The sequence below is a fragment of the Lolium rigidum genome, chromosome 3 (genome assembly GCF_022539505.1).
Source record: "Lolium rigidum isolate FL_2022 chromosome 3, APGP_CSIRO_Lrig_0.1, whole genome shotgun sequence".
In the NCBI taxonomy this organism is placed as follows: Eukaryota; Viridiplantae; Streptophyta; class Magnoliopsida; order Poales; family Poaceae; genus Lolium; species Lolium rigidum.
In genome coordinates this window covers 140,985,478-141,057,566 of record NC_061510.1, presented here as the reverse complement: position 1 = coordinate 141,057,566, position 72,089 = coordinate 140,985,478, and the positions used below count along the sequence as shown (strand labels likewise).

Here is a 72,089-nt window from a genome sequence, read left to right as displayed (position 1 = left end):
AGACGGACATGCATAGCAACTCACATGATATTCAACAAAGAATAGTTGATGGCGTCCCAGAAGCATGGTTATCGCACAACAAGCAACTTAATAAGAGATAAAGTGCATAAGTACATATTCAATACCACAATAGTTTTTAAGGCTATTTTGTCCCATGAGCTATATATTGCAAAGGTGAATGATGGAATTTAAAGGTAGCACTCAAGCAATTTACTTTGGAATGGCGGAGAAATACCATGTAGTAGGTAGGTATGGTGGACACAAATGGCATAGTGGTTGGCTCAAGGATTTTGGATGCATGAGAAGTATTCTCTCTCGATACAAGGTTTAGGCTAGCAAGGTTATTTGAAGCAAACTCAAGGATGAACCGGTGCAGCAAAACTCACATAAAAGACATATTGTAAACATTATAAGACTCTACACCGTCTTCCTTGTTGTTCAAAACTCAATACTAGAAATTATCTAGACCTTAGAGAGACCAAATATGCAAACCAAATTTTAGCAAGCTCTATGTATTTCTTCATTAATGGGTGCAAAGTATATGATGCAAGAGCTTAAACATGAGCACAACAATTGCCAAGTATCACATTATCCAAGAAATTTTAGAATTACTACATGTAGCGTTTCCCAATTCCAACCATATAACAATTTAACGAAGAAGTTTCAACCTTCGCCTTGAACATTATGAGTAAAGCCTAAGGACATATTTGTCCATATGCAACAGCGGAGCGTGTCTCTCTCCCATACAGTGAATGCTAGGATCCATTTTATTCAAACAAAAACAAAAAACAAAACAAACTGACGCTCCAAGTAAAGAACACAAGATGTGACTGAATAAAAATATAGTTCCAGGGGAGGAACCTGATGATGTTGTTGATGAAGAAGGGGATGCCTTGGGCATCCCCAAGCTTAGACGCTTGAGTCTTCTTAAAATATGCAGGGATGAACCACGGGGGCATCCCCAAGCTTAGAGCTTTCACTCCTCTTGATCATAGTATATCATACTCCTCTCTTGACCCTTGAAAACTTCCTTCACACCAAACTTCAAGCAAACTCATTAGAGGGTTAGTGCACAATTAAAAATTCACATATTCAGAGGTGACACAATCATTCCTAACACTTCTGGACATTGCACAAAGCTACTGGACATTAATAGATCAAAGGAATTCATCCAACATAGCAAATACGGCAATGCGAAATAAAAGGCAGAATCTGTCAAAAACAGAACAGTCCGTAAAGACGAACCTGAAAGGGGCACTAGACTTGCTCAAATGGAAAAACTCAAAACTAATGAAAGTTGTGTACATATCTGAGGATCACGCTCGTAATTTTGCAGATTTTTTAGAATTTTTTACAGAGACTTATGCCAGAATTCGTGACAGACAACAATGCTGTTTCTGCGCAGTGATCCCAAATATAACATCAACTTTAACATAGAAACTTTACTTGGCACAAAAACATGGTAAGGAGAGGTTGCTACAGTAGTAAACAACTTCCAAGACTCAAATATAAAACAAAGATTGCTGTAGTAAAAACATGGGTTGTCTCCCATAAGCGCTTTTCTTTAACGCCTTCAGCTAGGCGCAGAAAGTGCAAATCAAGTAACATCAAGAGTAGAAGCATCAACATCATAATTTGTTCTAATAATAGAATCAAAAGGCAACTTCATTCTCTTTCTAGGGAAGTGTTCCATACCTTTCTTGAGAGGAAATTGATATTTAATATTACCTTCCCTCATATCAATAACAAGCACCAACGGTTCGAAGAAAAGGTCTTCCCAACACAATAGGACAAGATGCATTGCATTCGATATCCAAGACAACAAAATCAACGGGGACAAGGTTATTGTTAACCGTAATGCGCACATTATCAATCCTCCCCAAAGGTTTCTTTTTAACATTATCGGCAAGATTAACATCCAAATAACAATTCTTCAATGGTGGCAAGTCAAGCATATCATAAATCTTTTTAGGCATAACAGAAATACTTGCACCAAGATCACATAAAGCATTACATTCAAAGTCATTGAATTTCATTTTAATGATGGGCTCCCAACCATCTTCTAACTTTCTAGGAATAGAAGTTTCAAGTTTTAGTTTCTCTTCTCTAGCTTTTATGAGAGCATTTGTAATATGTTTTGTAAAGGCCAAATTTATAGCACTAGCATTAGGACTTTTAGCAAGTTTTTGTAAGAAATTTATAACTTCAGAGATGTGGCAATCATCAAAATCTAAATCATTATGAGTGGGATCATTGTCCCCAAGGTTGGAAAAAATTTCAGCAATTTTATCACAAGCAGTTTCAGCAGTTTTAGCAATTTCAGGCAGTTTTGTACGCTTTGCACTAGGAGTAGAAACATTGCCAACACCAATTATTTTACCATTGATAGTAGGAGGTGCAGCAACATGTGAATCATTATCATTACTAATGGTGGTAATAGTCCAAACTTTAGCTACATTATTCTCTTTAGCTAGTTTTTCATTTTCTTCTCTATCCCACCTAGCACGCAATTCAGCCATTAATCTTATATTCTCATTAATTCTAACTTGGATGGCATTTGCTGTAGTAGTAATCTTATTATCAATATCATTATTAGGCATAACTTTCAATTTTAATAGATCAACATCGGAGGCAAGTCTATCAACTCTAGAGGCAATAATATCAATTTTATCAAGCTTTTCCTCAACAGATTTGTTAAAAGCAGTTTGTGTACTAATAAATTCTTTAAGCATGGCTTCAAGACCAGGGGGTACACTCCTAGTATTATTGTAAGAATTCCCATAAGAATTACCATAACCATTACCATTAGCAGAAGGATATGGCCTATAGTTATTACCAGAGTTGTTCCTATAAGCATTGTTGTTGAAATTATTATTTTTAATGAAATTCACATCAACATTTTCTTCTTGAGCAACCAATGAAGCTAAAGGAACATTATTTGGATCAACATTAGATCTACCATTCACAAGCATAGACATAATCACATCAATCTTATCACTCAAGGAAGAGGTTTCTTCAACGGAATTTACCTTCTTACCTTGTGGAGCTCTTTCCGTGTGCCATTCGGAGTAATTTATCATCATATCATCAAGAAGCTTTGTAGCCGCCCCCAAAGTGATGGACATAAAGGTACCTCCAGCAGCTGAATCCAATAAATTCCGCGAAGAAAAATTTAGTCATGCATAGAAGGTTTGGATGATCATCCAAGTAGTCGATCCATGGGTTGGGCAATTCTTTACCAAAGTTTTCATTCTCTCCCATGCTTGAGCAACATGTTCAGTATCTAATTGTTTAAAATTTATTATGCTACTTCTCAAAGATATAATTTTAGCGGGAGGATAATATCTACCAATAAAAGCATCCTTACATTTAGTCCATGAATCAATACTATTCTTAGGCAAAGATAGCAACCAATCTTTAGCTCTTCCTCTTAATGAGAAAGGAAACAATTTCAATTTAATAATATCACCATCTACATCCTTATATTTTTGCATTTCGCAAAGTTCAACAAAATTATTAAGATGGGCAGCAGCATCATCAGAACTAACACCAGAAAATTGATCTCTCATAACAAGGTTCAGTAAAGCAGGTTTAATTTCAAAGAATTCTGCTGTAGTAGCGAGTGGAGCAATAGGTGTGCATAGGAAATCATTATTATTTGTGTTTGTGAAGTCACACAACTTAGTATTTTCAGGGGTATTCATTTTAGCAACAATAAATAAAGCAAACTAGATAAAGTAAATGCAAGTAACTAATTTTTTTGTGTTTTTGATATAGAGAGCAAGACAGTAAATAAAGTAAAACTAGCAACTAATTTTTTTGTGTTTTGTTTAGGTGCAGCAAACAAAGTAGTAAATAAAATAAAGCAAGACAAAAACAAAGTAAAGAGATTGGGAAGTGGAGACTCCCCTTGCAGCGTGTCTTGATCTCCCCGACAACGGCGCCGTAAAAGAGCTTGATGGCGTGTAACTCACACGATCGTTGGGAACGCCAAGAGGAAGGTATGATGCGCACAGCAGCAAGTTTTCCCTCAGAAAGAAACCAAGGTTTAATCGAACCAGGAGGAGCCAAGAAGCACGTTGATGGTTGATGGTGGCGAAATGTGATGCGGCGCAACACCAGGGATTCCGGCGCCAACGTGTAACCTGCACAACACAACCAAAGTACTTTGCCCCAACGAAACAGTGAGGTTGTCAATCTCACCGGCTTGCTGTAACAAAGGATTAACCGTATTGTGTGGAAGATGATTGTTTGCGAAGAAAACAGTAAAACAAGTATTGCAAGTAGATTGTATGCGATGTAAAGAATAGGACCGGGGTCCACAGCTCACTAGAGGTGTCTCTCCCATAAGATAAAAGCATGTTGGGTGAACAAATTACAGTCGGGCAATTGACAAATAGAAAAGGGCATAACAATGCATATACATGATATGATAAATATAGTGAGATTTAATCGGGGCATTACGACAAAGTACATAGACCGCCATCCAAGCATGCATCTATGCCTAAAAAGTCCACCTTCGAGGTTATCATCCGAACCCCTTCCGATATTAAGTTGCAAGCAACGGACAATTGCATTAAGTATGGTGCGTAATGTAATCAACAACTACATCCTTAGACATAGCATCAATGTTTTATCCCTAGTGGCAACAAGCACATCCACAACCTTAGAACTTTCACGTCACCGTCCCGAGTATCAATGGAGGCATGAACCCACTATCGAGCATAAATACTCCCTCTTGGAGTTAAGAGCAAAAACTTGGCCGAGCCTCTACTAATAACGGAGAGCATGCAAGATCATAAACAACACATAAGTAATAGATTGATAATCACCATAACATAGTATTCTCTATCCATCGGATCCCGACAAACACAACATATAGTATTACGTGATAGATGATCTTGATCATGTTAGGCAGCTCACAAGATCCAACAATGAAGCACATAAGGAGAAGACGACCATCTAGCTACCGCTATGGACCCATAGTCCAGGGGTGAACTACTCACTCATCACTCCGGAGGCGATCATGGCGATGAAGAGTCCTCCGGGAGATGATTCCCCTCTCCGGCAGGGTGCCGGAGGCGATCTCCTGAATCCCCCGAGATGGGATTCGCGGCGGCGGCGTCTCTGAAAGGTTTTCCGTATCGTGGCTCTCGGTACTGGGGGTTTCGCGACGGAGGCTTTAAGTAGGCGGAAGGGCAACGCGGGGGGCCACACGAGGGCCCCACACGCTAGGGCCACGCGGCCAAGGGCTGGGCCGCGCCGCCCTAGTGTGGCGGCGCCTCGTGGCCCCACTTCGTCTCCTCTTCGGTCTTTTGGAAGCTTCGTGCAAAAATAGGACCCTGAGCGTTGATTTCGTCCAATTCCGAGAATATTTCTTTACTAGGATTTCTGAAACCAAAAACAGCAGAAAACAGCAACTGGCTCTTCGGCATCTTGTTAATAGGTTAGTGCCGGAAAATGCGTAAATACGACATATAATGTGTATAAAACATGTAGATATCATCAATAATGTAGCATGGAACATAAGAAATTATCGATACGTCGGAGACGTATCAATGTGTGTTATGTAAACAACAAGAAGTCCCTAGTAAGCCTCTTGTATAACTAGCTTGTTGATTAATAGATGATCATCGTTTCGTGATCATGAACATTGGATGTTATTAATGACAAGGTTATATCATTATGTGAATGATGTAATGGACACACCCAATTAAGCGTAGCATAAGATCACGTCATTAAGTTCATTTGCTATAAGCTTTCGATACATAGTTACCTAGTCCTTTCGACCATGAGATCATATAAATCACTTATACCGGAAGGGAACTTTGACTACATCAAACGCCACTGCGTAAATGGGTGGTTATAAAGGTGGGATTAGGTATCCGGAAAGTATGAGCTTGAGGCATATGGATCAACAGTGGGATTTGTCCATCCCGATGACGGATAGATATACTCTGGGCCCTCTCGGTGGAATGTCGTCTAAATGGCTTGCAAGCATATGAATGGTTCATAAGAGACCACATACCACGGTACGAGTAAAGAGTACTTGTCGGCGAGACGAGGTTGAACAAGGTATCGAGATACCGATGATCAAACCTCGGACAAGTAATATATCGCGAGACAAAGGGAATCGGTATCGTATGTAAATGGTTCAATCGATCACTAAGTCATCGTTGAATATGTGGGAGCCATTATGGATCTCCAGATCCCGCTATTGGTTATTGGTCGGAGAGAAGTCTCAACCATGTCTGCTTAGTTCGCGAACCGTAGGGTGACACACTTAAGGTTTGATGTCGTTTGAGTAGATATGGAATATGGAATGGAGTTCGAAGTTTTGTTCGGAGTCTCGGATGGGATCCAGGACATCACGAGGAGTTCCGGAATGGTCCGGAGAATGAGATTCATATATAGGAAGTCATATTCCGAGTTTGGAAATGATCCGGTGCATTTATGGAAGGTTCTAGAAGGTTCTAGAAAAGTCCGGAAGAAACGCACTATGGAAGGTGGAGTCCCGGAGGGACTCCACAACCCTGGCCGGCCAAACCCTAAGGGAGGAGTCCCAGGTGGGCTCCACCTAGGGTGGCCGGCCACCCTCCCTCAAGGAAAGGTGGGAATCCCACCTAGAGTGGGACTCCCATCTTGAGTAGGTTTCCCACCAAAGGTAGGTTTTCTTTTGGGGTCTTATTCGAAGACTTGGGATACAACTCTTGGGGCTTCCACCTATATAATGAGGGGCAAGGGGAGGGGGCCGGCCACCCCAAGCACCACAAGTTGGCCGCCCCCTCAGCCGGCGCCCAAACCCTAGCCGCCTCCCCAAACCCTAGCCGCCTCCTCCTCCACCGCAACTCCCGCATACTCTTAGGCGAAGCCCTGCGGGAGTTCTCCACCACCACCGCCACCACGCCGTCGTGCTGCCGGGATTCCGAGGAGGATCTACTACTTCCGCTGCCCGCTGGAACGGGGAGAAGGACGTCGTCTTCATCAACACCGAACGTGTGATCGAGTACGGAGGTGCTGCCCGATTGTGGCACCGTCATGATCAAGATCTTCTACGCGCTTTTGCAAGCAGCAAGTGATCGTCTACATCCACCTCGAGATCTAATCTCGTTAAGCTTTGCGAATCTTCGAGGGTTAGTCTCTTCATCTCCTCGTTGCTACCGTCTACTAGATTAGATCTTGGCTTGGTTTTCGTTCTTGCGGTAGGAAAATTTTTGTTTTCTATGCTATGAATCCCATCAATAGCCTCCAATAGAAAAAAAAGTAAGATTTGGGGAAGTTGCTGTCCTGAAAACAGATTCTGTGTTGTTACCATAAAAATTCGTAAAAATAGCCAGAGAGGAATTTTGAGCTGAAATTTTTTATGCATATGCCCCATGTTATTATCTAACTTTAGTTACTTGACCACTTTTCGAGATGAGCAACAGAGGATTTTCGAAACAATAGATATTTACATGTTGTTCTGTTTTGACAGATTTCTGCACTATTTGCATTTGCCTCTTAAATCTCTTTCTTTTTTTGAGTTCTTCTGATCAAAGACCTTTTTGAAGAGTTGATACAGTAGCTAATGCTTTAATAGATGTTTGATATATATTAGTATTGAACCCAAGTGGATTTGTTTATTTTGATTGTACTAATGCTCCTAATAGAGAATTGTGTGAAGTTTTGTATGAAGGAAGTTCTCAAGTGTAGGGAGAGAACAATGATGTGATGAGATGAAGAATGGACAAAAGCTAAAGCTTGAGGATGCCACTGCACCCCAAGAAATATTCAACAGGTACAAGCGTCAAAGCTTGGGGATGCCCAAGGCATCCCCTCTTCATCAACAAAGCAACATGTCATCCCGACATGCTGGGTGAACAAATTACAGCTTGCCAATTGACAGAATACCGACCATACATGACAAGATGATTACTATGATATTCGTTTGAGCATTACAACATAATACATAGACCGTAATCCAAGTGCGTCTATGACTAATAATCCACCTTCCGGTTATTGTCCGAACTCCTTCCAGTATTAGGTTGGAAGAAAGAGATTATCGCATTAAGCAATGTGTGTAAAGTAAAAAAAAATAGAATTACCCTTGGATAAAACATTGTTGTTATCTCCCTAGTAGCAACAACACATCTACAATCTTAGAAGTTATTGTCACTCTTCCAGAAAACTAGATGCATGAACCTACTATTGAGCATAAATACTCTCTCTTGGAGTCACAAGCATCTACTTGGCCAGAGTATCTACTAGCAACGGAGAGCATGCAAGATCACAAATAATATATGACAAGTATATAATCGATCTCAACATAGTATTCAATATTCATCGGATCCCAGCAAACTCAATATGTAGCATTACATAAGGATGATCTTGATCATGTAGGGCAGCTCACAAGATGTAAACATGAGGCACAAATTGGAGAAGACAACCATCTAGCTACTGCTATGGATCCATAGTCCTAGGGATAAACTACTCACGCATCACTTCGGAGGTGGGCATGGCGATGTAAATGCCTCCGGCGATGATTTCCCCCTCCGGCAGGGTGCCAGGAAGAGCTTCAGAACCCTCCCGAGTTAGGGTCTGCAATGACGACAGTGACAGAACTTTTCGTGGATGGAGGCTCGGGTGTTTAGCTTTTTCCCGAGATCGTGAATAAATAGGCGGAACAATGAGGTCGGTGGAGGCTAGGGGGCCCACACCACCCCTTGGCGCGGGCCCAGGCCTGGCCGCGCCAAGGCGTGGTCTGGCGGCCCTGCACCTCTTCTTCGTCCCTCCTCTAGACTCTGTCTTCGTTACGGAAAAATATTGACTTCGGCTTTTGTTTCGTTCAATTCCAAGAATATTTCCTGTACCACTTTTCTGAAATACAAAACAACAGAAAACAGGGAACTCACACTGTGGCATCTTGTTAATATGTTAGTGCCGGAAAATATATAAAAGTGCAACGAAGTGCGAGCCAAACATATATGAATTGGTGTAAAACAAGCATGGAGCATCAAAAATTATAGTTACGTTTGCAACGTATCGGGCGTCACCGTCACCGGCCCCGAAAGGCAGGGCTTTCGCCCGGAGTATGGTATCTCACCACCGCAAGCGGTGTTCGCCCTTTGCCTAGAGCTCCCGTGATGACCTTTCCACTCAAAGCACTAGCCTCGCTGGGACAACCCGTCGGCAGAACGTCCAATGTGCTAGATCGGGGGCAGCCATGCCCACAAAGGGTGGGCAAGCCGCCTGAGAGGCACCACCAAGCTGCAAGCGGCATAGGTGCCGCCATGGGAGGGCTCTTCGGCAGGGTTGCGTGCATCCACCTCAGAGGAGCATCGCAAGCCACCCAGCACTGCGCACCTCGCCACCAGCATCGCACGGACGCCCCGAGCCGCCATGCACAAGATTGCGTTGGGCTCAGCTCAAACTGGCCAGAGCATCAACACCCCTACGCTTGGAACCGAGGAGGACGAGCGAGGAGGTGGTGGGTGGCCGCACCCAGGCGCAGGTGGACAAAGCGGTCGGCCCCCGTCCGCCCCAGATCGAGCCCGAAGGGCCCAGATCTGGGCCGGCAGACCCGCGCTACCACGGCGCCAACTCCGGCCGCCCAGCATTGTCGCCGCCATCCTAGTGCCACCGCCGTCTTTCCCAACGCCATCGCCATCTTCCCCAGCGCCGTCGCTATCGCCGGACAGCCAAGGGGCTCCCGCCGTCGCCATCAAGTCCGCCCGCGCTTCCCGATGGACGGCCAGGAGGTGGAGATGCCCGCCGGCGGCGGCACTGCACGGGCTTTGCCCGGCAGCTCCGGCCGGCAGCGGCGGGGGAGGCGGCGGAGGGGTCGGGCTGAAGGGGGAGGGGTTAGGGTTTCGCCCCTGACTCGGCCGCGGGGACGAGCAGGGGACACTCCTGGCATAATTTCACTCAAACTCTTGGCGCCCGCAAGGACCCAAAGCCTCGCCTCCATCTTGCTTTTTGTAAGTAGAACAAAAGGTGACGCCATGCTTGTTTTGAAATACGTGGGGATTTTGGTCATCCCAAACTTCCCAAGAAAGAAGGGTAAGGGAGGCTAAGGGCTAGTTTGGCAATAAAGTTTTTCTAAAACTGAAGTATTACAAAACTAAAGTATTTATGTGCATAGGCAAGAATACTACAGTTTCTCGATACCATAGTATTTCTCAGTTTTGGCAAAAACTACAGACCGTTTGGCAAGTGCTGTTTTATGGTCCCTCTCAGGCTTTGACCAATTGTACCTTGTATGTATGATCTCTTTGATGCGTGCATGTCTATTGCATGCATGGGTGATCATTTTTACCGATAGTGACATAGTGTTATGCCCCTACATGGCTGCTACATGGCGCCAGAATGAACGCAGAACGCCACCACCAAAGTCCCGCAGGGCCACCTTGAGCAGGTCGGGGACATGACCGCCCCTGTTGCGTCGACGAGGTTTCGCTGATTTCAGGAGTCTGCACATGTGGTCATCGCGTTCCTATCCATGGACAGAGCGGAGGCGAGGAGATCAAACACGTCCTCGCCGACTCCCTCGCCGGCCGGCCGGCCACCACCGGATCAAACAAAAGGGTGAAAGATAAAGGTAATTATCCTTTGTGGCTAGCAACGATCCGATCTTCAAGACTATAGGCGGCGCCGATGGCAGCTTAAAGATACGTACGAGAGAGGCTGGAACGTTTTTATGGCTTTCTCCGTTTTAGAAAAAAGAGGTCCAGGCTTGTTTTTTCAATACTTCAAAAATACTGCAGTTTGAGAGATACTAAAGTATTAATACTGAAGTTTATAGTCACAACCAAACACATCAAAGTATTTGATACTGTAGTATTTTAGAAAACTGTAGTATTGATCAAATACTTCAAAAAAACTTTGCTACCAAACGCAGCCTAAAGCTTTTTGGTTGGCGGTTGAGTCTCCCTGACATTCTGAACCACCAATTGTCGATCGATAAGTTCCGCTGACTTTGAGTATCACGAGCATGAAGGCCCATCCAATCCTTGACAAAGCCCCAAAACCTAGTGGTGAAACGACAATGGAAAAATACGTGTGAGATTGACTCCACTCCCTTTTGCAAAGAGAGCACAGAGCCACAATTTGGCAAACCACGTTTTGCTAAATGATCGGATGTCCAAAGACGATTTTTAATTGCAAGCCAAGCAAAGAATTTTATATTTAGCGTTGCCCAAACATTCCAAACCATGCGATTCATGTTGGCAAGCGTCATCGCAAAAAATTGTGCTTCGTAAGCCGATGCATGCATGTACTTCCCATTCGATGTAAGACTTCAGATGTTTTGATCTTCGACGTTATCGAGAAGTTGCAGCTCTCTCATCTTGCTCAAAAGATTGACAAATTGCGTAACATGCTCAAAAGAGAACTCATTTAGCTTTATATTGCCCACCCAAGCACCATTGTCCATGGCCCTCTTGACCCTACATTTTTTCGATCATGATGCCAAAAACATGACAGAGCCGATGTCTTTAGGCTTCTCCCCATCTTTCCAAGGGGCTTTCCAAAAAGAGGTCTTTTGCCGATTCCCCCAGTGTGATGTATGTGGCGGAACTAGTACATTGCGACACTATGGACATGGGTCGAAAACCCCATCGGCTACAGATAAAGGGCTTGTTGCCAGGATCCTGAAGCTGATGTAAAGGCCTCTATGGCAACGGTGATAAAACCACCACGGATGAGGCCTTTTTGTTGCAATGGTTATACATATTCGTCCGTTTTCTCAACGGTCACGGTTTTTCTTGTTTACCTATTTTCATTGTGGTATTCCAGAGTGAACACGGCTGGAATAGATATGCCTCTACACATCAAAAACTCACATCACAAAAGAACGAAAACTATAACAAATTCCAGTCATATCATATACCAGGAATTACACTTTGTCATGCCTCACTAAACCTATCATGCTACAAAAATGTCTCATTCTCATTGTTTTTGTCATCTCACTACACTTATAATGCAGCTCTCATTGCCTTGGCGGATGGGTGGAAGAAAGTATTGAATGCTCACACAGAGAGTACACCAATGCGAAGAACATCCAACACCGCAAGGCCGCCCAACTCTGTGCATCAACTAGAAAAGTACAACAAAAGATAATTATGTTTACAACTATGAATAGACATAATTTAGTGCAAACAAGAAGTTAGCTATGCCTTGGGACAATTTTCATTGAGATAGTTAGCCAACCCATGAGACGGTTGAGCACAACAACACTCGTTGTTTGGGCCATCATTCGCTCCATTATTTTTATGATGTCTCACCGAAATCTGATATAATATATATCGTCACCAATCTGACATTTCGGTCACACTACATAAAACACCCTTAATTAAAGAAATTATTTTATGTACTGCATTGTACCCTCACAATAGCGGTGGGTGGATGTTTAGGGAGCTCAATGAAGGAGAATAGCTTTATATTCAATTTTTTACATGCAAATAAAGAATTAAGTTTGTTTGATAGTAATTGTGTTAATAAGATAATAAAATGTAAGAAAGGAAAATCATTACCTTGAGCTTTAGTGGTGCCTAAGTTAGTAGACAACCACAATTTGACTCATCGGTAAAATAACACCATGTATCCAATGGTTGGGTTTGTTGCCTTTGTCTGCACGAAGCATGCAAAAATTGCTCCATTTCCTCTATATATTAATTCTGGAGGAGCAACATTTGTGTCAAGGCTCCTTTTATGCAGTGTGACCGAAATATACTACAGGTTTTGAAACGAGATTCAAGTTAGCCATAAAACCAATTGTGTTAACTCAAAAGTCATAAGAAAATATATCTAGGACTAACAGGTTGTCTAGTTGCTATTACAGTGTTGGTGAACTGGAGTTCAATAATAAAACATAGGAGCTACTTGATTAGATTTATAACTATACCAAAATTTTGTAAACGGAACATTAACAATAGCATGAACAACACCTTAACAATAGCGTTAACAACACATTCACATTCTCAACAGAATAAACAACACCATCACACTAACCTAAAAGATAATAACGTAACATATATGGTGATGGAGAAGATGGACGCGCGATGGCATCGATGGTGGCGGCAGAAGAGCTTTGGTGGAGATGAAGTTCTAACATGTGGAGGCGGAATGGTGTTTCAGCGGTGTTTTCACAATAAATACTTGGTTTAACGAGACAAAGCCACTGACACATGGATTACCATACTAGTGGTCGTTAAACCCCCTTGTCAATTCTCTCTAAGGCATGTTTGACTTGGTGGCTCTGATTTCCCGCTTAAAGTGTTCATTTCTACATAGAAATAAATAGACAAAGAGATTTGCACATCTATGCAATAATTAGTAATTAGTGGTAGGTCTAGAGAGATAATTCCATCATAATGGTGAATAATATATTGTTTAAAATAAGATACATGTGAGTGTTTTTACCACTTATCAGTGCTTTCTGTGTCCACAAGGGAAGTTGCTCTCTTCCCACCAATTAGCTAGTACAGTGAGTATTAATGTATTCTTAGAGCTTTTTCCTCTTGTAGCATAAATATTTGCATGAGCTGCCCATCTTCATTTGGGCTGGTAAAAGGAGTAAGAGCAATATCTTCAGTAGAAACTATGTCATGAAAATCTTCTTCATCACATCATTATCTTTCGTCAGTAACCATTAGATTTAAGGTGTTATATTGCTAACATATGTGCCCAAAGAATCACTTCTGGCAACATTACTTGCATTGTCTTGGTTCATCGTATTGGGAGTAGTTGCTTTCTCTGGTTCTTTCTTGACTAGGGTTGTTTCAGAACTGAATATTGGCTTGTCTTAAGCCATTTATATAGCATGCGTCTTTGGCATCAAGATTTTCCCTCCTGTAGTTGGCCATTTTGTCCTCAAACTTGTCGGTGTACTCAAACACTATTGTGAGTCCTTGCTTGATTGCATTAAATTATTCCGATGCCTCATAAGAACTACTAGAGCTATGTCAATAATATACCTTTGAGCATATTCAAATTTAACATTTTCTGGAAAATATACCATGGGAAAGTACTTGTTAGTTGTTCTAAGTCATTTTAAGGATTTGTACCATCAAACCTTGGAAAGTCCATTTTAGGAGGCTTTGCAATGGATTTGTAAAACCTTGTCTCTCGCCATGCCCTTGTCCTGTTATTGTTGAGATGAGCATCATGTTGGAAGTTCAGTTGTGGGTTTGGGTTGTGGTTCATTTGATGGTTGAGTGGTTGGTTGTAGAAATGGTGCCAATCATGGATGATATGTCGGTAATAGTGAAAATTTGGCTGATAATATGGGTCTGTCTTAATTGGAAGAGTGAAGGAGGGATTTTGGTGGTGTTGTGGATCTTGATTTCACTGCGGATAAGGTTCATGTATGGAATATGTGGTGCTCGTTGTGGATAATGGAAGTGTTGTGGCAGGTGGTCTAGGTATTAGTATTGGTATTGCATTTCCCCTTTGTATTGAACATCATGATGATGTTACACATCAATATAAGCAAGCTGGTAATTTTCTACCTCATGGTGTTCAGCATGGTTATACTTGTACCAGGGTTGGTCTGTTGTCTCGTTGTGCCTGTGCTTGTGTGCTGGCCGAGAGTGACCTCTTGTCTTAGCATGTGCTTCACCTTGGGTGGTGATTTTTCAGCGCGACCTTCTTCACGTGTTGTTTCATGCATGACCACGGTATGCTGTGAGACGGAGTTCCAGCCGAGTCATTTGTTCACTCAAGGCTGAGATTGTTGACATGTTCCATATCGTGGCGATGCAAGTTCTTGAGTGCCGGCACCACCCGTGTTCTTGGACTCCGGCATCGTGCCCAAGTATGTGGATTCTACCGCCGCCTCGCAATCCCACCACCTTGTAGCATACAAACCAAGATCGTCGCTGGAATTTTACCACCAAAGGAGATGTTCATCGGCAGCCGTGATGGTGCTTGATTTGTGCCCAGATGATGCCACCACCACCAAGCCGCCACCGTCAACCACATCTAGAAGGACGCCACCGACGCTAGGGCCACCGTTGAAAACACCACGTTGCCACGAAAGGGAGAGGAGGGTGGGATTTTACGAGAGATCCAAACCACCCTCGTCACTCCGATTCAACACGGATCTTGAGCTCCTCGTGGTCTATATCGTCAAGCTCAGAATTTTTTTGGATGAGAATTCACTCTGTTATATCCCGCTGCTCGTGATCTAACTCTATCTCCCGAAGTGGTGACCGAATCGATAAATATTGGGGATTTCTAGATCATACTAAGAACAACTAAGGGAAACAAATAAACTATGGGTTTGCATTTATCATATTCCTTTCGAGTAAAATACACCACTGGTCCTATAAGTTTGCTAGGGGTGCCAAGTTAGTCCCAAATGTTTAGGAATGCATATCCAGGTCCGAAATGTTTAATACATGTGTCACTGTTGGTCCTAAGCTCACCGGAGCAGCTCTGACCAGCTATTGACCGTCGCCATGTCAGACTAGGGGTATTGGCATACTTGCAAATGAACCCCTGTCTATAATAACCGGAGCACATGGACCTTTCTTCTCTCTCTCTAATCTTAGGTGTCAACTTGTATGCAGCTATGAAGTGAGACAATTCATTGTAGTGTGTAATAAAGTGAGACAACTTGTAATCAGGAACATGCCTATCGAATGCATTTTCTTCAGTTGAATAACCATCAGAATTGACACAAACATAGTGTGCATAATAGACTGTGATAATCATGAAAAGTGTATGATTTACAACTTGAAGATGCACATCAGGAGGTGCACATTAACCTACAGCAAAAGGTTCCATGCATGAGGTTTAGTTCAGAACACCTAGCAGACATCAGGCCAAAATAAAACCAACTGTCCAAAATGCTATCCAGAACGAAATTGTCCAAAAAGTTACTCTCCAAGCTGGCTATGCACGCTACTTCTTTGGCTTTGGACCTCTCTTCTTTGTCTGCTTAGTTGATAGGAGATTGCTCGACGGCAACAGCAAAGCTGACTTGTTGCGTGCGAGGAAGCTTGACTCAGGAATGGGCATGAACACTCGGGACTGTTGTCAAGCTTGTGATTACAAGACAGCGAAAACACATGCAAATTACTGGATAATACAAATTAAGACAACACATATAAGCATGCATTTGCACGAAGTAATTACTTGTCATATGAGTGCTTGTTGCACAGTTGTCTGGCTACTGTTTTCTATGCCTTTATCAGTGTTTGCAGCATATTCCTACAAAACATATAATCAGCTTATTGCCACAACATTGTGATATGTGGTTGAGAACTTGAGATTGTACCTGTGTAGCAACCATTTCCATTTTTCTTCTAACATGTAGCTTTCTTTTAGTTGGAGCATGAGCTGGTGCATGTGCCTCATCAACTAGTGCTTGTCCTTGCATTCCTCTGTTCGGGCATTTTCTTTTGTTGTGCTGAGTTGAGTTGCATAGACTGCAGTGTGATATTGATCCATGCTTGCTCATCCTAGCCCCATCTTGTAGTTCAAGTTCACTTTTTCTCCTCTTCTTAGATGGCCTTCCAACAATATTTTCATACAAATGTGGTTTGACGGGAATTGTATCCATTTTCTGCCATGCTCTTTTATCTCTACATGGCAATCCAGGGAGGTTCGTGCAAAATTACATGTCTACCGGTATGCTAGCATGGGCCCTACTGCATACTTGGCAATGGTCAAAGTGCCACGCGTGCTGGTCAGAGCTGCTCCGGTCAGCTTAGGACTACCGGTGACACACGTATGAAACGTTTAGGACCCGCATATGCATTCCTAAACAGTTGGGACTAACTTGACACCCCTAGCAAACTTATAGGACTAGTGGTGTATTTTACTCATTCCTTTCAGTAGCTCTATCGTCCCAGCACGGTAGGCTATAAGCCTATAAGTAGGAAGTTCAATACTTGCTTATTACAGATAATGACGGTAATTAGGAGGGAGCTAACTTGTCGCAAAGTAAACAATAATTAAACAAGGACTTTTCTTGTCACTGCATCAACACCATATGCTTCTCCGGGTCATTGTGGACCGTTAACTGATTCTTCATAATCGGCTGAAGAGGTGCGTGGACAGACTTAGAGCAGATGGCGAGAAACAGTCTGGCAACGCCTTCGTTTTCTCCTGCACACCTCTCTTGTTTCCAATTGCTTCTTCGACTCCTGACGCATCCGATCAGATTCTTACAGAACAACCCCTTGATAAGTGAATCTGTGCGGACAATTGCCAACCACAATGCTGAAGTTTTTTTCGTCCTCTAGATCAATAATCCACAACCTTCGAACCTCGCTCTGATACCACTTGCTATCATCATAGGCACACCACAGATCTACCGGTGATAGAGCAATCACAACACAATGACAATACTTGTTAACGAGGTTCGACAAGCTCGCCTACTCCCCGTGGTATGATTACAGGCGACCCTCCCCTCTGATACCGCAACACCAGCTGTCTTGGGTATTGGCACGCCGTCGGCTCCCTTTGTGCGCATTATGCTACCAAGTCGCCATATGTTACAACACATCACGTGTGGTACCCACACATTATATAGGAGGCACATACCATTAAAGTCCGAACGTAACTTAATCCGTACATAATATTTGACACAAATGCATCATATATAATAAGCCGTTGACTTTACTATTATTCTTACTTTAAAAACAGTATGCTTTCTTGGTTCATAATTACCCAGTGTTTGAGGTTTACTCAAAGTCAAATTTACCAAAGTTTGTACAAGTATACAAATAGAAGTATTTACATTTATAATACCAAATGCGTATAATATATACTAACTAAAACTTATGTCGATACACTACTACCCGGGGTGCATAGGATATGTCGCCCTAAAACTTTATGAAGATTCTAGTAATGTTGGTTTTATATTATAGATCTTAATTTTTTTGTACATATATACTAACTAGAACTTTTCAAAGTTTGACTAAAGTTTAACTTTGCGGAACGCAAGGAGTGGGAGTATGAGATCCACTCGTCACATTGTCTATTTCTCGGGCTGCGTGCCAATCCTTTTAAAATGTTAAACACTGATTAAAATAGAAGATGTTGATTTTTGATTAAATTTATAGTCAATATTCATTGGAAGTGAGGAGTACATAGTAACGTGGATTGCAGTTGTTGCCTACTCCACCTGCCGACTGCTGCTGCCCCGCGGTGAGTTGCAACGGTCATTTCCCGATCCCGACCTGCTCTATTTTGTTCCGTTGTTCGGGGTCACAGAGCACTCACCGCCCCCACCCCACTACCTCGACCGTTGAATGAAGCCTTCCCAAAGCAAAATTTGTGCGACCAGCGGCGGCCGCTAGTATAGCAACGTGGAAACCCGTTGCACAGCCCAGCCGGGCTTTTGGCTCGTTGTGGATCGATGATGCACACCGCAGCGCAGAGCCTGTGCATACACGGCGTATCCAATCCTTCGTACGGTAGATAGCGTATGGTATCTACCGTCATCTTGTCTCAAGAAAACACAAACATTTACCGTGAAGCCAGTGCATTTTGGACGGAACAGTCGAGGGATTCGTAGGTTTTCATCTACTCCTTATGTCCACAGATAGGTGGACATTTAGCCTTAATTTCGTTCTATTAAAGAGTGTACTTTTATTTTTTCAATGCATCTTAAAGTGCCAAAAATTAGTTCTCTCTCATCGCACCGAAATGAAACTCAATAATATTCAGCACATATTATCTTTATTTTTACATGCCTTTGGCTTATTGGAGGTGAAAGAATTAAATAGGAGAGAGATGTTGATTTGTATCTATCCAATGCAATTATCTCTCCACTTGATAATCTCTCTTTAAAAACTCGCACATTCACTTATTTGTGGACGGAGGGAGTAAAAATTTCTATTGGAAAAAATGTCCGCTCCTTAGCCCCTCCTATCGACTAGGATGCACACCGGCACCCGATCTGTCCATAGTTAAAATCGGTTAGATCAGTTATATTTTTGTATTAGTTTAGCTTAAATTAGCTCATACTTTCGCGAGTTTATGCGGTATGATTGCAACCTATTATCTAGCGTATTTTTTCTTCACAAATCTCAACTTTTGGCGAAATTAATACTTCATATGATTTCTCGACGAAACTATTTTGAAATCTGACCCCTAAGCTCGCAAAAGAGTGTTTCAAAACTTTAACAAGCAGTACATAGTGCTGGGATGAACGATCATCGATCAGGTGTTAGCCGACTGGGATCAATGAGTCAAAGCGAGACTTGTAGGGAGAGAAGCTTTTGCGAGAGTAGTCCATTAGAGTGTGAGTGAGTGTGTGGGGTGATGTTATGTGACATCGGTTGGTTGATTTTGACAAAATTGATCTGAATCTGGAAAAATCTCACAAACTAACCTAGTTTTGAAAAGATTTCACAAAATAACCTTTTGCTTGACTCTGGACCAGATGGAGCCATGCTTAGTAGCATGGCTCCGTCCTAGGTGAGCCAACCTGAGAAGCACGACGTCGTTCCAGGTGGAACCAAACTCAATAGCACGGCTCTGTTCCGGGTGGAGCCACGCTCAGAAGCACAGTGCCATCTCAGGTGGAGCCAAACTCAGTAGCACGGCTCCATCCTAGATCGCAACACTGGCTCTCCTTTCTTGTAACAAAATCTATTCTTTTATAAAAATATGGTACACAATTGCGTACTCAAAAAAAAAGCGCGGCGACAATGAGAATGGAGCTGAATTGTACAGATAGAAGCTAATAAAATTTGACTCGTTGCCAAATTTTTTGACATGAGATGGTTTCACTAGTTTGGCTGAAAGGGTATGGCACCGACATCCTTTTGGCGCCAAATCCCGTAGCACCAAATGTTTTTGGCGCCGACATGCACTATTTCGACTCTATTCTAGTTTTTTTGAAATCATAATATATTAAGTTAGTAAACCGTCTCATTAAAAATCTTTCAGTCCCTTAGGTATCCTGATAAGAAAATGATTGCGTTCGAAACTTGCTGCTGCACAAATCACACCGTCCTTACATCGTTTAAGAGAGTTAGTGATATTGAAAAGGGGTACATATGAAACTTGCTGCTTCACAAATCACACCATCCTTACTCTATTCTAGTTGGTGTCAAACTAAGGGTCAGATTCCAAAATAGTTTCGTCAAGGGGTTAGATGATATTGCAAAGGGTTAGATTTGCCACACACACAAAAAAGTTCAGCTCAATCCTTTCAGCTTCTGTTCAAAAAAAAAATCCTTTCAGCTTCGAAAGAAAATGAGAGCAAGAGTACACGCGCTGCAGGCAACGTTGGTGTGGGGTCCCCAGGTGGCCAGGTGAAGCGGACGTATCATCAAAACTCAACGGGCAACGGCTCCTTCTGCTCTTCTGCCCCATTAAAACCAGCTTTCCCTCCCTCCCATGTCTTCTTGCAGTTGCAGACATCTCTCCACTCTCCGCCAGTCTCCACGCCACAGCGAAATCTACACATTCAGCAGCCGAATAAGAGAACCATTTCGGGATTTACCCCATGGATGCGGAGGCAGCATGCCCAGCTCCGGCCGTCGCCGTCGCCGCCGCTGGGAGAGCGGAGATCGACACGTCCGCGCCGTTCGAGTCGGTGCGCGAGGCCGTCGACCGCTTCGGCGGCAGCGCCGCCTGGACCTCCCACCTCATCAAGCGCATGTTCGCAGCCCCCAACCCCGAGGTGACATACCTTACACACTACATGCTCCTTTCGTTCCTGTTCTTCCGCTCCTAGCTAAGCTGTTTTGTCCCCGTTCTGCCTCCTTCAGTAAATCACCCGCTTGTGCCAATTGATGCTATTGTCTAGCCATTTAGCAGCCCGCCGGTAGTATACCTGTAAGTGGCCACGCTCGTGGCGGCCCACCAAGTGCCGCTTGCGGCCGCCCAACCTAAACGGAAAGGCCACGCTCGTTCGTTTAGTACCGTCATCGTTAGCGGCCGGCCGCCTGCCCGCTTATCCCGAACGAACTGCTCCATAAAAGACCGTAACTACTCCGAACGCTACGATTGCGCGCGTGAGGCGTGACCGCCAGTTGGACGCTCTTTGCACCCGTACCGTACAGAATCGACCTCTCATCGATCAGCAATCGCTCTTTGCACCCGTACCGTACAGAACAACAAAAATGACAGATTAAAAATGACAGATTGATGCCCTTGTATGGATTTTTTTATGAGAATAAAAAAAGTAGACAAGAGATAATGTAAACTGAGCATAAATTTTTTTAAGAGGTTAACTTTAACACCACAGAATGCACAGTTTAAGTGACAATTGTCATAAGCTAACAAATAAGAAAATATTGCAAAATATGTATAAGTAGTTCAAAACAACACTTCACAAGTCATAACCAATGATACGGAGCTTAGTTAAGCAGCAGTACGTGCATCACTCGAATATCAGTGCATCAGTAAGTACCAAGTTTAGTAAATCCCTGGTCTCCAAGTACACTAGGAAATTCAGAATATTATACTATGAATATTACAGATCCTGATACACTAGGATGATCTTGATTCACTCTCTTTTGCTTGGACCATGAGATCTGCTTGCATTTTCTTCATCTCTGGCAACCTTACCTGCTGAAACATAAGTACAAAAATATGAGAGTCAGGCAGGTATAAAATCTCCTATTCAGGGGATGGTGATGCAATGATTTCTTATAAAGTAACTGAATAAGAATGATGCTATATTACACAGTCATGGAGGAATCTCAAGTGGGCATCAGGTATCTCAAGCAAAACATCAAGAAGGTTAAAAATCACCAAGGTCTGCTACCAGAATTTTCTTCTACAGCGAGACTGGGGTTATTCACACTGGACATAATGAAGAAAACTAATGTCTTTCGTCAGACACGGATTTGCAACGTTTACTGCAGTAGCATATGGTGGATTGAAAATACAGTACTCGCAGTTGCTATTAACAGAGGATCAAGGTCAAGATGAAAATTGGAATCCAGTTCTTACCTTTTTCCGTCTAATCTTCTGCCGAATCTGGCAAACGTCCTTCTCCTTCTTCCGAACTGGAGTGCTTCCCTTCTCCTCCTCACAGACATGGACGGGCTCGAGCGGTTCCGCAAAGATCTTGCCGGACACCGGCTGCTAAACGCAGGGGGTGGAGGCGCCCGGATAAGAGGAGTTGAGGGGAGGAGCGGAGGGATGGAGCGGCGGCGGTAGAGCTGTTCCTTCGGGGAAGAGGAGTTGAGGCGGAGAGCGGTCGGATGGGGCGGCGCCCGCCTCCGAATCCATGGATGGGGACAGGAGCGGCGCGGCGGCGGTAGCGGAGAACCGTGAATAGCCGCCAGGATTTTTCTTTTCTTACCGGGTGTCCATTTACCAGGTTGAGTGGGCTTGGGCTGGCGGCACCGTGGGCCGCCGTTTCCATTTACAGATATAGCCGGTAGTACCTTACCTAGTAACTTAACTAAACCTGGTGAGCTCACCAAGTATGAAAATTCCTCTCCCCTCTGCTTGTAATTTGTACCCTGTAGACACTTTACCCTGTTTTCAGACTGTTTCCTTTTTGAACTAGCTGTTGCCATTATCATCATAACGCACATTGCATAGCAAAATCTTCTGAAGGTTCTCCATTTGTCATGTCACATTCTGTATGCACTGCTAGATCTGATTTTGTTGCATGGCCTTATTTTTCAAGTACTCCTACTTTTTTCTTTATTTTCTTTTGTTGTGCTTTTCGTGTTTCTCATCAATATTTTCTTCATGTTATGTATTTTTCAGCAGGAACAGGAGCTATCTGAAGAAACTGAACAAGTTGTCACTGTAGAGGAGCAGACCGCACAGCTAGAAAATGAGCTGCTCATCAAAGAGAGGGAAACACTGGATGTGCTGAAGGAACTGGAGTCAACCAAGAAAATCATAGCAGACTTGAAACTCAAGATACGGAGCCAAGAAACTGAAACACCTCCCACACCCGAGAAGTCTGACGACGGAACTGAATCTCTTCTGACAGAATCTGTAGAAGAGCAGCCTGAAAACATTATCGTGGAATTTGAGCTGGTCAAAGAAAGCCTAAACCGAACTACAGGTGATCTGGCTGCAATCCGAGCCACAGTTGAGTTGCTGCGTGATAGCATAACGCAGGAGAGAACCCTGCTTGAGAGCGGCCGAGAGAAGCTTTCCTCAGATGCCGCCTTGATTTCTTCGTTGGAGGATGAGCTGGATCAGACATCGCAAATACTGCAGACTCTGAAAGATCTGCAGGCGAGACGTGAACACCCGTCAGACATTTTCACTGAGATCAAGAAGATGGCATCTGAGGTGAGGCTGCTCAGGAGTATGGCAGATGCTTCGAAATCTGAAGCTGTGATGTTGACTGCAGAAATCGAGCATGCGAAGGCTAGCATTGGCACTGCCGAGGCTAGGTGTGTTGCAGCCAAGAAGATGGAGGAAGCAGCGAGAGCGGCAGAGGCTATTGCGCTTGCAGACATCAAAGCTCTGCTGAGCAGTGAAAGTTATTCTGAAGGCAGCAGCAGCAGTGTGTCTGATGGAGTGACTCTTTCAGTGGAAGAGTATTCCATGATTTATTCCAAGGCTCAAGAGGCTGATCACAACTCAAGGAAGAAGGTACAAGAGGCGATGCTGCAGGTAGATGCAGCTAACACTTCAGAGTCTGACTCGGTCAGAAAGCTAGAAGATGCTAAGCAAGATGTTGAAGAATGCAAGAAGGCACTACAAGAGGCCCTTGAGAGGGTAGAAGCTGCTAACCACGGCAAGCTTGCCGTCGAAGACATTGTTCGCAGGTGGAGATCTCAAAGTGGACACAAAAGGCGATCTATCGGTGGCTCTCCCAAGTTCAAAAACGCAGGCCACCGCCGTAAACTTTCACGCAGCATGGATATGGTTTCTGATGTTTCAAGTAGTTCCTCCTTCAAGCCAACGCTGTCAATTGGGCAGATACTGACCATGAAGCTAACGGGGCCTGATGGGTATGACAAAAGCGTCTGGGACGACAAAACGGGGGAGCTGCCAGCCGTCTCACTTGGTCAGATTATCAACAGAAAGAGTGCAGTTATGTGCACCGAGGAAACGACTGCCCCCGAAAGGATTTCTGGAAAGAGGAAGAAATTTGCATTGACAGGACTTTCGGGCCTCCTGGCAAAGCAGTCCAAGAGCAAGAAGAAGAGAGAATCCTTGTGAGAGGAGGTTTATTTGTAATTGTAGTGCTGTACTATGTAGCTGCAGTTTAATCTAGTGAAAGAAGATATGGTCCTCTTGATCATATAGATTACCTATGGAGATGGATTGTAACCATAGTGCTATGGTGCTATGTAGCTGCAGTTCAACCTTAGGTTGTATGGTACCCGCCTATCCGAGTTCTTCCGCTCCTATGTTGGCTTGATGTGTAATCTGCAGCAGTTGAGGCTGCTAGTTAGAGTAAACAAAACTATGCATCGCTAATTATCGGTGACTGAGTTATTTCCATGTGTGTTCAGAAAGTGTTTTGAGTTTGTAACAATTCCGTACCGGGTACATGAAATCCATGTTCTCATAAACTGAAAATCCTATAGAATCATAGCATTGAAGTAGAGGGAATCGCATGGGTGGTCACAGAATTTGCCAGAGATGAGCACTTTAATCACAGAAACTTCAAATGAAGAGTCCGAAAGTCACTTAGTACTGTACTTACTATAGGGATCCTGATATGAAATAAACAACAAAAAGTCGATATGTCCGAGTGGTTAAGGAGACAGACTTGAAATCTGTTGGGCTACGCCCGCGCAGGTTCGAACCCTGCTGTCGACGGAGTTTTTGTTTTTTCTTCCAATGTATGCCGAGCTTTGGGCCTATCGCCTATCGGGCAACCACTGGGCCTACCCGTACCCAACTAGAAAAATGCAGGAACTATTCGATTCTCTACAGTCGTTTGAGTACTCTTTTTTTTTAGTACTAGGAAATATGCCCGCGCATTGCGGCGGATTGATTTTTACTGAATATTACTCCTTTACGGAAAGGTAACTATCATAAATAATATTTGAGAATTTGTTTTTTTAATTTCTAGGTGTCTAACATTGTCCATAAATTTCAGTCGCCTAAATTGCATATTTAAAAATATATTTTCGTTAATTGTCAGCTGTCTAACACTACCCATACAGTCACCTAAATCACCTTTTATTCGGTTTTAATCCAAAATTTCCAGTCCATGGAGTAGAACACTGTATATATTTTCTCAATTACCATAAAATCCCATGTTTCCTTTTTTTTTACTTGATAAACCCCCTGCAACGGCCCTTCATGTTTCCTTTAAAAATATCATTTCAAAATTGCAAGTACCTTATAGCAGTATCTTGCATCACTGTAACAGGTCATGTTTATCTACCAAAGAAAGACTGAAGCCACATAGCAATAACTTGCACATCATTTTTTAAATAGTTTCCAAGAACCTGTCTTCAGTTAGATCAATGTATAAGCTAATGTAAAATTGCAGAAAATCAGTAGACCTACCCTCAGTATCGTAACTCTTGGCATCGATGGATATCCAAGACCAAGTAGTACATCTCAAGCACAGTGTACGCGCTGTTGGAATCGATTAATATCCATCCAGACCAAGTAATACATCATGCCACGGGCAGAACAACACCGTCATGACCAGAAAGATCGCATCCATGTAAAAATCCAACTACTGAGCTGGGCACTCCATGCGACCACGCCCGACTGTTGGAGACCATGCGCCGCCATAATAACCAGATATCTTCCGTTTCTTTTCTCTGTCAAAGTTAGGGGGGGGGGGGGCAGCATGTGAAGCCAGCACAAACCATCTGCATACCCTGCAAAAAACGACGAGCTAGGCGCTATACCGAACAACAACAGAGCAAATTGGGCGTTGGCCTCAACTGATCAACCCGCTCGTCAAGGTCGATTCCTATAGTAGACACCGAGCAAGAAGCAAAATCCGTCAGATCTGTTGCATCCTGTAGCTGTCAGCTACCATACCATATGAGCCTCGTTGGTGCCGGTCAGAAGGGCAACCGTCGCCGCATCATGCCCAAATACGAACCCCTCCATATATCTCTGTAATGTTGTGGACGTCATCCATGATCTGTTCGGCGACGGCCGGTCAACCAGCACGGAGCAATCTAGGAAGGAGAAAAAAAGGGCATACTCATCATCATGGCTGCCACCAAACCGGCATCCCTTGCCACGCCTCCTGGCCTACCGTCGGCGGGGAGATCAATCCTCCATGACGCTGTGATCTCGGCCACTGGCCGCGGGACATCTCGGGTCGTCGGCGGGGAGATCAATCCTCCATGACGCTGTGATCTTGGCCACTGGCCGCTGGACACCTCGGGTCGCCGTCGCACATGCCGTTGCGGGACAGGGTCGCCGTCGCAGATGCCATTGCGGGACAGTACGACGCCCGAGGAGGAGAAGGACGGGCGTGCTAGTCCGGAGGACGACGGGATGGCGTGGCAGTTTCCGTCGCCGGTCGCGTGCCATCGAGCAGCGGGACATGCTAATGATCTGGGATCCTGTCGAGGGCCAAGTCCTATTTATTGCCTTCGGATATCAAAGGAGCAAAGAATTCCATGTCGAATACAATGACGTGCGGTGCTGGGAGTTCTCGAATACGATGATGTGCGGCTCTGGGAGTTCTTGTTTTTTTTTTTTTGAGAATTCTGGGAGTTCTTGTTGGACGCGGTGCCTATCTTGGCGTCGACGGGTGCGGCCCGTAAAAAATTATAGTGCCCACTTCGGTAAGTCCTTTGTTGGGCTGGGCTTCCATATAGGCCAGCGGCGCCAAGGCTTGGTCGGCAGACATATGGACGAAACGTTTCTTACGGAACAGACGGATCCGGTGGCATTTGTGTGTATCATGCGATTTGGTGAGAGGGCAAAACGGTTCAATAAAAAGTTGGACGAAATTTTTGGCAAAAATCTTAGCTCCTTTATTATTAGACTAGGACAATGCCCGCGCGTTGCTGCGGAAGAGAAAATATTTTAATTTTAAAATAAAAAATGAAAAAATTCTCTATCAATATGGAATAAACTAAATTGCAACAGATAAATTGTAACAGCTCTGCGTAAATTAGAGATTTTATAAGATGATGGTAGAAAAAGAAGGAGGTATGCATAGATATAAGACCCATGAGATGGTGGCCCAAATATGCGCTTCGATGCGTCTCGGTGGATGGTACGTGGTCTCGCTTCTCCCAGTGGCCCACCTGGCGGCAACCAATGTGGGTCTCTCAAGCGCGCTAGGCCAACGGAGTATGCTAGGGGCCTAGCCATTTGTATCAGCATATCTTTGTGCACACCTTGCCATATATATGATCCAACCGTTGTGTCATCTTTTTCTCTCAAATTCACGTGGTCTAGCGTTCAAGGCAACATGCAATTCCTCCTTTTTATCCTTACTTCACTTTCTTCTGATTATGCACCACCATCCGCATCAGGCAATGATCGATCCATCCCGTTTATCTTAATTAGCATACACCACGTATGGGCAACGTTTTTTTTTTTCAAACGATGTGGCTGCTCGTGATTCCCTAATCAGCTTGCTGATACTTCACGCAACTTGGCAAGGAATATAAACCGGTAGAGCTAGGTATAAGGGAGCAGTATGGGACTAAACGTGAGTTTTTTTTTTTTTTGAACTGTACACCCGTAGGCATACATCATTTGTATTCATACGTCAAGGAAAACATGATACAGACTCGTACAAATACAAAGACGGAAAAGGATACAAACGGATCTGCTGTTGCAACCAAACTAAGTAGAGGACCCTCATCACTAGCAAAGAAAAATAAATCGAATCCAAGAGTCCTCCGCGTGAACCATGTTCGCCAAGCAATGATGTCCTTCGTCGATGCCAAAGCCGAAGCCGGCACCGGATCAGGAAAGAATCGCCGACGAAGCCTATCCCTGAACCTGAAGAAGCCCCTTGCACATAGGCGTTGATGAGCCGCAGTAGTCACCAGCTCCTGCGAGCTGGATCTAAAGCAGAAGAAAATACCGGACGGATGCGATCTCCCTTCTGAAGATGCACTCCGAGCTGCTCCAAATCCGGATCTGGGTTCAACGCCAAAGCGCTCCACATGAAGCGCCCAGATCCTTCCGCCGCAACCACAAGCCATTGACAGCAGCCACCGTTGTCCATCCCGAGCAACGTCCCACCGCAACTGATTGCTAGCACGCCAAGCACACGCTGCTCCAAAAGAAACGCGCCGCCACATCCCCACAGAGCCGAAACATCGAACAAGTCGATGCCACCTCTCTGTAGGGCTGAGGCAAGTGGACGAGACCCAACTCGCAGGACCCAGATGCCCAGATCCGCGAGACCAAAAGGTCCACAGCTTCTCACCGGTGCCGAAATCGACGCCGGACGGGCGGAGAAGAAGCCAGGACCACCTTATTCCGCACGCCACTGTCAACTCCACCGGAACAACAGCGCCATGGACACTAACACTAGCTACTCTAGGACTATATACAAGGCCAAGCAAAGGATCCGGGGTCCCCCACCCCTCCAGCGGCCATCTAGGTGACTGATGCGCGTAAATGTACACGTCCGTTGGGAACCCCAAGAGGAAGGTATGATGCGCACAGCGGCAAGTTTTCCCTCAGAAAGAAACCAAGGTTGATCGAACCAGGAGGAGCCAAGAAGCACGTTGAAGGTTGATGGTCGCGAAATGTGATGCGGCGCAACAACAGGGATTCCGACGCCAACGTGGAATCTGCACAACAAAACCAAAGTACTTTGCCCCAACGAAACAGTGAGGTTGTCAATCTCACCGGCTTGCTGTAACAAAGGATTAAACGTATCATGTGCGTCAACGCCGACACGTCACGCAAAGGTGAATCTTCTCCTTTATGCGTGCCTACAATTGTCTCTCATGAATGGTATGCTACTTCATCCTCCTTCATATGACCATGATAGGAACACATCGCCAAGTACGGAGGAAGTGGACGACACCATGGAGGCTCGATGACTCAAGGCCGAGGTCGTGGAAGCATGGAAGAGAACGTCGAGGATAAGGAGACGCGCCGGGAAGACCGGCACCGCCGCACCGCCACTATGCTCGAGGATGACGCGCATCGCCGCCCTACTCGCGCCGGCCCTATCGCCCTACCTGTGCTGTCCCTGACGCCCCACTGCAAAGAGCATCAAATCTGAACCCTTTATCCCTTTGTATGCCTAAACTACCCCTCCTTTGGTGGCTCCCTATATATAGGCTCCCACCTTCCCCTTTATTAGGTAGACATAACTTGAGTGAGAACTTGGCTTATGCCTCCACCATCCCTTTGGGATTAGGGAAACCCCCTCCTCTCTTAGACACAAATCTATGAGTTGTATCAAGGCACTCCTTATATGATTTATCTTTCGCACTTGTGATTCTACCGCGGTCTCTCACTCGTGTGACTCCATAGATCGTATATCGGTCTTTCTCTCGGGGATTCTACCTCGTGTCTCTCCTTGAGGGATTCTATCGGGATAGTGGTTCGGGCTATCGGGAGTAAACCGAATTGTATCGGGTTGTGTTGCGTGCGTTCGCGTGTGTTCATCGTGTTCTTCGCCGTGTTCTTCGTGTTCTTCCTCTCCCCCGCCTTTCCCTCGGTCAATTCGTGAGATCGGGCAACACACGTGGCCTTAGGCCTCATCATATGGTATCAGAGCAAAGGTTGCCACGAATTTGATGAGGTCTAAGACCCAGATTGTGGCCCGATCTCGCGAATGACCCAAGGAATCAAGGGGGAAAGAGGGGGAGAGGCGGAAGAACACGAAGAACGCAAAGAACACACGAAGATCCACGCACACCAACCCGATACAATCGATGCTTACCCTCACGGCTCGATGGACCGTGCCAATAGAATCCGCCCGGAAGAGACTCGAGGTAGAATTCCGAGAGGAGAGACCGGTGGGGAGGACGAATCAAGGAGTGGGAGAGAGAGTGGATCCACTAGAATCTCTCACTACCAAATTCATACATCCACAAGGGTTGCCTTGATTACAGAGGGATGATACCCAAGGGAGACTAAGCTCAAAGTTAGGTTTGAGTTCTAAACAAGTCTGAAAAGTAAAGGAGGGGTCCCAGCTACTTAAATAGGCACACACTCACAAGCAGGGCGAACAGTACGCGAATGGATAAGTCAAGGCGGTTTGGTGGGGTATTCCCGTCGGATCCGGTTTGGGGTCCGGCTCGGACCGGGCCTGGGACCGGGCTGTCCGGCCATGGGTCCGGCTCGACGGGCCTGTGACCGGGATGTCCGGCCCTGGGTCCGGCCGACCGGCCGCCAACCGGATTCTCGCGAAGAATCCGGTCCCGGGTCCGGCCGTCGTCCGTACGAGGGAGCCGGCCCGGCTTGCGCCCGGTTGACCGGGCCTGTGGGCCGGGCGTCCGGTCGTGGGTCCGGCCCGACCGGGTCCCGGACCGGCCAGCGTCCTTCTCTTCCTTGGCGCTCTTCGGGCGACGTCGGCTCGGCTTCATGTTCATCTCCAGGTTCCGCTGCTCCTCTCCTTCCCTTGACCATGGCGTCTCATCCTCTCCGGGGTCTTGATGTTCCATGTACCTAATCACACAAAGTGTTTCGGCATGAGGTAGCATTCCATCCAATGGTGTACCGAGGTCGAGGGTAGTGAGGAGCGAGTTCACCTTGTCATGTATCGCTTTAGCTCGAGCCCTTGTCATTGGTCCACTTGGGGGACTTGTTGGTCTTGGTGAGGAGGTGTCCGAAGGCCACCCCGCATCATCTCCCCCCCCCCTTGGGAGAGAGTCGTCCTCGACTCTTGTTCCTCCTCATCTCCATGATAGGGTGATAGATCCGAGATGTTGAAAGTGTTGCTCACCAAGTACTTGGATGTTGGTATGTCGATGACGTAGGCGTTGTTGTTGATGCGCTTGAGGACCTTGAAAGGTCCATCTCCTCTTGGCTTGAGCTTGGAGTTGCGTTCTTGCGGGAACCTTTCTTTCCTTAGGTGGATCCAAACGAGGTCTCCTTCTTCAAACACGCGTTCCTTTTTCTTGGCGTTGAGGCGGTTAGCTTGGCGAAGTACATGCTCTTGTATGGTTGCTCTTGTTTCTTCATGTAGTTTCTTCATGGCGGTGGTGCGCACGTCGAAGTCCATGTTCGTCCTTTCATGAAGAGGTAGTGGGAGGATGTCGAGTGCCGTTGGAGGTTCGAATCCGTAGACGATCATGAAGGGACTCCTTGAGGTTGTGGAGTGCTTGGCTCGATTGTAGGCGAACTCCGCGTGGGGTAGGCAATCTTCCCATGACTTCAAATTTGTCTTCACAAGTGTGCGGAGGAGTGTGGAGAGGCTTCGATTGACCACTTCGGTTTGTCCATCGGTTTGCGGGGGTGCGAGGACGATGAGAACAAGAGCTTCACTCCAAACTTCGCCATGAGCGACTTCCATAGGTAACTCATAAACTTGACGTCTCGATCCGACACAATGCTTGCCGGTATTCCATGTAGACGAACCACTTCCTCGAAAAACAATGAAGCAATGTGTGAAGCATCATCGCTCTTATGACATGGTATGAAATGAGCCATTTTAGAGAACCTATCCACTACCACAAATATTGAGTCATGACCATGTTTTGTGCGTGGTAAGTCAAGTACAAAGTCCATGCTTATGTCCGACCAAGGTGCATATGGAATGGGTAAAGGCATGTAAAGACCATAGGGATTGGAAGTAGACTTAGCTTGTAAGCATGTTGTACACCGGCGGCAAAGGCGTTCCACGTCGCGGTACATTCTTGGCCAATAGTAGTGGGTGGAGAGCATGGCATATGTCTTCTCTCGTCCAAAGTGACCCATTAGACCACCTCCATGTGACTCTTGCAAAAGCAACTTACGAAGAGAAGACTCGGGAATGCAAATCTTGTTGGCTTTAAACAAGTAGCCATCATGCAAATAGAAATCATCAAATCCGCGGTCAACGGAACACTTGGCAAAGATTGGTCCAAAGAAAACGTCGGAAGGGTAAAGTTCTTTGATCTCCTCAAGACCCAAAATGTGAAACTCCAAGCGGGTGAGTAGAAGGGTAATCTTGCGGGAAAGTGCATCCGCAACCACATTTTCCTTTCCCTTTTTGTATTTGATTATATAAGGGAAGGACTCTATGAACTCAACCCACTTAGCATGTCTCTTGTTCAAATTGTGTTGACTTTTCAAATATTTCAAGGACTCATGATCCGAGTGGATAATTAACAAACTCTTTTGGCCAAAGGTAATGTTGCCAAACTTCAAGAACACGAACCAAAGCATAAAGCTCCTTGTCATATATAGGATAGTTGAGGCGTGCGCCATCCAACTTCTCGCTATAGTATGCCACGGGTTTTCCATTTTGCATGAGAACACCACCGATTCCAAGGCCACTCGCGTCGCATTCTATCTCAAATGTTTTTGCAAAATCGGGAAGAGCAAGTAGTGGTGCCTCGGTGAGTCTCTTTTTCAATTCATCAAAAGCTTTTTGTTGTGCTTTGCCCCAAACAAACGGAACATTCTTTTTGTAAGCTCGTTTAAAGGGCAAGCAATGGTGCTGAAATCTTTCACAAAGCGGCGGTAAAATCCGGCAAGTCCATGGAAGCTTCGAACTTGACCAACATTTGTGGGAGTGGGCCAATTGTGGATGGCCTCAACCTTGGAAGAATCAACTTCAATCCCGTTGGCGGAAACCACAAAACCAAGAAAAACCAATTTGTTTTGAGCGAAATGGCATTTTGGTTGGTTGGCAAAGAGCTTCTCGTGGCGCAAGATGCACAAGACTTCTCTCACATGTTGAACATGGTCCTCGAGATTTTTGCTATAGATGAGGATATCATCAAAGTAAACAACCACGCTCTTGCCAATGAGAGGTCGCAAAATGTGATTCATAAGACGCATAAAAGTCGAAGGAGCATTTGAAAGACCAAATGGCATGACGAGCCATTCATATAGACCAAGCTTGGTCTTGAATGCCGTCTTCCATTCATCACCAATTGCCATGCGAATTTTGTGGTAGCCACTACGCAAATCAATCTTAGAGAAAATGGTGGCACCACTCAATTCATCAAGCATGTCATCTAAACGCGGAATGGGATGGCGATAACGGACGGTAATGGCATTGATGGGTCGACAATCCATACACATCCGTTGCGTCTCATCCGGTTTAGGCACAAGAATGACGGGAACGGCACAAGGGCTAAGGCTTTCTCGGACGTACCCTTTAGCGAGGAGGTCTTGTATTTGTCGTTGTATCTCCTTGGTGTCTTCGGGGTTGGTGCGGTAGGCGGCGCGGTTTGGTAGGGGAGCGCCGGGTATGAGGTCGATGCGATGCTCGATTCCCCGAAGCGGTGGTAGTCCATGAGGTAGCTCGTCGGGGAAGACGTCTTGGAACTCCTTCAAAAGAGACAACAAAGACGAAGGAATGTTGGTTAAGTCATTAGTCTCCGACGATAGGCCCTTGCAAATGAGCACGTAGTGTATGGTGGTGGATGGGTTGTCTTTCACTTCTCTCCACTCGCTTTTGTGGCTAGGAGGACACTCTTTCTCTCACTCATATGTGGGTGGTGGCGCTCACTCTCTTTTTGGTGGGTAGCTCCCTCTCCTCTCAACTCACTATGGTGGGTGTGGTGTTGTGCCCTCGCTAAAGCCTTCGCATTGTCGGCGATGATTTGGCTAGGAGTCATTGGGCGAAGCTCGAACTTCTTGTCCTTGACCTTGAAGGTGTATGCATTGGAGTAACCATCATGTATGGCCTTCTTGTCAAATTGCCATGGGCGGCCAAGCAACATGTGGCACACGGTCATAGGCACCACGTCACACTCGACGGTGTCTTCATAGGGTCCTATCTTGAAGTTGACGGTGACGGTGTGTTGAATCTTGACATTGCCTTTGTCGCTCAACCATTGAACATGGTATGGATGAGGATGCTTGCGAAGCGTGAGGTTGAGCTTCTCACATAACTCGGTGCTTGCCAAGTTGTGGCAACTCCCACCATCGATGATGACCTTGATTGACTTGCCACCAATGCCGGCACGCGTTTGGAAGATGTTGCATCTTTGGTCTTCCATAGCTTGGGGTTGAGTGGTGAGCACTCTTGTGACCACAAGAGAAGGGCTTGGATCGTGTGTGCATAAGAGAGGGTCTTCACCACTTTCTTCATCATAGTCTTCCTCATTAGCAACGGCGGCTTGCACTAGGGCTTCATATTCGCCCTCACTTAGCGTTTCTATGTCACCATTCTCCATAGTGATCATAACCTTGGTATTCTTGCACTCAAAGGATTTGTGGCCTTGAGTACCACACTTGAAGCAAGTGACATTGGAGGGTCCCGTAGAGGCCTTGGAGGAGGCGGTGGAGGATACCGTTTGCTTCATGCGACTTTGTATGGAAGGTTGCTTGGAAGGTGTAGAGGATGCGGTTGGCTTGACACTTGTTGTAGGAGTTGATGTAGCAAGCTTGGAGGCGAAGTATTGCTTGGACTTCGAGTACTTGATGTCCTCATTGACTTGACGCTCGGCCTTGGAAGCTTGGTGAACCAACTCAACCATGTTGGAGTATTGTTGGAACTCCACAATCCTCTTGATGGGGTAGTTGAGGCCATTGAAGAACCTAGCAATGGTTTGGTTCTCGGACTCTTGGATGTTTGCTCGCATCATAGTTAGCTCCATCTCCTTGAAGAATTCCTCAACGGTCTTGGTGCCTTGCTTCAACTTTTGTAGTTTGTTGAAGAGATCGGTCTTGTAGTGTGTAGGGACAAAGCGAGCTTGCATTTCCTCCTTCATGTCTTCCCATGTGTCAATTGGAGGTTCACCCTTTTCTTCCCTAAGAGTGACAACTTGTTCCCACCAAGTGTTGGCATAATCTTCAAACTCGAGGGAGGCCATGGCTACTTTCTTGGCACCGGAGTAGTTGTGGATGCGGAAGATCTTGTCAACCTTGAGTGCCCATGAGAGGTAGGCCTCAGGCGTCGTCTTCACCCTTGAACTTGGGCATGTTGAACTTGAGTTTCCCATACATGTTCTCCTTCATCTTCCAAGTTTCGGCGGCGAGGACGGATGCCTTCATCTCTTGCGACTTGAGGTGGTAGAGGAGGTCTTCCACGACCAACCATAGCATTGGGTTGGCGGTTGAGGTGTACACTAGCTTCACTTGGCTCATGTTGAGGATGTTGTTGCGGATCTTGGCGAGGTTGTTGGCGTTGCCCAATGATGGCCCTCTCATCTTGATCATGTTGTGGTTGTCCTCGGCCCCTTTGGTCATGGCGAGGATGATTCGGAGATCACGCCTTGGTGGATCTTGATGACCTTGGTTTTGAGCATCCACATGGGCTTGACGATGAGGTGCCGGGTCCATGTTGTGGAGGACGTTGTCTTGGGGTTGGTCGTCATGCCCATGGTGGGCATGGCGAGCCGCTTGATGACGATCTTGGTGAAGAGCTTGTTGTTGTTGCGGACGTTCATGAGGACGAGCATGGCGATGGAACTCTCCGCGCCTTGAGTTTGAGCGAGAGTCATCTTGACGAGCATGCGGGCGCCGAGGTCGATGATGATCTCCATGCCTTGAGTCGGAGCTTGAGGAGGAATGGCGATCATGGGAGTAGTCATCATGTGAGGAGGTCGATGACGATGAGGAAGTAGAGCGATGACGATGTCGGCGTCCCAAGTTGTTGATGGCGCGCTCGAGGCTATCCATGCGCCGCTCCATGTTTGCATCATTGGCCGTCACTTGGTCATGCAAGTTGTCCGTAGCTTCACGAAGAAGATTCATATCTTGGTTCACTTGGCCGAAGTTGTGAGCCACTTCTTCATATTGTTGGTCGATGCGTGTCTCGAACAAGTTGAGTTGGTCCTTGAACTCTTGGCGTTGCACCCATAGGTTGTGTTGGGTGGCCAACCTCTCGGAGGGGTGTAGGACCTCATCCTCCTTTGCTTGGTCTCCGTGCCTATCCATGATCACAAGACAAGAACTATGTTGTGGATGTTAGAGGAAGGAGACTACCTCTCACTCTTACCGTGGTAAGATAGTATTGAGGCAATCAACCAAGCCGAAAGTAAGACCAATTGTATCGGGACACACACAAAGGCACACGCAAAAGCTAGCAAATATGGTGTTAGGAGTGGGTGGTGGAAAGCCAAAAGACGAAATCCAAAATCGAGTATGTTGTTAAGAGTGGGTAAGGTCCAAAAATCAAGTGTCAAAGTGGAGATCACTATAAACACGGAAAAATGTGGAACTCACACACGAGATGAACGGGGTTAGTGCAACCAAGGAACGAGCGGAAAAATGAAAAATCCCTAAACAAGGGTGCTCAATGTCACACTAACGCAAGAAGAGATCGAAGCTAGGTTGCATAGAGGAGAAACACCAAGATTCGCACGAGGTCTCTCTTCTCTATCTCTCTTGCTTGCTTAAAAGCTTTTCACTCTTTTTGTATCGGTGGCACTTTGCACTTTGCTTTCGCTTTTCTCTTTTTTTCACTAGCACACTATGCTCTTACTCTTTTGCTGGCCACTCACGAGCTCCACTTATGAGCTTTACTCACACAACGCACACCCTCACGGTCGGGACCTCGTGCGATGTTTCGCAACACTCGAAAAGCTTCGCTCGTGGGATAGATCGCAAAAAGAAGAGGGCTACAAGGGTTACTGCAAGTTATACCTGCGATGGTGGAGAGGATGGTGGTGGTGGTGGTCGGCGGTGGTGTTAGTCGATGTCGAAGACGTGTGCCCGGTCGGTGGTCCGGTCGGACCGGTTCTGGCGCCGGCTGCTCCGGTCTGGGGTCCGGTTGACCGGGTTCTGCGCCGGTTGCTCCGGTTTGCGGCCGGTTGACCGGGTTCTGCACCGGACGGTCCGGTCTGGGGGCCGGTTGACCGGGTTCGAAACCGGGTTGCACGATTTGGAGCTTTCTCTCTCCTGTTCTCCCCCAAACCAAAACCAAATCGACCAAAACGAAGGGAAACGGTGGAATTGGAGGCTCAAAGTTGGGGAAATAGTAGATCAAGCACAACAACACCAGATCCACGGAGCAAAACCACTCAAAACTCAACCAAATCACAGATCCGTCCAAAGGCAATTTAGGGCTATTTTTTGGAAAATTTTCTAGAAACGAAATTGGGTGGGTGGAGGGTCAAATCCGCGGAAACCAAAGGCTGCTGATACCATATGATGAGGTCTAAGACCCGGATTGTGGCCCGATCTCGCGAATGACCCAAGGAATCAAGGGGGAAAGAGGGGGAGAGGCGGAAGAACACGAAGAACGCGAAGAACACACGTCTTCGACATCGACTAACACCACCGCCGACCACCACCACCACCATCATCTCCACCATTGCAGGTATAACTTGCAGTAACCCTTGTAGCCCTCTTCTTTTTGCGATCTATCCCACGAACGAAGCTTTTTGAGTGTTGCGAAATATCGCACGAGGTCCCGACCGTGAGGGTGTGCGTTGTGTGAGTAAAGCTCATAAGTGGAGCTCGTGAGTGGCCAGCAAAAGAGTAAGAGCATAGTGTGCTAGTGGAAAAAAAAAAGAGAAAAGCGAAAAGCAAAGTGCAAAGTGCCACCGATACAAAAAGAGTGAAAAGCTTTTAAGCAAGCAAGAGAGATAGAGAAGAGAGACCTCGTGCGAATCTTGGTGTTTCTCCTCTATGCAACCTAGCTTCAATCTCTTCTTGCGTTAGTGTGACATTGAGCACCCTTGTTTAGGGATTTTTCATTTTTCCGCTCGTTCCTTGGTTGCACTAACCCCGTTCATCTCGTGTGTGAGTTCCACATTTTTCCGTGTTTATAGTGATCTCCACTTTGACACTTGATTTTTGGACCTTACCCACTCTTAACAACATACTCGATTTTGGATTTCGTCTTTTGGCTTTCCACCATCCACTCCTAACACCATATTTGCTAGCTTTTGCGTGTGCCGTCGTGTGTGTCCCGATACAATTGGTCTTACTTTCGGCTTGGTTGATTGCCTCAATACTATCTTACCACGGTAAGAGTGAGAGGTAGTCTCCTTCCACTAACATCCACAACATAGTTCTTGTCTTGTGATCATGGATAGGCACGGAGACCAAGCAAATGAGGATGAGGTTCTACACCCCTCCGAGAGGTTGGCCACCCAACACAACCTATGGGTGCAACGCCAAGAGTTCAAGGACCAACTCAACTTGTTCGAGACACGCATCGACCAACAATATGAAGAAGTGGCTCACAACTTAGCTCCTTTATTATTAGGTATAGACTAGGAAAATTGCCCGTGCGTTGCATCGGGAGAAACAAACCTTAAACGCTGCAAATCATTTATGTTTGACACTTCTCCAATATAATCTATCCTAAAAATATTAGATTACGAGTCCTCGCTGCACCCCGCATACTTGTAATGATGGTGGGTGCCACCCTTAAATTTTGTTAAGATATGGATCTAAACACAGAAAAATTATTGTTAAACCATGGATAATTTCATTAAAATCCGTTTTGTTATGCGCATTGATGAGTGGCTAAAAATAAAGGCATACATGCGTGTGTACATGTATCATACTAATCAGATCCTCGTGACGGGTTTCAACGTACGTCGTGGCCATGCCCAGAATTACCTGTAATTGTATATAAAGTAAGCAACTAAATAACATAGGCTGCTGATAATTTACCTGTAATTGTATATATTGGAAATTCCATCCACAAAAAATATATGTAACCAATTTTTATCTTTGCTTCATCCTGGCAGTGCCGTCGATCAGAAATCTCACATGCATGATGTATCGCCTCTTTTGGTAGTATGCATATCTGCCATAGGGCACATACCAACTGCTGCTTGTTTGTTAATTGAACAAAGATTGGAGAAATCCATCCATAAGCTTGACATACGCATACTGTATCAACATCATGTATGACCGGTGAAGAGTGCATGCGGGACGCTGTGTCCACAACACAATGGCAGCGACTCCGGTGAAAACCGACCGAGAGTTGTAGTATGGCCTGATATTTTCTTATGTGATACTCTTTCCATGTCTAAACTTAGTTGTCGCCATCCCTAACCGCTTCTTCCCATCAATGTTTTCTGCTCGGGCATTGTCATTTCTGACACAAATGTAGCATGAGTGGATGAAGTTTCGAGAAAGTTGGCAGAATGGCAATGTGAGAATGTTGAGCACGGGGGGGGGGGGTTGAAACTGAAAGATTAGGTGCTTCATATCAATAAGGGAAACTTAAAATTGAGGTGGGTAATGGATGCGAGCCTTTTTTATATGCGTGTTTGGCTTGTTGAAATTAGAGTTGGTTTTAAACAAATTAATCTCGTTGTCATGTGATGTAAGAGCAATATTCGCCTAACATACATACAAATTGTTAAGACAAAAATAGGGAGTGCAAAGCGGAGTTACACCAGACGTACACACAAAAATTGTATAAAACCAAGTTACATAAAACATGAAAAATGGTTGAAATTGCACTGGTAGAAAAAAGGGCTGCCGTCCAGCCCCATTAGTCCCGGAAATATTCGAACCGCGACTAAAGGGGGTTTTAGTCGCGGTTCGGGAGGCAACCCGCGACTAATGCTCCATCCGCGACGAAAGGGTACCCCTTTAGTCGCGGTTGGTAACACCAACCGGGACTAAAGGGCTATGGAGGGATGCGGCCGGCGGAAAAACCTTTAGTCGCGGTTGGGGACACCAACCGCGACTAAAGGGCCCTTTAGTCGCGGTTGGTGTCCCCAACCGCGACTAAAGGTTTTCCGGATTTTTCACTCCCACGCACCCTGCACCCCCCACCGTGGATCGCCTTTTTTTGCTTTGTAAAATACAAAAGAAAATGATAGAAATTTCAAAAAAAAAAATGTTTTCAGATTCTTGTATGTTATGCAACCTACTATTCGGAGAAATTAAGAAATTCGAATTTTCATTTTTTTGCAAAAAAAGTTTAAAAAATGGTAAAACCGCAATCACCAGGGTTTACCCGGTTAGCCAATTTTTAGATTCTCAAAATTCCAAATGGAAATACAAAAGCAGGAAGATTTTAGTTTTTGCTATAAATTACGGATTTTATATATTTTTTATTTTTTAAAAACCTAAAATTAATAATTGCATCCTGCATAAAGATTACTATCATTTTTACCCAATTTTTAGATTTTCAAATTTTTTAGGTTTTAGGTTTGGCAAAAAAAATTAATTAATTAAATTAAAAATAATGCAAATTAAAAAGTTAATGTTTATTTATTTGTTCAAGATTATTACATCATTACTTTTGTTTATTAAAAGAATTATTTGAAATTCAAACAATAAAGAAATGTGACATCGACCAACATATTAATAGAATTGATATGATACTACTATCACATACATGCGCGCGAAGCACTTGGATGCGGAACGGGATGGAACTCGGAAGTTAAGCGTGCTAGTGCTAGAGTAGTGGGAGGATGAGTGACCGAGCTGGAAGTTTGACCACGAGTATGTAATTTGACTAGAGATAAGTGTAGTTAGAGATAGAGACTAAACTATGCAAATAACAGAAATAGTAGAAATTCTAAAAAAAAGAAAAAAAAAAGAGGGAGTGAAAAATAATTAGAAACCCAAATGAATTAAAAAAATAACTCGAAATAGCCTTTAGTCCCGGTTCGTGTTACAAACCGGGACTAAAGGTCCTTCGCCCCGGCGCATGCCAGCCGCCCACGTGGCGGGGCCTTTAGTCGCGGTTCGTAAGCAACCGCGACTAAAGGGGGAGGGCCTTTAGTCGCGCTTCCTTAGTCGCGGTTGCGCAACCGCGACTAATGGCCGTTGCAAACCGGGACTAAAGCCCTTTTTTCTACCAGTGTTACATAATAACAGATTTAGACTAATAGTACATAAAAATAACAAGCTTAATCATTTATCCTTTTCTGAAATATTAATCCACGTAGGGTGTTTGGTATATTAGCTAGCATGCTTTAGCTAGGTGAGATTATTAAGATCAGGGGACTCACATGCATAAAACAAGCAGCATATAAGGGCATCTACAGTGGTAGACGCTTACGGGAACGCTTCTGGTGCAAAAAAATAAAGATTGCAAAATTTAAAAATCACCTAAACTTCCCAGTACAACGCTGGACGCTAACTCAGGCGCTAAATTGTCTTTGCTGCCAGCACTAACCGCCCCGCGTAAAAGGGAAAATGGGCCAAGCGCCCGCCGCATACTTTCGCGTCGACGCTCGGCTTAGCTCCGGGATTTGGTGGTCCAACTGCTAATCGGGTGGGAAATAATTCCTAGCGCCCCTCATTAGCGTCGGCGTTGTACATGCCCTAAGGGGGCTTGAAAGAGAACTGCACGAATTATCTGTGAATAAGAGTAAAGTGGACGATGAATACACAAACTGCCTGCTCAAGCGGTAACTGGATAAGGTTCTTCTCCAACTCCCAAGCAGAGCGGCCAGGCTGCGGACGCGGGAGGGCTCGCCTGCGTTCGACGAGGAGCAGCAAGCCAGCGAATTTGGTCTTCTTTTTCATTGTTTCCTTCCATCTAATTTATTTCTAATTCTTTTCTGATTTCCTTCCTCCAATTCCTTTCTTGTTTCTCCGGCCGAGATCCTAGGATCCTATCCTGGGATCCTTTTCCTTCCGATTAATTCCCTCGTTAAATCTTGGTCTCTCAGCAGTTCAATTCGTGGGTTCCATATTTGCTGATGCTTATTGTTCCATACCAGCTTGTTATAACCTAGAAAATTTAGGCATATAAACCGATGAAACTCGGTATACGGAAGCGAGGTGGGACTATTTACACAAAATATCCGAGCATTGTGCTATTTTGACCAAAAAAGGCCAACCGTGGCTCTGTTTGAAGCAATGGACCAGGAGCCACGGCCCGCCGAGAAGGCCGACAGCTCGAGGGGCCTCCCCGAACGGCTAAACTGACGCGCGCTTCCCTGCCGCTGGACGGACGGACGACGAAAAAGGTATAAACTGAACGGGTACAATGGCTGGTGGCTGTATTATGCGATTTGGTGGGAGGGCAGAACGGTCCTAAAAAAAAGTTAGACGAAAAATCTGGCAGAAACCTTAGCTCCTTTATTATTAGATCACCATCCATCAGGTGCATCTTCCTACCTCCTACTCCAACAGTTCAACTTTAATTAAGCGGACCTAGCCCTATTTGATATAGACCATTTATAAGTTTCGTTGGATAATTTGTTAATTGCATTACAGAGTATACTTTTTTTTGGTGCCAAAGTAGCATACTGTATATACAAGTGCATCAGTTAAAATTGTTATTTCACTTGTGTATGTGTACTTGCAGACCATGTCTTTTACAAATCGGGTTGGAAAGAGGGACATCTTAGAGAATGATTATGAATATGTAAAAAACTTTAAAAAGAACACAAAAACAAGGATGTTTTTAGTTAATAAAGTAATATTTAGGGCCTCATATTGAACTTTGCACCAGGGCCCGAATTTCTGGACAATCTGAAGTAGGTTTGGTTTCTGATGCCGATCACATCACCTGCTGTTCACCCATCGGACAACGTCGGAAGTTGAAACTGCAGCGTAGGTTCCTGTTCGCTGGCTGTAAAAGAGTTGTGTACTTCATTTGGCAGGTTTTATTCCAAACTTATATTTTCTCCTTTCCATTGTTGTATTTCACGTATTTGCCATAATCCTTTTCAGTGTTCTCTGTTTGCCTCAGATACAATTATACAATGATCAAATTAGCTGAACAAAGCATGCATAAATTCACGTCAGTGCTTATATTCCAATTTTGCTGTAATCTCAAAGAGTGTTTTGATTGTGAAAGTGGTAGTCAATATTTGGTGTTTACATGCATGTATGGTGCCGCAACCATATATTGTATTGAGTATTAGGCAAACACTGAGCCATTTTCTGCCAAATCTGAACGTAACTGCAGTTTGTCGCTCACAAAAGTTAACCCCGGAAGTTCATTCAAATATATTCATTAATATTGATAAAACTTAAGCACAAAAGAGCGTCAAATGGAATATGGAACCAAGCATTATTGGTGCTTTATAAAAAGGTTCTCATTGTTGTAGAATTGTAATTGTATATGATTTTTTCCTTTTGAATTTCCTGAATTATTCATTGCTAGAAAAGATGGATATAAGTAATGCAATTGATATATGACCAAGTCAATTTTAGGCAAGATCTATCCATGTAGTATGAAGCTTTAATTGGCGGAGACAAAAGAGTATGCTTTTGTTGGTATACAAGAAGAATCCTATATATCAGACTTATGCACGAGGCAATGAAGAAATTGGTCAGGTTTGTCCTCCACTCTACACTTTAAAAATTTATTTTGCCAAGTGCACACACACAGTCTGTAATGCATATAGGTTTTACAAAGGCAGTTGTCATGTTTTGTTGTAAAATAAACACGATTTGTTCTGCAAACAGATCATCCTAGAATATCTCTTAAATCATATGTAATCGGGCTGAAAGGTGATTATGGCATAAGGATGTTGTTGGTGCAATAATTCAAGTCAGCCATAAATATAGATTGATCTTGGTTGCTGTTGAGAAAATCTGTTTGTGCTCAAATTATTCCATGCGGCTGTTCTGGGCTTCTGCCAGTTGAGTACGTGAAACGTTTGGATAGGTCAGTTTTCAGCTTGATCACTCACATGCTTTTTGGCAATAAAAGTACCTTGGTACAGTGTTAGTTACCTACTGAACCGGTACAATGGCTGGTGGCTGTATTATGCGATTTGGTGGGAGGGCAGAACGGTCCTAAAAAAAAGTTGGACGAAAAATCTGGCAGAAACCTTAGCTCCTTTATTATTAGGTATAGATAGCAAAAATGCCCGTGCGTTGCATCGGGAAAAAAACTCAAACACTCTTGTGAATCAACGGAGAAGATTAACTTGCAAGGCTCTCGTTGCACCGATTCGATTTACAATACCTCAGAGCAAAATTATTTATTAAAACATTATTTTATTGTCAAAATTATTCCCTCTTTATCCCCAAACTAAAACTATATTTTCTGGTATTTTTTTGTTCCTAAAACTATTTTTGAAATAGATTTAAAACAACCAGGAAATAAAAACAGAAAATTGTTTTGTATATTAAAAAAAGGAAAACCATGCAGCCAGACCAAGTGGCCCAGCCAGCGGCCCAACTTCCGGCCATCGAGCCCACCAAGCCCACAGCCCAACCGGTGGAGAAACCCTAGAGCCTCCCTGGCATTCTTTCTTTCCCACCCCCGCCGCCGGCCACTTTTCCAGAAAACCCCCTCGCCTTCTTGTTTTCGCGGGTCGACCCTTCCACCTCTTCTCCTCACCTCTGCTGCCTCGCTCGCTCTGTTCTCCCTCCCGACGCCAGGAGACGCTCGAAGCCGCTCCCCGTGGCAGGGTGCCCCACTCCGCCTCCTCGAGGCGCCCCGCAGCGTCTCTCTCGCTGCCGCCCAGGGCTGCTCCGCCGACCGCCGCGACCGTCCCCGACCTCGTTGGCTCAAGTTCTGCCGCTCCCTGTTGTGTTGTGCTGGTGACCGCCTCCGCAAGGGTAGTCTCATGCTCACCGCCGCGGGTGCGAGCCTCCAGCGCCGCGCCTCCTCTGCAGGTGTCGCCGGGGACCGCATCATCGCGTGTTCGTGCCGCGGGGGAGCTGCCCCGCGCTCGCCATGGACACGTCCGTCCCTCGTATACCCGGCCGACGTGGAGGCGGCACCTCCAGTCAGGACTCGTCGAGCCGGCGGCGCTGGGACCGATTCTAAAGCCTCCTCGATCCCATCGTGTTCCACACCTTTTGTATATTTCTCTTTCCAAATTCGTCTGATCCATCAGATGGCCAGCGTGCAATTTCTCCTTTATCATTGAATCTTGGTCTCTTGTGTTGTTTCCCAACGCGGCTTGTTAACAATCCTAGCCAGTACCTATATAAATCGGTGGGAATCGGTAAAAGAGATCGAGGTGGGACTAATGTAGGTAGGTAAAAACTCATATGCTTTGCGTTAGCTCATGCCGGAGGTCAGGAGTTTTGCTGATTCTGTATTTTGTAGAAAGTTTGCGTCATATGTAGTAGAAGAAATTCTGGCGTTGTGGCCCAGCAGTGCTGTTGCGTGGCCCAGTATGGCGCAAGCGGGGCTGAGCGATGGAGGAAGCCACCCATACGAAGAGAGACGAAAGAAAACGGTCCGAAACAAAACAGCCGAACCGGTATATGGCAATTCTGTGTATTATGCGTTTTGGTGGGAGGGCAAAACGGTCTAACAAAAAACGTTGACGAAACTTTTGGCAGAAACCTTAGCTCCTTTATTATTAGGTATAGACTAGGAAATTCGCCCGTGCGTTGCCACGGATTGACACAACAATTGGAATTCGTCCTATTTTATATGATTAAATGTCTTCCCCATTGCTTGAACTTTTGGATGAAAAATGTTGAGACGGCCGGAATTTTTCCCAAAAATCAATGGAAGCTGCAATTTGGCTCTTTCTAAACTTGGAGATCTATTATCAGTTTCCTGTAAGTACCAGATCAATATAACATAATTGTTCATAAACACAAAAAAATAACTGTCGATACAATAGATAAAAAGAGCACAAAATAAAATCAATGCCATTAGTATTTGAAAAGAGGCTTGAATTATCAGTTGACTAATTCAAATGAATATATAAGTTTACCATGCCCTGACTGGACCCAAGAACGATATAGCATCAGGATACAAATAATGCATTAAAATCTAACAATAGCCTCCATATGAGCAGACCCAATCCTCGACCTGGTGGAAACGATTTGCATCTTCTGAATATGATCCGCCTCTTAAACAGATTAGCAGCTGAATTATGTCATCAACATTTGGCGTGCATCTTCTGATTTGTGGTGTCTTCCATGTCCTGGAAATAACTCATGATTCCTATTACCTATCCCAACAGAGCTATAAAAAATCCAAGAAGAATCATGCAGCTTAAGAATCCTCTCAGATACACACGTTTTGGAAAATCAAATCTCTACAAGCAGAAAACAGTGTCCTCCATAAGTTGGCGGTGCACTTTATCAGTAGTTCGTCAATGAGCTTGTAAGCTTTTACAAGCTAACCTGATCGAGCTAGCAAATCAATCAGTCACACAATGTAGTACTTTTCCTGGAACGATCCCATACTGTGTGTCGTGCTGTCGAAGTATTCATCTTGTGAGACAACAGACTCGACGTCCACACTTCAGAACATCGCCCGTGCACGTGTGCAGCCCCGCACGCCGGCACTCCGCGTACATGTTGGTGTTGCTCAGAGTGACATACATGTGCTCTGCCCGGGCCGACCTTGACCTCCAAGCCGTGCACCTGCTGGCGTCATGCCTTGGGCACCAAACACGAGGCGGATGAGCGGATCCAGCCGAGAGCGCCTACCCGTGTAGCAGCGTGCTCTACCAATCGATGTCGCCGGGGCTGGGAAACAGGCAAAAGGAGACCATGTTGAGCACGAGCATCCATGAGCACCCATGGCCGCATGCTCTCGCAGAACTCATGTCGAGAGCCTTGTCGGTGCCCGCATCGTCGCACTCCTCGGGCCCCATCCGTGAGCATCCTAACGTCAAAGCTGTTGCGGTTTGAACGCGTCGGAGACGAAGGCCGACGACCATAGCGATCGGCAGACACTGCATCCTGGTTTTGTTTCTTTTTCTGTCGCCTCCTGAGACAAACCTTAGCCTGGCTTTTTTTTTATACGCGATGCATACTCGATGAGTCCTTGTACACGGCCAATCGGTGCCCTACCTTTCAGCTAGGTCCAGGAGACCATGGCGCAGGTGCTGTCGGCTCCGCGCTAGTCCGCGGCTCCCAGCCGCATCTTCTCCAGCTCCATTGGCTGTTCCAGACGCAGCTTGCAGATGAGGTCCACGAAGAGGCGGCTTGGGGAAGAAGGGCAATGCGTGAGCGGAAAAATAGCGTCCAAATCCCAATCAATCCCCAAATCCTCTGTCTCCTAGTCGCTAGCGGCCGCACGCGTCGTTCAGGACGGCCGACGAGACGTGTAGACGCAACCGAAGACGTCGGATGGACGTATCTGGGGGCGTGACCGAGAGTTCCTCAGGTCCGACGAGAATACAATTTCGGCGAGCGGCGACTGTACAAGCATCGTAGCCGACGATTCGTCGTTCCGGGACTTTCTCTTGCCGATGGAAAGCTCGGTTTCGAGCGAATTCGACGATATCGATCTGATGAGAACTTTTATTTTTCTCTTACACCAGACGTGGAGTTGAAGAGCTATATAATGGGTGGATTTACGTGGGGAGGAGGCAAGAAAGTAAACACATTGATTTTTGTACCTTAGTATCGAACTCGTGTTGTTAGATTAGATTTTGTTCCAGCCGGACTCTTTCTATTCCAAAGCGCCGGGTGTGACGGACGAAGATGTAAACAAGGTTGGACGAAAGCGCGAAACGACGGATGAAACCACGAAAACCTTAGCTCCTTTATTATTATTAGGTATAGATATAGAAAAGAAGTTTGCGAAACATTTGTATGTCGCATCTTTCGCCTCATGCTTCACTCAACGAATGGCAGCATCTGGACGCTAGTGGCTCCAACACCATCAAAACCGCACCCAGCTTTCTACCTCTCCAACAGCCAATGACGTAAAGCATCAACGATATTTTCCGTTTCGGCAACTCCAGCCCAGTTATCCATTGCAAGGAAGCTTTTTGCAGCAGGCACGCTCCACTAGCTGCATGCATGCAGAAAACACAAACCGTCTCCCAAAGCGATTTGGGCCACTCCGGATAAAAAAACGTTCCTAGCCGCGTTCCCCAAGTCCGTCCCCGCTCCACAGGGGACGCTCCAGGCACGCCGGACACAACGAAAAGCGAGGCGAAGTGACGCGGGTCCGACGCGTCAGCGGCTCGGAAGCCTAAAACCTCGTCGCCTACCTTTGGTCAAGCGACGTTAATGGTGTCCCAAGCGACGCAAGGACGTGTCTCGTCGTGCATGGCCGTCCACGCCGGCGTTATTGCGTGCAATCACCCGCTGCCGCCGCTGTACATTAAGAGGCCCTGCAGTTCGCCCCAATCTCTCACCGCTCCCAAACCTTCTCCTCGCCGCCCCCAGATCTTCTCCTCGTCGTTCCAAGCAATGTCGTCCTCGTCCTCCCGCAAGATTGCCGCGGCGAACGGCTTCGGTCGCGGCAGCCTAACCGTGAAGGAGGCGTGGGCGCTGTACTACGCGGGATATCCCGTCCCGCCGGACATGCGCCTACCAAGCAGCGGCGGCTGAAGATGGTCGTGAGCATTGGCATCCCGGCGCCGCCGACACCGGGCACGGAGCGCTGGAAGGACGCCATCAGGGCCCGGCGGGCTGAACTCGACGCCGAGGAGCGGGCGGATCCGACCTGGGCGGCCAAGAACAACGACGCCTGGCGGGCCACCTACTTCAAGGCCAAGTACGACATGGAGATGCACAACACCACCGGCCTCATTGGCGGGCCGAGCAGCTGGAACAGGGACGGGCGCCTTCGGTTCTAGGGCGTCCCAGGACGCACCCCGGAGAGCATCATCCGCGGCATCCACAACAGCGCTCCAAAGTTGGAGGCGTCGTCCTCACCGCCACCATCTCCCGCAGCGCAATGGCAGCCGAGGAGGACGTACTCGTCCTCCTCGAACTCTTCTTCCTCAGGACCAGACCGACCGACGCCGTCCTCTTCGTACCGCTCGGCGCCCTACACCGTCCGCAATCGCGTGGTGAAGGAGGAGCCCGCGACGCCCGTCAATCTAAGGCGCGGCAGCGGCAGCCGGTGGCAGCAAGAGAGGCGCGGCGGCGCCCTCCTCATCCCGAAGCCGGAGGTGAAGGAGGAGCCGGAGGAAGCGTCGCAGGCGGCGCTGCTGGCGGAGTACGAGCGGCAGCAGCGGCTCATCGCCAGCAGCGACGACCCCCGAGGACTGCCCAGGGCTGCGAGCGGCGTGCTTGGCGTCGATGAATGACAAGGACGCCTGGAGGGGCGACCTCGACAAGGCGATCGCCATGTCTATCCACGACTCTGGCAAGCCGCTCGTCGACCTCACCGACGACAGCGAGGCAGGACCAAGCGGTCTGGTGAAGGACGAGCCCGTCGACGAGCCCGACGAGCACGTCAAGCAGGAGGCCATCACCGACGACATGTACAACTTCCACCGATACTGCGATGCCTCCGGCTGCCGCAAGTACTTCTAGATTAGGTTTAGTTTAAATTTAGTCGAATCTCGTTCGAATCTATGTAATATATGCCAAGTTTGGATGAATTTAATCGAATCTCGCTCAAGTTTAAAATTTCTGAAATTTTGTTTGGGGGACGCGACTGAGAAGCGACGTCCCCCAAACGCGGCACGAACAAAACACGTCCCCAAATGCTCGATCCGGCGTGGTTTGGGGGACGGTTTGGGGGACGCGACTGGAGATGCTCTAACAGTTATGTACCTTTGATCAAGATCTAGATGTTTTTGGAGTGTTCCATGGCGCCTGAAGGTGGAGGTGAGCATCGTCCGGTCTCTGGTGCATTGCAGAGGAGGTGGGGGTGAGCGCCATCCGATGTGCTCCATGGGGATTGTGAGAGCTTATATAGCGTGGCGGCGGAATAGAGGAAAGCCCATGAAGAAGTCTAGAGGAATCCGAAGATATCTCATTAGGAAAGTTAAGACCATATTGGGTGAACCGGCATGCACTATAACTCGATCTCGAGGTGAACTCTGAGACCTAGCCCGCTATATAAGGGTTGGGAGGAGCCACCGAGAGGAGACAGATTCAATCAGAGAAAGCACCCCTGTAACCCTAGTTTCACATATTGTAATCTCGGCGATTCACCATTGATAGTAATACTCGTCGGCTGTCTAAGTTGGCTGACCGGTTTATTGATTCGTCAGTGTCCTCATTCCTAAAACCCAAGTCCATCATCATGGGCATTGACAAAGTTAACCCCTTGTCAGTGTATATGGGTGGAAACGGATCGTTAGTGCCCTTACCATATCGTTTTCCATATTTTTGAAACGAATACGAACACGAATACGGAGGTTACCCAATACGAATTTGAAGCGGATGTTACTCGAATACGAATTCAAAGCAGATGTTACTCGAATATAAAAAATTATGGATTCATGTTTTATAACGATCTAACTATAGAATGGAAGAGAGAGAGAGATAAATAGATCTAACTATAGAATGGGAGAGAGAGATAAATTTACTGATATAATGCATAGTAATATCAAGTTCAATCATATAAAAGAACATTAGATCAATTCATTTAGTTTCTCTAGGTTAGGTAATTAGCATATTGGGTCGAATTAGTAAAATTGGCTACATAATCTTAAATGGATACGGATATATCCATTTCTATACTTACATTTGCTTCAAAATTCAATACCACATTTGTGAAAAAAAATGTAAAACGGATCCTGATATTTACCATATTCGTTTCCATGGCGCCCGAATTTGACTATTAACACTTCTATTTTAAATTCTCGAATACGAATGTCAGATAATACAGATTATCCACTACAAGTTTCCATCCCTAATTGTGTAACATGGTGCGCACCACGCTTTTCCCACGTGACGCGACAAGTCAATGGGCTACTGATTCGAGTGATGGTGTGGATAGCCTTGTCCACACCACCCACTGAGTCATAAGCGGTTGCGTGCACCCGAGCAATGCCACCGACCGTTGTTTAATGTTGATGTTGCACAAAATGCAACCGTGGCATGCTGCTAGTAGGACTAAAATGGTGGAGTTGCAGTTTATGCCGGTGGCGTGAAACAAACTCGGCGCACCACCGAACTATCCGTCCCCGCTAAGGATATCTCTACTAGGATTGCGCCCACCACCGACGCTTGCGCTACGATTGTCGTGGTCGCCACCGGTGTTTATCCAAATCAGCGACGATGTTGAGGACATGTAGGCAATGCCGGCAAACATCTTAGCTTTAGCTAGGTTTTAGTTTTATTATTTAATGTACCAAAAAAATGGGTCAGGTCGCTAGATTTACCCGACCAAAATAAACATAATTTTTGGTTGAAGTAGATTGGACCGCTAGAGATGGCGGAAAATCGCAATAAATCTACTGGTGAAGCAAAGGTATTTGGACACAAGTTGCTCTAGCACAATTAGCCCGTACACAAGTACACAACTCCTACCTCCAACAACCAGTGACGTGCAGTATCAACAAACGCACGAGATATTTCCGTTTCGGCAAGGACAAGTCTCCTCTCTGGTCAAAATATTCATCGCAAGCTTATTTGAGCAGGCACGCTCGCTTCGCTTCAACCGCTGGGTGCAGCTATCACTTCTGAAACCTGGTGCCTTTGCCTCTCGTGCAACCTATTCAAAGGGCATGACAGTTATCTCTGATCTAGATGTTTCTGGAGTGTTCTATGCTTGCCAAAACTGACAACGTTGGAGCCTGAAGGCTAAACTAGCCTATCGTGCCGCAGGAAAAAATCGTCCACTTGTTTGGCATCCTATCCTTTTGTGAACCATCTCGGTGCCGGATGGAGCCTTCCACTTCCAGTGGCCGGGCGCGATTCCGAAACAATTGCTTTGCATCGATTCGGTTCAGCGAAACCAATAGTCACGGCACAGCACAGTGGGTTATGCTGGAAAGATGGTTGGCCAAAGCAACAAAAATAAAATGAATATAGTAGAAATAATCACGTTGTATTGGGTGTGTTCTTGATTATCCATTCAGATGGAAGATACTGATAGCTTATTGCCTTGCAAGGATACACAGGCAAAGCTTTATGTCTGTTAGGAATAAAAATCTTATATTGTGAAGACATTTGCATCATTTACTAGTTTATTTTTCGAGCATGCATTTGCTACCCTTTTTATTGAGATTTTAAAGTCAACCTTTTTTTCGAAAATGGGCATTTTGTATTGACCATTCAACTGAAATCAACCTGAACCAAGAATACATGGTTCATGATATTACGTCCTACTGTTTTTGCAGTTGATCTAAACTTGCACACTATAATTGTGTTTTTGCGAGTGAGATTTGTTTCTCAAGTAAATTTCCTCCAACGCAGTACATAATGTACACTTTCAGTGACATATTGTACTTAACAAAAAATGATTAATCTATAACTTTCAGTGACATAAATTCCTTAGCATGCGCCAAAGTGAATGTAGTCATGTTTTCAGTTGAATGGTCAATACAAAAGTAACAACATCCTGTACCGAAAACATGACCTTGAAAAATGTTAAACTACCTAAAAAATTAGAGAATTACATTATTGATTCTGACAAGGAGATATTGCACACTCTTGCGTGTATTTACTTGTCACACTGCTGTTGGGGCTGCTCACCTTGCCAAGCCCAAACAATATCTTTCAAAGCTGGCCTCATATCATTTTTAACCTTCTCATACTCTAGAGTATCACCATTGGTCTTCTTGATTTCCACCAGATGGTAGTTTGGTGTAATCCGAAATATCTCAGTATTGATGGACATTACACCTTTCCTTCCCGGTTGCAAACTCTCCATCTTTAACAATCCGCCATCTTTCTTCATGAGCTTTAGCCGCAAGCTCTTTGCAATGTCTTCGAGCTTTGTGATGATTGCTGCAGCTGTGCTGGTAGATGTAAATTTTGACTCTTTGTTGGAGTTGTCCTCAAACATACCAGAGAGATCAAAACCAGATGAAAGAGAAATGATGTCAAAGGCATTCAAATTGGTGAGGTTCCCTTCTTCCGACGTGGCCTCAGTTGTACTGCTACTGAATGGATCAAAAACCGGATCCATGTCAACAGGAACAACATCCTCAGTTTGTATGCTATAATTAATTAGCTCTGAATCTAGACCTGTTTTAAACCAAGGATTTTCCAAGATCTCTGAAAACGAGATACGCGTACCAGGGTTTGGATCAAGAATGCGACGCAAAAGCCTCCGGGCTTCCGAAGAAAACCAACTTGGCCATTTGAGTTCTGCTTTGTATATCTTCCGGTACATATCCATCAAATTCTTGTCTTGAAAAGGAAGATAACCAGCCAACAACACATATAAGATCACTCCACAAGCCCAGATGTCAGCTTTTGCACCATCATAACCCTTTTTACAAATCAGTTCAGGAGCAACATATGCAGGAGTGCCACAAGTTGTGTGGAGCAATCCATCTTGTCTCTTGCATTCTGCAAGTGCACTCAAACCAAAGTCCGAGATCTTTAAGTTACGGTTATCATCAAGAAGAAGATTTTCAGGCTTCAAATCACGGTGATAGACCCCTCTGCTGTGACAGAAGTCAACTGCACTGTTTAGCTGTTGGAAGTACTTGCGAGCAACATCTTCTTTCAGCCTTCCACGCTGAACCTTGTTGAACAGCTCGCCTCCCTTCACATACTCTAGCACAAAATATATCTTCGTCTTTGTGGCCATCACCTCATACAACTGGACTATGTTGGGATGTTTTACCAACTTCATCACCGATATCTCCCGCCTTACTTGATCCATAAGCCCACACTTGAAGATCTTCTCTTTGTCGATCACCTTAATGGCAACGCTCTGTGAAGTCTTGAGATTACGGCCATAGTAAACTTTAGCAAAGCTCCCTTGACCAAGTAATCTTCCTATCTCATATCTTTGCATCAAAATATTTCCCTTCTGTTCTCCCATATTGCCGCTCAATTTGCAACGAACACAGAAGGTAGCGCTGTTGTAACTTGAGACGGTGAGAACTCACCCAGTGGACTCAACGCTGTGAAGGGAGCCTACAGGTGACAGATTGTTTCAACCATGTCCACCAAGATGGTACACGGTTGAGCTGCCACATCTAGACCCATCGTGGAACAACTCTTGTGCTTCAGCTTCTTGAAAAGCTACCCTGCAAATTCTGAAGCAAGGTGGCCTTCTAGCACGCGAAAACATTTTCCGGCATTACTTGTATTTTTTCCCTTCTTAGTGAAAGACCAATACTGTCAGGAGAAAAAGCATGAATAGTTAGGCACATAACTACTGAATGATGAAAGGAAGAAGTTAAGAACACTTTTTTTTGGAAGAACTAAGAAAGCAAACTTTCCAATTTTCACACATACAAACATAAATATTACTTTTGAGAAATATTTGATAGAAAATTCATGCCTCTATATCGCAAAGGATAAAAAAACAAGACAAGTAGTTGCACATATAAGATTTCTTTTGAAATATGATTTTTTTCTGAACTGCAAGACATTTGGTATTTCCTTAAACATATAGAGTCATGAAGGCAAACACATGGCATGGAATCATTGAAAACTACATCGAGTTCTATAAAAATACAATTATTTGGTTCATATGATCAAGGATTTCAAACGGGAAAATTACAACATGTATTGCAGAACAAAATCATATTACCAGTTTTGTTCATGACGGGGTCATCTAGTCTAGTACTAAGACAAGACAAGAGATAAAATATCTGAAAGGCTAAAAGTCTCCAATCTTTAAATGAAAAAACTCCAAGATCTCTAGCAGAACAGCTGGCAAAATTAGACACAAGATTGCATCCCGTGATTGCTTAATGTATTATGGATGTGACGAACCAGGCAAACGAATCCATTTAAAAATAGGCCTAAAAGTTTACGCGGCGAATTCCTGCAGGATTCGCGTAAACCTACGCCCAAACCAAAGATTTAAATCCGTGTTCCTTGTAAGGAACGAACTACGACCTAACCCCTAATCCCCTCTAAGGCTACAACCTTTTCAGAGATCAAAGCATCACAAAATCGTAAAACTGAGATTAAAACCATAAAACGGAAGGGGAGGTAGGCAAAATATATGAGATAAAAACGTACTTGATGCCAGCGATCTGGATGCCCTAGGAGAGATCAGAACCGCACCGAAGGAAAGGCAGAGAAACCGAGTCTCAGCAGGAAGGTTCTGAGAAGATATGGTCCGTGCTAGTGAGAGAGTGAGGAGGAAGAAATAGTTCTGATGAGCAAAAACCAGGCTAGGGGGTATATATAGACGATCCACGACGGGATCTATCTCTGTTCATAGGTCCCCAAAGAGTGTCCAGCTCTGCACACACTGAACATGGGTCCCAGCAAGGGCTAGCTCGCCAGTATTATTGTCCTGTGACCTCAATGGGTCAATACTATCATTTTTGTGGCGTTGCATCAGCAGTCTCATTCGAAATGAAAAGACCAAGGATTCGTACCTGGTTCTACTTTCAGATTTTGGACGCCTCTCCTCGAGCCCCGATCTGATCATCGACCCCGCCACTAGGTGATCGATAGCGAGGGCTCGCTTTTCCATAGGCTCTAAATTGTTGCACTCAAGATTCTAATTGTATTAGCTGTATCGCATGAAATTTCCTTTTGTGAAAATGATATCATCGGTTGATATTTGCGGACAGCCTATTGTATCTTTTTTCTTAAAATATTGTCTAATACTCCCTCCATCCCACAAAGAAATATCTTAAAATATTGTAGAATAATATTTGTGTTGATATTGACGTTGTAATACAAAACTCTGAACCTTTTAGCTAGCGGAGTCCACCATACAATGTTTTTGTTTGAGCTCGACTAGTGCAAAGGGTATTTTATTCCAGCTTGAGCAGTGAAAATATCTCGACGTAGTGGCGGGACCAATTCGTTTGATTAGTCAGACTTTCTTTTGCACACCTTTGCAATCTAAGCATCTGCTTTTGCACATAATCACTACAGGAATCTGGTGATATGCCGACGGCCGCCGGCCCTCGGCGTAGCACAGGGTTGCCCTCGGCACACGGTACGCCGACGGTGCCCCTCGGCGTAGCTCCTCGGGGAAGGTCGGCCTCGGCAGAGCACAGGCGACCCTCGGCGTAGACGTCGCCGTCGGCGTAGCCGCATAGGGCCGACGGCTGGCCCCACCCGTCGGCGTAGCGGCGCTCGGCGTAGAACAGTGATCGGAGCCGTCCGTCTAACGGCCGTTTGTGCTACGCCGAGGGGCACACCGTCGGCATAGCGCACCACGTGGCGTGCCCGTGGCTTCCCTGGTGGCATCAACGCCGCGTCTACGCCGAGCGCCGCCCCGTCGGCATAGCGCGCCACGCGGCGTCTCCTGGCTCGCCTGGCGAGCGTCTACGCCGAGCGCCGCCCCGTCGGCACAGCCCGCCACGCGTCATCTCCTGGCACGCCTGGCGCAAGCTACCCCGAGGGGTAAGCCGTCGGCGTAGCCATGACCATTTGGTCCATGTCGACGCTACCCCGAGGGGGAAGCCGTCGGCGTAGCTTCGACCATTTGGTCTTTTTTTTTGGTTTTTTTGCTGTTTTCCAGATTTGGCAGATAATAAAAGCACATAAAATTCACATAAAATTCACAGGAACTTCGCATGAAGTGCAAATACACATAACATGAAGTGCATACATAGTGTCATAGTGCATACATAGTGTCGTAGTGCATACATAGTGCCATAATGTGCATACATGGTGCCATAGTGTGCATACATGGTGGCATAGTGTCGGTAAGATACATGGGACAACTAGAGGAGCTCGTCGCCGCTAAACACCGGCCCGGGCCGATTCCTTCCAGATAGAAGCTGCGGAAGAACCACCGGGAGAAGGACCGGGAGAAGTACCGGGAGAAGTACCGGGAGTAGCACCGGGAGAAGGACCACCATGATGAACCGGTGTGATCTCCCTCCCACCACCCTGGTTTCCGGAACATCCCGTTCCCTACACACATGTTCCCAAGATGTTAGCAATTTGCGAGGCAAAGGAAAGCCGTAGTATTCGGTTTGGCGAAGAACTTACCGGTGTTCTCCCATAGTACTCCGCAGCGAAATTTTCCTTCGATGGCATGTTTGGCGCCGGCCCGGAAGGGAGGCATCGGCCCTAAATCCACTTGCCTGTCCGGTTTGAGTGGCCACCATCGACGCTCTGCAAGATAGTTTACATGTCGGTCTTTGCAGAAATGAAGCATCAAACTAGGGGAAAGTGGGACTTGTCATCATTTGCGAAAACAAAGGTTGGAACTTACATGTATATATGCCATGTACTCCATGAACTGCTGCTGCTGCTGGTTGAAGGCCACCTGATATTCTTGATGAGCGGCCACGTAGGCCGCCTCGAAGTCAGGCTACAATTTCACAAATTCATGTCTCATTAGCACTTAGCAATGTATGAACGAAAGTCGGAAAGAGGATGGAAATGAGAGAAACTTACGTCGTATGCGGGTTGCCGAGCCCGGCGACGAGGCGGGAGAGGGGGCTGTCCTTGGTGAGGCCCGCCTTGAGACGCGTGAAGGTCGTGGTGAGGGTATGCTTGACGGCCTTGTTCATCATGGCGAGACGGCCATGCGGCAACCCTCCGGACGACAGGACCAACGACTCCTCGTCGACCTCCGCGCTCATGGGGTCATCCACCTCCGGGTGACGATGCCTCACCATCGCGCAGTAGTTGTCGACATCCTCGGCGTAGGTGCCGAAGTACTCGGGGAGCGAGGGCCGAGGCTGCGAGAGATCGGGCTTCTTAAGCCGCATCTTGTTGTATATCTCGAGGTCGAGACATCTCCTCCTCGGGTCCTAACGCGGCCCTCGCATCGCGAAAGGAAATGTTGTGAGTACCAACTTTGAACCCGACGGAAAATAAAATGTATACATACCGTCTTCCCCTTGTAGCGCTCGTAGCTGAGGTTTCCCCCACGGTGTGTGCCACCGTCGCCTCGGTTCTCCGCGTTCCGCCTCGCCACGGGCCGCAAAGTCCTCGTCCATCTTGAGCCACCTCGTCCTAACCATCTCCTCCCATGCCTCGGCATGCGGCTCGGCCCAATCGGGGATAACCTGAAAATGCAATACTCAACTCAATCTAATGCAATTGCAACTTAGTAGCAATGTAGAATCTCATTGACATTTTACTCACCGACATGTAGTCCTCCACCGTCATCTCGTACTCGGCCTTAGCATTCTTACCGACAATGTCCGGCTTCGGACCCTCTCGCCTCTCTCGTGCCCGGAAGTGACCCGCGGACGTGATCCTTTGGTTGTACCACACCTGTGGTGTCAACCTCTCACAAGTCGCCCGCAAAGTCCCGTTCGCGGCCGTCTCCTCAACCTCGGGCGCCACACGATAAAAACACTTCAATCATGCAAAAAAACAATTGTGAGAGTCATGAGTTAGAACATTGGGGTCATCAAATATGAACGAAGCTCGAGAAAATATGTCTTACCCAAAACTTTCTCATCACGGCCTCAGCAGCCGTCGGGAAGCCTACGCCAGGAGCACTCTCGTAGTCCGTCCAAGTAGTGGCTAGCTTCTTCTCGCCAGCTGGGACAGTGCCGAGTGGATAGTACTTTCCCGGCCAGAACTTCCTAAGCAAAGCTCCAATCATGCTGCTAGGCTGGCGCCCCTTGACCCCCGGAGGAAATGTCCAATTGCTGCACATGAAAATCAAACATTAGCACATGAAAATCAAACATTAGTACATGAAAATCGAAATTGCCAAATTAGTACACTTACTCGGGGCCAGCGAGGAATAATAAGGGTCTTCGCCTCATGGGTCTTAGGCTCCTTCCTCTCGTCGGGGACTCTCGCTTCCCCACGAATCTTCAGTGGCTTCGGCCGCCCATCCTCCTCCGGAGTCTCAAACCCGCGGCTAGAGTCCTCCTCGGTTCTAGACTCCGTCTCCGCCTCCTCTGTAGACGGCCCCTCCAAAAAGAACCCGGAAGCAACGTCGCCTGAAGCCGAGGGTGGTGGCTCAAAGTCCGGTCCTCCCCAGCCACCTCCAGCTCGACCTCCACCTCCACCTCCACCTCCACCTCCACCTCCACCTCCTCCCAAGCCACCTCCACCTCCAGCTCGACCTCCAGCTCCACCACCTCGTCCCCGTCCTCGTCCTCGTCCTCCTCCTCCTCCCGCGCCGTCCTCGTAACGCGGATTGCGACGCGGTTCCCTCTCACTCATTCTAACATTGTTCTTGCGTCTGTTGCATCTTCTTAAGCAAGCTCGACGAGTCCTCCTTGCCGCCGCTCATATTGTTCAATCACCCGCATTGAGAAAGAGAAAACAATTAAGAAGCATGTTGAAAAATATATAAATAGTAAGCATAAAGACACTAAACAATTAAGAAGCATGTTGAAAAATATATAAATACTAAGCATAAAGACACTATGCAATTAAGAAGCATGTTGAAAAATATATAAATACTAAGCATAAAGACACTAAACAATTATTAAGCATGTTGAAAAATATATAAGAAGCATAAACACATAAAAGACCCTCACCAGCCGTCATCAATCTCATTGACAATCTCATTTTCTTTCTCCTTGTCACTATCACTATCACTATCTTTTGAGTAGTAAGTTGGAGCCTGATAGATGGGTGGAGGCTCATCATCGCTATCATCTTCCACTTGTAACTTCTCGAGCATATCTATGTCCTTTAGATCCACCACTGACTCACCACGAGGTTCTGCGTCGTTCTCGTTCCTGAGGTCCTCTTCAAGAACACATTCTAACTCAAAGTGCCCGAAGTCCTCTTCCTCTTGATAGAAAATTCCCTCATATGTTACAGGGTCAATGTTGTTGTAATCGTCCTCGGAGGGAATCGGTAGGTTACCATGTGGCGATACCTGGAACACGACTTCCCAGCCGTTGAGTGCCGCTTTCTGGCATGGGTACGGCAAATAATAAACTTGCTTGGCTTGGTGAGCAACAATATAGACATCGGCTCCGGTATAGGTGGTGGAAGGCTTAACTTCTACTAACCCAATGGACTTGGTAACTCTCTGTCCACCTCTTGGGTCGAACCAATGACACTTGAACACAACGAGATTGAGTTGTTTGTTTGTACGATTGAAGGTTAGCTCGTATACATTCTCTAACCTCCCGTAGTAATCAAAGGTATCGGATCCTCTAGTGAAGACACCAGTATTTATCGTTTTTGGATTCGCCGGCCCTTACGGTGTGTCTCCGTATGGAAGCGAAACCCATTCACGTCATACTTTTCATACTTCATGACGTCACGGTTACAACCTTGGGATACACATCTCAACTCATCTCGTCATCTCAACGTTTGCATCAGCTCCCTACAAGCACGGTTCAAATTTGTTGTGTGCATTAGTTACATGGAATAACGGGGACAAGTCACATATTGGTAGGTAAGAGGGACAACTTAGACATTACTTTTTTCATGAACCAAGACACAAAGTTTATTTTTACTCCGGGAGCACCCTCTTTCAGTAGAGTGTCCAACTCCGCACCCGTGGGATCTGTCGTTCGCCACCACTGTTCATCCGTGAATTCGCTGAAAGGATACAATAAGCATTAGACCGAGACCACGTAGGAGATCGAAACTAGGTACAAAGTAATTTGTACACCATGTTACCTAATAAAATCGTGACCGCCATCGTCGTCGTCCCCCCCCCCACCACTTCCTTCATGTTCATAAGCACATAGAGCATTATGAAATCCTTCTCTTCCCTCTCCAATCTATATTTTTGTCCTTTACCAGCCTTGCCACCAGGACATTGGAATAGTTGAAGCTTGGGGTCATTCATGGGCACGTCGACATTGTAACGAGAGACCGGGTTATGCAAAGTGGGAACTTCATCAGGATAGTACGTTGTTGCGGCATCTGCCATCTCCCGAAGGCACGTTGCCTCAGCTATGCATGCTTCAATCTTGGCTTTGTTTCCGGTTATCTTCCGAATATACTTGAACTCTCTCTCAATACAAAGCTGCCACCGAAACCGCATTGGGCCACCCAAGAGTGCCTCGTTTGCGAGGTGCACAATGAGATGTGCCATCGGAGTAAAGAAGCTGGCGGAAAGATCATCTCCAAATTGCATAGCAACTCCGGCACTTGAACTTGCGGCTTCTCAATAACCATAGGACATATCCGCTTAGCACGGAGCGTGCGGAAGAAATGGCTCAACTCCGCGAGCACTCGCCATATTTTCTCGGGGAGATACCCTCGAAGCATCACCGGCATCAGCCGCTCAATCCATATATGATAGTCGTGACTCTTGAGCCCGGTGACTTTTCCCGTCGAAAGATTGACTCCCTTGCTCATATTCGAACAATAACCATCAGGGAACATCACGGCGTATTTTAGCCACCTGAATGCCTCCTTCTTTTGGATGGAATCAAGGCAGAAGTCGGCGTGCGGCTTGAACCAATTCTTTCGACGGCCAGTAGGACGCTGCATGTGCAATTTCTTCCTATCACAGAGCTTCTCAACATCGACTCTAGCCTTGACATTATCCTTTGACTTCCCGGGAATGTTTAGGCACGTGTGAAATAAGGACTCCGCGACATTCTTTACGGTGTGCATCACATCGATGTTATGGGGAAGTTCGAGGTCCTTGTAATACTCGAGCTTCGTTAAGGCTGCCTCGTGAGTCCGGTTGTGCGTTACACCATATCCCTCAAATTGATGGCCAGCTTCCGATGCCGCCGGCACGAGAGCACGTAGCTCGGCATCAACGGCTATACCATCGAACTTTGGCACCTCTGTTACTTCATGCACAACTTTGCCTTTCTTGAAGTTCTTTTTGTCTTCTACGAACGGATGCCTCCGTTTGAGGTACTCGCCGATTCGTGTCAAACGCAACATACTTGCGACCCTTATTTAGCCAAAGGAACTCAAGTCGATGCACGCACGCTTGGGCATGGCCATTTACCAGTTGTACACCAACCGCATGTTAGGGCGTACCCGGGCATGTCATGCATGGTATACTGCAACCAAACTTTCATGTAGAAGTTTGTCTTCGATGCTCGGTCGTACGTCAACGTCCCGTGGTGCCAAGAGTGGTTCAAATCATCCACAATCGGCTGCATGTAGACACTCAAGTTCTTCCCGGGTAATCGGGCCCTGGAATGATCGGCGACGAAACATGGTCTTCCTCGTCATTAGGACTCCGGGAGGGAGATTGAGCGGAATTACAAACACGGGCCAGCAAGCCGTAATTGGCAGTCGACATACCATATGGATTGAAGCCATCCGTAGCTATTGCAATTCGACATTCCGAGCATCTGTCTGCCCTTTGGGGGTATTTTCTATCAAAGTTCTTCCATGCATTGCCATCGGATGGATGTCCCATCTTCGTCCGCCTCGATTGTCCTTTATTCGAGTCCCCATCTTGTGCCACGTCATCTGTTTGGCGGTCTCCTCGATCCAAGTAAAGCCGCTGGATTCTTTTTATGAATGGGAGATACCGAAGAATCGACTTTGCGATTTTTGACTGCCTCACCGACCATCCTTTCCCGTTACCTCTTCATACCTAGAGGCCTTACAAATGGGACAAGTACTTGTCCTCCGCAAACTGTTTCCGAGAATAGAACGCAGCCTTTTGGACAACGAGTCTATCCTTTGATAATCCATGTTGAGCGCCGACATGAGTTGCCTCGTCTCGTGCGAGGCTTTTAGGCGAGACAATGCCCCTTGGGCAACATGTTACCAGTTGTTCTCAGACTTGCTTCGAATCCGTCACGGGTGGTGTTGTACCGGGTCTTGTCGGCTAGACATTGGGAGATGGCATCGAGCTGAGAAATCGCGGCGCCATCGTACAGAGGCGTCTTAGCAGCGCGAATCATATCATAGAAGGCCTTCGCGGCTGGCTCTGGTTCCTCCGGTTCTGGAGGTTCCTCCGGCTCCGGCGGTTCCTCCCGTGAAGGTGGCGACTGCCGGCATGTGGGCATCGACAAGATCATCTAGAAAGTCTCTAACCCCATCATACTCATTGCCATTGAGCCGCTGCCGCATCACCTCACCTCTGTCACGTTCGTGCTCATCAAAGTCGATCTGCGTGACGTAACGAGGCATATACCCATATTGCAGAAGGTGTTTAAACATGTCATCCTTTCCACGACGGTGATGCTTCAAGCAACGATTGCACGGGCAAAGTGGCTGAACCTTCTGTTTTGTACCACGCGCCAACTCCTTCACTAAATGCCAAGTCTTCCTTATCCACTCATCTTGTTTTATTAGTCGCACTAACACGGCCGGTGTACATCCATCCATTATCAGCCATCCTCTTGCTCTATTGGAAGCCAAACGACAAGCATAGCATTTATATCAAATAGGAAAATAAATGCATCATATTTTAATTTTTTACCGAGGCAAAACGAATGCATCAACCTACATCTCTACTAGGTGGGCTCCTAGCAGCCGCCGGATCCGTAGATTGAGTACGTTCTCCATGCTCTACCCGGTCCGAGTCAAAATTTCGGCAGCACCTCCCCGCTGCTCTCCCGATACACGTCTCGCCAAAAAGACAAGAGGATGTGCATCCGGAGAACAACGGTGAGCGCTGCCGAAATCTGACTCGGACCGGAGCAGCTATGGAGAACGTGCCCAACTACGGATCCGCCGGCTGTCCCGTAAATGCCGCAAGCGTTACGGTTGAAAATATGCCGACCACTAATGCATATTTATCCGCGTAACGCTTGAGGACGGGAAGTGACACCTAGGTTACGCAACTTGACTTGGAAAATGAATCTAGTGACATAAATAAAATGCGGAGAAGAAGTTGGAAATTTTGCTCACCCTCGGCTGTAGAGGAAGTAGTCGAACAACCGAGTCGTCGATGTCGGCGACCGTCGATAAGCGCGTCAAGATCCGGGATCGTCACGCCGGGGTGCTCAAGACGAGGCGGTCACGGCATGGCCTATTACAAATACATATTATTAGAAGAAATTCACATTTGCATTTCTATTTCGATTATTAAACATATCATTTCAATTTCAACTACACATTTCTATTTAAGAAGTGCTACTAAATAACTAAATAACTAACAATTTATCCTAACTAACTAACAATTTACTCTAACTAAATTAACAAGTAACTAAATAACTAACAATTTATCCTAACTAACTAACAATTTACTCTAACTAAATTAACAAGTAACTAATTAACTAACAACTAACTAACAACTAACTAACTAACTAACTAACAACTAACTAACTAATTTATACCATCAATTTGGAGCTCTCATGGAGCTGGCCGGTTAGGGGAGGAGAGGGCCGGGGCGGCGCGGGAGGAGATGGCCGGGTCGGCGTGGCGGGCTGCGGGAGGAGATGGCCGGGGCGACGGGTGGGCTGCGGGAGGAGAGGCCGGGGCGGCGCGGTGGCGGCGGCGCGGGTGGGCAGGCGGCGGGTGACGCGGGGGAAGGCGGGCGGCGGCCGGGGAAGGCGGCGGCGGCGGGCGGCGGCTCGGGGGCGTGAGGGAAGGCGGGCGGCGGCCGGGAGAGGGCGGCGCGCGGCGGCGGATGGCGGCGGGCGACGGCGGGTGGCGCGGGCGTGGGCGACGACGGGTGGCGGCGGCGCGGGTGGGCTGCGGCTCGGGTTGGGGATAGGGGCTCGGGTTGGGGACTGGGGACAGGGGCGCGTGCGTGGCCGTTTTTAGGGTTAGGTGTCTATGCCGAGGGCCGGCCATACGCCGACGGCTACCCTCGGCATAGGCCACTTTTTTTTTTCTTTTTTTCCTTTTTTTTTTCTTTCATTGTTTTTACGAATATAATATACAAATATATATACTAACAATAGGTACATATTATAATAATAATATCTATAATAATAATACATCTAGCTAAGGCGCGTGGGTCTATGCCGAGGGGCAGATCTACCCCTTTGACCGGTCTCCGATGACAGCTAACCTCTGGTATTTTGCAGTGGTTACTATGACACATAAAATGACGCCACGCGGCTCCGCTCGATTTTTTGGCTCCGTTTGCTTTGCCAACTGCGCAAAACGGGGCCGCCGGGACATGCGATATGGCCGTACCGGGCGCGCGCGTGCACCCGTCCGCCAACGCGCGAAACGGAAAACATTTAGCACATAAAATGACGTGTCCTAGACCTAAAAAAAAATTTCCCTCCATTTATTGAGCGAAGGAAAGTGTCGCCCCAGTTCAAATCCGGTTAGTTTCCAGCGGATTCGGCGGGGCACCGCAGGAAGCGGGTGGGATTCCCATATGGCTTCCGTGCGCATATGGCATGTGATAGGTGGTGCGTAGGAGGTATCCTACCGCTGCGCGGAGGTCCCGCGCGTACTGAAATGCGCACCATGTAGCTCCTTCACAAAAAAAAGCCCTTCCGGCACCCCGAAAATGGAAAAACCGTCGCCCGTGGTTCGGATTGGAAATACGCGACCGGGGCCTTGCTTCCCATCCTAAGGCCCACGCACGTGCCAAATATGGCCTCGTTCCGACAAACTATGTGGTGAAACGGGCCGTTTCCTACTCATTTCCCCTAAAAGCCATAGAACTCCGGACGAGATAGCCCTGTTCGTGAAGGGTTCTCCAAGATAATTGCCGTATCCCAGTTCCGTCTTTTGCGGTGGTTACTAGTACACATAAAATGACGCCACGCGGCTCCGCTCGATTTTTTGGCTCCGTTTAATTTGCCAACTGCGCAAAACGGGGCCGCCGGGACATGCGGTATGGCCGTACCGGGCGCGCGCGTGCACCTGTCCGCCAACGCGCGAAACGGAAAACATTTAGCACATAAAATGACGCGTCCTAGACCTAAAAACATTTTTCCCTCCATTTATTGAGCGAAGGAAAGTGTCGCCCAGTTCAAATCCGGTCAGTTTCCAGCGGATTCGGCGGGGCACCGCAGAAGCGGGTGGGATTCCCATATGGCTTCCGCGCGCATATGGCATGTGATAGGTGGTGCGTAGGAGGTATCCTACCGCTGCGCGGAGGTCCCGCGCGATACTGAAATGCGCACCATGTAGTTGCTTCACAAAAAAAGCCCTTCCGGCACCCCGAAAATGGAAAAACCGTCGCCCGTGGTTCGGATTGGAAATCCGCGACCGGGGCCTTGCTTCCCATCCTAAGGCCCACGCACGTGCCAAATATGGCCTCGTTCCGACAAACTATGTGGTGAAACGGGCCGTTTCCTACTCATTTCCCCTAAAAGCCATAGAACTCCGGACGAGATAGCCACCGTTCGTGAAGGGTTCTCCAAGATAATTGCCGTATCCCAGTTCCGTCTTTTGCAGTGGTTACTATGACACATAAAATGACGCCACGCGGCTCCGCTCGATTTTTTGGCTCCGTTTGCTTTGCCAACTGCGCAAAACGGGGCCGCCGGGACATGCGGTATGGCCGTACCGGGCGGGGACCCTGCAGATCTACCCCTATAGCTTTCTCCGTGCGAGGGTTTACCAATGGATTTTTTTATTTCCTTTGCTTTGTTTAGGACATATGCACATGGAAACCATAGGTTTGGAATGAAATAGGCCCCGGATGAGCCGTAGCAGGAGTTTCCACATACAGATCCTGGATTTTACCAAGTGCGGGCCCATGTATGCGGAAATCGTCAACGCCGGGTACATGCAAGGTTAGAAAACCCTTACATCACACTTGTACACATATGTTAGGAAGAAATGCAAGTTTTTCAGCGATTTCGACGCTCCGGTGATCTGTATCTTGGGAAACCCTAGGGCGGGGACCCTGCAGATCTACCCCTATAGCTTTTTCCGTGCGAGGGTGTACCAATGGATTTTTTTATTTGCTTTGCTTTGTTTAGGACATATGCACATGGAAACCATAGGTTTGGAATGAAATAGGCCCCGATGAGTCGTAGCAGCAGTTTCCACATACAGATCCTGGATTTTACCAAGTGCGGGCCCATGTATGCGGAGATCGTCAACGCCGGGTACATGCAAGGTTAGAAAACCCTAACATCACACTTGTACACATATGTTAGGGACAAATGCAAGTTTTCCAGCGATTCCGACGCTCCGATGATCTGTATCTTGGGAAACCCTAGGGCGGGGACCCTGCAGATCTACCCCTATAGCTTTCTCCGTGCGAGGGTTTACCAATGGATTTTTTATTTGCTTTGCTTTGTTTAGGACATATGCACATGGAAACCATAGGTTTGGAATGAAATAGGCCCCGGATGAGCCGTAGTAGGAGTTTCCACATACAGATCCTGGATTTTACCAAGTGCTGGCCCATGTATGCGGAAATCGTCAACGCCGGGTACATGCAAGGTTAGAAAAACCTTACATCACACTTGTACACATATGTTAGGAAGAAATGCAAGTTTTCCAGCGATTCCGACGCTCCGGTGATCTGTATCTTGGGAAACCCTAGGGCGGGGACCCCGAGATCTACCCCTATAGCTTTTTCCGTGCGAGGGTTTACCAATGGATTTTTTATTTGCTTTGCTTTGTTTAGGACATATGCACATGGAAACCATAGGTTTGGAATGAAATAGGCCCCGGATGAGCCGTAGCAGCAGTTTCCACATACAGATCCTGGATTTTACCAAGTGCGGGCCCATGTATGCGGAGATCGTCAACGCCGGGTACATGCAAGGTTAGAAAACCCTAACATCACACTTGTACACATATGTTAGGGACAAATGCAAGTTTTCCAGCGATTCCGACGCTCCGATGATCTGTATCTTGGGAAACCCTAGGGCGGGGACCCTGCAGATCTACCCCCATAGCTTTCTCCGTGCAAGGGTTTACCAATGGATTTTTTTATTTGCTTTGCTTTGTTTAGGACATATGCACATGGAAACCATAGGTTTGGAATGAAATAGGCCCCGGATGAGCCGTAGTAGGAGTTTCCACATACAGATCCTGGATTTTACCAAGTGCGGGCCCATGTATGCGGAAATCGTCAACGCCGGGTACATGCAAGGTTAGAAAACCCTTACATCACACTTGTACACATATGTTAGGAAGAAATGCAAGTTTTCCAGCGATTCCGACGCTCCGGTGATCTGTACCTTGGGAAACCCTAGCGCGGGGACCCTGCAGATCTACCCCTATAGCTTTCTCTGTGCGAGGGTTTACCAATGGATTTTTTTATTTGCTTTGCTTTGTTTAGGACATATTCACATGGAAACCATAGGTTTGGAATGAAGTAGGCCCCGGATGAGCCGTAGCAGGAGTTTCCACCGATTCCGATGCTCCGGTGGTTTGTATCTAGGGAAACCCTACGGCGGGGACCATGCAAATCTACCCATAGGGTTAGGGTTAGGGTTAGCAATGGAATTTTTCCTTTTTGGAGGACATATGTACATCGATAGAAGATGTTGAACCTACTGGCTCCAGTCGACCCGTCTGCGAAGTGCGTCACTCGTGAGACCTAGCTACATATGGCATCTACCATTTTTCCCATTAAAAAAGAACCATTTTTACATAACTCATACTACTACATAAATAAATACAAACATAATATAAAGTAAAGGAGAGAGAAGAAAATAGAAAAAGAAAAAACTAAGCCGAGGGTGGCCGTCGGCTTAGGTGGGTCATGCACTATGCCGAGGGCACCCTGCGCGCCTCGCCGACGGCCGTAATCAGGGCCGTCACACGCGGAGCGGCGGTGCAGTAGACGCAGTCGCTACGCCGACGGCCATTTGTACGCCGAGGGTGGCCGTCGGCGTATGGTGGTCTACGCCGAGGGTTTGACTACGCCGAGGGGCTCGTTGGGCCGCTGCCCTGGACAGGACGTACACCGACGGCCCCGACATTTGGCCGTCGGCGTACGCCACGGCCGTCGGCGCAGCGCGCCATTCCCGTAGTGAATTAAATTAAACATGCAAATCAACGCCGGAACAAGAATGTAGCACCGAACGAAGATCCAAGAGCTGTTCATTGACCCACCACTGCCAGTGTAAAAAAAGGGGGGCTCTTGATCCGCTTCTTATGTACTTATGACAGTACTTCAGCCTACCAATCAGCGCACGAGAAACTCATCCATCATCGCTTACTTGTCAGCCTTCTGTTCGTAATAATGAATTTTCTTCAGGGACATCCCACTGACAGTCTTCATCATACATCGCCATTACTGAAAGATCTATGGCAGTTCACAATAATGATGTACGGAGCAGTACATATGCAGCAACATCAGCCGTATACTGACTTCTCTGACAACCGTTTAGAGCTTACGCACGCTTCATGATAACGAGAACTCCGCTAACATTAGTTCCATGAATGCCTAGTGACTGCATACGAGCTATACCCTTATAGATCATTGTTGGCGCAATGTTTATACCAATATCAGCAATATATTGCGTGGATCGATTCATCGATAGATACCCTCCACTATCGATAAAGTCCAGGTGTTTGGAGCAGTGTGTTTTCCACATTGCAATGCAGCCGCTAGAGAACTGTTTACGCTAGAACCGAGAACTCAGCAATCCGACAAAAGGCCAGAAGCTTTAATACTCATCTGCTCAAATATGAATCAAACAAACAAACAAAACGAAGGGATATGGTTGTGCTATGCCTACTGGGTGGATAGGACCGGATGAGATGTAGCTGGTGGAGTGAGCGGTGACTCCTTCCACCCGTCGACCAAGATAGATCCACAGATCGATATGCACGGCGAGCCGGCGAGCAAGTGGTGTAGTATAGTAACAAATGGAGTGAGCAGTGACGAGCATGACAGATCCAGGCGTTCCTCAAAAAGAAGGGAAAGAGAAGGGAGGAAAAGGAAAGGCGGCACTAGCTGGGAAGAAGAAGACGGTGACCGGGACATTGTCGTCATGCATATTCCGGTGGCCGGATCAGCACCGGGGCCGGGGCCGCTGCATGTCGACGCGCGCGCGGGTGGTTGCCGGCGGAGAGATCTTTTTACACCCGAGATAACGACGCCGAAACCCGCTCACGTTGCCACGCACGCACGCACGTACGTCCGCCGGCGCCCAGGTAGACCTTGGAAAAATGGAGTCAAAGACAAGCCGCGGCACTGGCACACGGTAAGGTCACCAGCTCGCCGGGGTCTACCGGTACGGTGCGTTTTACGTCGTGGTCAGGGCGTTGGCGTGGAGTCTAGCTAGCTCGGCCCGGGGGAGGTAAGAAAAATCTGGGGTCTTTGGGGAGATATCTCGAGCGGCGATTGGGTGGGTCGTCGCTTTCGCGGCGGGGACGGCGTGTTGGACGCTCGAAGGGGACTCTTCTGAGGCCGAGAAGCCGCTGCCGGTCGAGACCCCGGTGGCGCTCGGCCGAGGGGGCGGAATCTGACTTTCCAGCAGTGTTCACGCACGGCGTTCCACGACGACATCGCCGTGCTTTGAAATGGCTACTCCGAAGTCCGAACATACTTGGTTCTGCGTGCATTTCATGCTGTCAAGATGGTGTGCATACTTAGTACTGTCGTCGACGGGTGGAATCTGACTGTTCACGCCGTTCCACGACGTAATCGCCATGCCGGGAACACAAGTACACAACAACACCGAGTCCATTCCAAATGATTTGAATTATTCTTACGTAGACGCTCGGCTCTGCCTGGGTAGTGGGTACACTTGATGCTGTCAAGAAGGTGTGCATACTTAGTAGTTAGTACGTACTGTCGTCGTTTATTCCTTCCGTGTTTGATTGATACGCATAGACTGAAACTGAAAGGCGGTTGAGAAAGACAGGCAATATGCTTTCTGGTTGTAGGAACCAACAAGCAATAGGCGCTACAGTCCCACACTGTTCATCCATTCGATAAATATCTAGGTCATCTGGTGGCAACACAAGTACCGTGATGCAAATCATAGATCTCCTCTTCTTGTTTTTTGTGGCGACGTCCATTCGGCAATTCTTTTTTTCGAGAATACACCCTGGAAGGTGTACTAATCATATAGAAGAAAGGGCAAGAAAGCCCGAACCACATGTATCACTACCAACAAGGGGTGGCAGCTCCCCTTCTGAAGGAAAACCTAATCTCCATCTCTCCACGAAAAAGGAAAAGGCTCGGGAAATCCAAAGGACTCCGAGCGGAAAAGCCTAGCTACACGCCACCTCCGGTACTCCTCCCTAATCCTATGCCTAATGGCCGCCGCGTGCGGGTGGCGCCATTAAACACCACCTCATTCCGATGCCTCCGGATACACCGAGAAAACCAAAATGATAGCCGTCCACACATATCCCTCCTCACGGATCCGGTGCAACCGAGCGAGGTCCACCGAGGCACAACCTCCGTGTCCACGCCGGGCATCCACTCTAGCTTGCCCCACCGTGCTAGCACCCAAGCCCATACCTCACGAGAGACCACGCAACCAAGCGAGGAGGTGCTCGGAGCGTCTCCCGGTCCTCGGTCGCAAAGGGGCAAGCGGCCGGCCTTGGCAAGCCGCGCCGCCGGAGCCTCGTCGGCCCGTCCAACATCCGTTGCGAGACACCGGCCAAGCGAAGAACTTGCAGCTATACGGCGCCCTTGAGCGCCAAATCTCCGAAGCAATCGGCGCCACCACGGTCCCGGCAAAGAAAGCGAGTATGCCGACTTCGCGGAGAATAACCGATCCGCCGACCGGCGCCACACAAAGGCGTCCTCTTGCTCGGTACCGGCGTGTAACCGGCGAGGATGCCCCACAAGTGAAAGAACTCTCCCACCGCGGCGGGACTTAGGTCCGGTCCGCAATCCCGCAGCCCACTCACCGGCCGGGCCATCCTTGACCGAGCGGACCTTGGCCTTCCGGGCCGGGATCATGGCCACCAAGTTGGGCGCGTGGTCCACCACCCCGGCGCCCCGTAGCCAGCGATCCTTCCAGTAACAAGGCTCTCTCGCCGTTACCCACAACGACCGCCGTCGCGGACTCAAACAGGGCTCGAGCATGGGCGGGGATCCGGAGGTCGAACTCCGCCCGGTGCCTTGGACGTGTCAACTCGGCCGCAACCATGCCCAACGGCAGCGTAGAGCAAGGTTGAGCAGCTCGGAGGTTTGGGAGACCCAGCCCGCCACAAGATTTAGGGAGGTCACCTTGTCCCATGCCACCAAGCGGTGGCCGCCACCGACGTCGGCCCTCCCTTCCACATGAAACCCCGGCAGATCTTCTTGAGGGCTTGCAACAACTTAGCGGGAATATCCAAAGACATCATCGCGTGAATCGGAATGGCGCCGAGCGTAGTCCGGACCAGAATCGTCCGCCCCCGCGGCTAAGCAACCGGGCACTCCACAAAGGCAGCACCGCTAGCCGCACTCTCCACCACCGGCCGAAGCCGGGCCGCGAAACCTTCCGCAGCCCCAAGGGAGGCCCAAATACTTGCAAGGCCACCCTCCACCGAGCATTGCGGAATCGATCGCGCCAACTCCACCTCGGTCCACGGTACAACGGATGGGATGCATGGAGCACTTGGCACGGTTGGTGCGAAGACCCGAGGCCTCCCGAAGTCCTCCACCACTGCAAGGCACATGCTAACAAGTCCACCTTCTCCGGCTTGATGAAAGTCACCACATCATCCGCGTACAACGATGTACGGTGGAGGAGGCCACGTGGGGCAAGCCGAGAGAGGAGTCCCTCAGAGGCAGCCTTCTGCAGGAGGAGATGGAGCACCTCCATCACCGAGTCGAAGAGCAGGGGGGAAAAGAGGATCCCCTTGCCGCAGCCCACGCCTGTTGTAGATCAGGTCGCCCGTCGCGCCGTTCACTAAGACCCTGGTAGAGGCCGTGCTAAGCAGCC

The 72,089-nt window shown here is 47.0% G+C and overlaps 2 protein-coding genes and 1 non-coding gene across 3 annotated transcripts; 2 read left to right on the top strand and 1 right to left on the bottom strand.

Annotated features, from left to right (window-relative positions):
* Positions 1 to 20,446: 20,446 nt before the first annotated feature.
* Positions 20,447 to 24,182, top strand: LOC124698304 (WEB family protein At2g38370-like). The gene is made up of 2 exons (XM_047230798.1): positions 20,447 to 20,623; positions 22,681 to 24,182. The coding sequence occupies exons 1-2, from the start codon at positions 20,447 to 20,449 to the stop codon at positions 24,088 to 24,090; spliced, it is 1,587 nt and encodes a 528-aa protein (XP_047086754.1). The 3' UTR covers positions 24,091 to 24,182.
* A 432-nt stretch (positions 24,183 to 24,614) lies between these two features.
* On the top strand, positions 24,615 to 24,696 carry TRNAS-UGA. The gene has a single exon. It is a non-coding gene; the product is annotated as a tRNA-Ser (tRNA).
* A 27,153-nt stretch (positions 24,697 to 51,849) lies between these two features.
* Positions 51,850 to 54,698, bottom strand: LOC124702410 (CBL-interacting protein kinase 10-like). The gene is made up of 2 exons (XM_047234551.1): positions 54,553 to 54,698; positions 51,850 to 53,697 (listed from the first exon to the last, which is right to left on the bottom strand). Exon 2 carries the CDS (start codon positions 53,396 to 53,398, stop codon positions 52,064 to 52,066), a length of 1,335 nt encoding a protein of 444 aa, XP_047090507.1. The 5' UTR covers positions 53,399 to 53,697; positions 54,553 to 54,698; the 3' UTR covers positions 51,850 to 52,063.
* Positions 54,699 to 72,089: the final 17,391 nt, after the last annotated feature.

What these genes read in the sequence shown, in the direction of transcription:
- LOC124698304 (XM_047230798.1), top strand. Translation starts at nt 20,447, where the DNA reads ATGGATGCGGAGGCAGCATGCCCAGCTCCGGCCGTCGCCGTCGCCGCC. An exon ending in TCGCAGCCCCCAACCCCGAG is followed by an intron (nt 20,624 to 22,680) that starts GTGACATACCTT and finishes CAGCAGGAACAG; the next exon opens with GAGCTATCTGAAGAAACTGA.
- LOC124702410 (XM_047234551.1), bottom strand. Translation starts at nt 53,398, where the DNA reads ATGGGAGAACAGAAGGGAAATATTTTGATGCAAAGATATGAGATAGGA.